At 37.0% G+C, this 60,948-nt stretch overlaps 5 protein-coding genes across 8 annotated transcripts in view; 4 read left to right on the top strand and 1 right to left on the bottom strand.

Annotated features, from left to right (window-relative positions):
* The first annotated feature begins 407 nt into the window (after positions 1 to 407).
* LOC128355128 (sodium- and chloride-dependent GABA transporter 2-like) lies at positions 408 to 20,508 on the top strand. Its single transcript, XM_053315334.1, has 15 exons — positions 408 to 471; positions 783 to 967; positions 1,376 to 1,510; positions 3,359 to 3,499; positions 3,989 to 4,076; positions 6,198 to 6,330; positions 7,060 to 7,194; positions 7,345 to 7,448; positions 7,901 to 8,025; positions 8,736 to 8,848; positions 8,957 to 9,094; positions 9,330 to 9,432; positions 10,938 to 11,038; positions 12,152 to 12,322; positions 18,601 to 20,508. The coding sequence occupies exons 1-15, from the start codon at positions 464 to 466 to the stop codon at positions 18,751 to 18,753; spliced, it is 1,833 nt and encodes a 610-aa protein (XP_053171309.1). The 5' UTR covers positions 408 to 463; the 3' UTR covers positions 18,754 to 20,508.
* A 2,416-nt stretch (positions 20,509 to 22,924) lies between these two features.
* Positions 22,925 to 37,675, top strand: slc6a11a (solute carrier family 6 member 11a). The gene is made up of 14 exons (XM_053315523.1): positions 22,925 to 23,099; positions 26,432 to 26,566; positions 26,647 to 26,787; positions 26,940 to 27,027; positions 28,359 to 28,491; positions 34,168 to 34,302; positions 34,392 to 34,495; positions 34,656 to 34,780; positions 34,975 to 35,087; positions 35,180 to 35,317; positions 35,468 to 35,570; positions 37,097 to 37,197; positions 37,302 to 37,472; positions 37,580 to 37,675. Exons 1-14 carry the CDS (start codon positions 22,925 to 22,927, stop codon positions 37,673 to 37,675), a joined length of 1,758 nt encoding a protein of 585 aa, XP_053171498.1.
* A 6,368-nt stretch (positions 37,676 to 44,043) lies between these two features.
* ppil1 (peptidylprolyl isomerase (cyclophilin)-like 1) lies at positions 44,044 to 46,884 on the bottom strand. Its single transcript, XM_053316083.1, has 4 exons — positions 46,727 to 46,884; positions 45,764 to 45,918; positions 44,947 to 45,015; positions 44,044 to 44,343 (listed from the first exon to the last, which is right to left on the bottom strand). Exons 1-4 carry the CDS (start codon positions 46,780 to 46,782, stop codon positions 44,123 to 44,125), a joined length of 501 nt encoding a protein of 166 aa, XP_053172058.1. The 5' UTR covers positions 46,783 to 46,884; the 3' UTR covers positions 44,044 to 44,122.
* A 3,005-nt stretch (positions 46,885 to 49,889) lies between these two features.
* On the top strand, positions 49,890 to 57,752 carry eno1b (enolase 1b, (alpha)). The gene is made up of 12 exons (XM_053315053.1): positions 49,890 to 49,987; positions 52,061 to 52,155; positions 52,325 to 52,420; positions 52,929 to 52,987; positions 53,101 to 53,170; positions 53,790 to 53,923; positions 54,044 to 54,266; positions 54,725 to 54,922; positions 56,301 to 56,502; positions 56,634 to 56,742; positions 57,016 to 57,074; positions 57,389 to 57,752. Exons 2-12 carry the CDS (start codon positions 52,071 to 52,073, stop codon positions 57,453 to 57,455), a joined length of 1,302 nt encoding a protein of 433 aa, XP_053171028.1. The 5' UTR covers positions 49,890 to 49,987; positions 52,061 to 52,070; the 3' UTR covers positions 57,456 to 57,752.
* A 1,574-nt stretch (positions 57,753 to 59,326) lies between these two features.
* Positions 59,327 to 60,948, top strand: part of rereb (arginine-glutamic acid dipeptide (RE) repeats b) — an 11,364-nt gene continuing 9,742 nt past the window's right edge. For all 4 annotated transcript variants that reach the window (XM_053315937.1, XM_053315936.1, XM_053315935.1 and 1 more), the window contains exon 1: positions 59,327 to 59,498. In XM_053315937.1, the coding sequence (XP_053171912.1) occupies positions 59,473 to 59,498 (26 nt within the window). In that variant the 5' untranslated portion in view covers positions 59,327 to 59,472. The remainder of the gene's footprint in view (positions 59,499 to 60,948) is intronic.

The following is a 60,948-nucleotide window of genomic DNA, read 5'->3' as shown; positions in this document are numbered from 1 at the left end:
CACATGAGATGTGTGTTTGCACACAGAAACTCCTGTTGTTATAGTTTCGCATGATTTATGAGCCAAAGCTACAAATTCCCAATTGGCAGATGACTGAAGTCTGTACAGCCAGTGACACAGCAGAAAGGACTCAGCTGATTTGGTTTAGTTGCTAGCAACTGTGCTAATCTTAATGACTCAAGCTGCTCCTGTCTCAGTGGAAAAATACAGCACGGAAGTGGTATACCTTGAACCTTTGTCAGAGCCAAAAAACTTTTTCAAGTGAGACTGCATGGTGTGCCGACCAATCCGACAATAATTAGGTCATAGAGGAGCCAAAAGGAAACCATAGTTACTTTGTTTCTCACTCTGGCTCTGCTCATGACAAGTTGTTTGTGTGGAGATCCTGCGGTGTACCCAGCTGAGAGGAATACTGATCAGTTTGTTGTTGCTGTAAGCAACTCTTGGGGGAGGGGGCTTTGTGATGGAGGGGTAAGTACTCACTGTGTTTTTGTTTGACACTAACTGCATTGCTTATATTGTGAAATGTGCAGCTTTCTGTTAAACACTTACTGGGTGGAAATTTTCCATTCCTCATAATCCTGTGAGCTTAAATTCAACAAACAAATAAATAAATAAAGCTTATGAGCACTGCCAAACAATAGTCAGCTGAGTAGTTTTGTCTCTGTGCATAGTCCAGATATACAAATATTTGACAGTGCTTGTCCTATAAATGTAGAGGAGGTGGAAGGAATTTTCAGGTTGTACTATTCATCATTAATCTGCTTTTTGACCATGTCAAGGGAATTCCTCAAAGGAAACAGCCTTGAGGTGCCTGATCGGGATAACGGTCTGGTGAAGAAGACTCAGCTGTTGGACCGTGGCCAGTGGGCGAACAAGGTGGAGTTTCTGCTGGCTGTTGCAGGAACCCTGGTGGGACTGGGAAACCTCTGGAGGTTCCCATATTTGTGCTACAAAAATGGGGGAGGTGAGTGGGATTTTCAGATGACAATGTATGTATGCTTTTATACTTACTGTACAAAGTCAAGCAACTGCAGTTAATCAAAAAGCAATGTCAACACATGGACAAATAACCTTGGCATATAAATAGTTTTAAATGATAAGGAGGTTGTTCAGGCATGGCACAAAGCTGCTGCTTGTTATTAAAGAAACTGAACTTATTTTTTCTTTGTGTAACTTAATGTCTTTTTTGTGTTAGTCATTAACATACATTTCTTTAGGAAAAAAAGTTTAAGTAAAATCAAGGATCCATGTGGCCTTACTAATACTGTTTTCAGGTGTATCAACACAAAACAAAGAAAAAGTCATGAACAACTCTGACTGTGTAATGTCAAATAATGCACTTAATAAAAACAGCCTTCTTCATTGCTCCCAGGTGCATTTCTGGTTCCGTATGTCCTGTTTCTGCTCTCATGTGGAATCCCAATGTTCCTTCTGGAGACAGCAATGGGACAGTTCACATCTCAAGGATGTATTACTTGCTGGAGGCATTTCTGCCCCTTGTTTGAAGGTTAGTGTTGAAAGAGGAACTGAATTGTGTAACATTTCAGTGTTCAAGTGTTCATCCAAGTTACTGTGATGATTTATGGTTATTTTAAAGAGTTGTTTCATTGTCATTTCCAGATACATTAATAACTATAGAAGTATACATTAACAAGTATTTTGCAATGCAAAGTATAACAGTTAACTTATTAAATGAATGAGGCATAATATCTAGTAGGCAAAGTAAATGTATATTTAAACAAACAAAACAAAAAACTTCAACTCAAAACGCTCTCTAGAGCACAGCTGAAGAACCAAGTTGTTTGCCAGTCGAGGATAAAATAGTTGGTAACTTGAGAACAAAAAACCTGGGAAAAAGGCACAGTAGTGCTTTGTCTCAGTTAGACAAAGCACTACTGTCTAACCGAATCAGCTCTCATGATCAATACCTGTGTGTATTAACAGATGATTATTATCAATTATAATTGTCTGAGAAACCTAAATGAACTGGGGCTGAACACTGCTGCTTTTCACAGAAAATGTTTTTTGCCAGTCACAGCAGGAAAACCCCATCGTCAATGTGTAAACAATAAAATGAAGGATGGCTGAATTCCTTTTAGCTGGTTCAGTTTCAGGGTCTTGTTTCTGTGCACACTGAATAGAGCAGAGGAACTTGTGCTTTTCCTTCTATGACAAGTCAAAATGACCATTAATTCAGTGGTTATGACATGTTACAGAGGAAAGAAAAGAAGCAAATAATGAAGGGGAAGGCAAGTAAAAACAAACAACGAAATAACATTTCATTTAAAAATATAAAACATATAAAGATTTAAAAAAAAAATGCAAGCATGGAAAGATACAGCCAGTAGAAGCACAAATGTTTTTTTACTAAAAAAACCCCACAACGTCAATGTAGAGATTTGAAAGACGTTACAGATGTAGCCTATCTAACCTCAGAGGGCTGAGGTCATTGAGTTCAAGTGTCCCCTCCCACCAACAAAATCCCTTTCACTCATTAGTGTGTTCTGTAAGTGTTGAAGCTCTTACACAACAAACAAATATGTTCACACATTCAGTGCATTTATTAAATGACGGAGCTAGCATCAATCCTATCAGTTTTTTTTTTGTCAATGTCACTGTTAAATGAAAAGATTGAAACCAAAAGTGTGTCAGTATGTCTCTTAAGCCTCAAACTCATTTATTCCTGCTGAAGGTGTTAATGTTTAAAACCTGTTAATAAATGCATAGTTTCATTTTTTATAAAGCTAAGTAATGTCTGGACACTTCATTACTCAAGCAGAAGTAAAAAAATAAATAAAAATAAAAATAAAAAGTGTATTTGTTGGGGATTGTTTTCAGGATTCAAGTGATACGTTTGCTATCTTATTTACAACACCAGGAGGATGTATGATGGATGGTCTCAAAAGAAAACACAGTGCCATTCTTTAAACTGATACCACATCGATAAATGTGATATAACAAGCACAGAAAACAAGTGTAGACAGTAACTTCATACCTCTGCAATGCACCCCACCTTTCTTTCTCTAGATCAGAGAAAGACTGCCACAAGATCTTTTACCTGTAATCAGTCAGTTAACCTCAACTATGACAGGTTGATTAATTAGTTACCATTTAAAGTTTATTTATCCATATCACACTGAGCGAGAATGCCAGTCTGGAGCCAATCTACGTGCCAAGAATGGCTCTCCAGGCGACACCAAGCTGTTTTAAGGGTGTGTTCCACTGATATTTTTGGTTAAATGACGAAACACAGCTGAAACTACTGAAACAAACATACTCTCTTACAGAATACAGACTTCATGTGTGCTTTGTCCATCAATAATCTACATTAACCACACCTTGTCTGTCTCCTCAGGGATTGGTTACGCCACCCAGGTAGTGATTGCATACGCTGCTGTGTCATACATCGTCATCCAGGCCTGGGCCTTCTTCTACCTCTTCTCATCCTTTAGTGCTGAGATCCCATGGGCCAGCTGCAGGAACGCATGGAACACAGGTATTCATGCAGACAGATGCAGAGATTAACTACATGAAGAACGGATGCCTGGGAGTTTTTGTCACGTCTTTATAATTGCAGTAACAGAGACATCACCACAGAAATACCAGAATTCCATGAAAAGTGCTTGATCTCTTAATTGATTAATAGATGAAGTGATTGGTTGCACAGCAGTCCTGTAATGTGCAGACAGTTGACAGTTGAACTAAAACTGGCACAACAGCATCTTAAAACAGACACTGTTCATTCCAGCAGTAGGTGTGGTGTCTAAGGTCATGAGGTTCAACAGTGTGTTCACTGAGTTCTGCCTTCACTAATAATTTTAATCAGACTTCTGGTGAATTTAGGAACATAAAGAAAGGAAGGGTCCTTCAAATCTCAAATTAGTATAAACATGTTGATATGTTGTAATTGGTGATTACTGTGATACTGTTCTCTCTTTACTTTGATCAATTTAAATATCTCACTGTGTGTTTTTTTCCCTCTTAGAGTATTGCATTGAATTTGATAAAACAAATGTGTCAGCTAATTGGACAGCAGGTGCAAACACAACAACGCCTGCAACAGAGTTCTGGGAGTAAGTGAAACTCACACATCACATGTTTGGAGGACAGAAAGTGCATTATGTTGTTTTATTTATTTTTTGTCTATGGCAGCCTGTAAAACCTAGAACCATTTTATTTCTATAGACTTCGGTTTGTAAAGAGGCCAGTCCTAAAGGTTTTTAGGAACATATTTTTGGTTCTGTGGTGAGCTGTATCTCTGTGCTGTTTCCAAATCATACCTGCTCTGTAATCCTCACTGTAGCCTACCTGATATCTGCACATTTAAAGAAGTTCCTCTAGTGCCACCATCAGTCCTAATGTCAAAACACTTTTTGAGCCTGTAACTCTTCAATAACAAACCTTTCTTTTTTTGAGGGCCCTATTTTAGTGACTCAAGCAAAGTGACAAGCACAGAGACTGTTGTTGGTGTTTCTGGTCAATTGAGGTCATTTACTGTAGGCCCACAGTGCAAAGAGCAAAAGGGCTGGGTGAGGTTGAAGGTTGAATATAGATGGGAGGGTATAGTGATTAATAAATGAAAAGCAAGACAACAGGAAATTGTATACAGTTGATTACTATATTGGGGATATAAATTGATATCAAAATATGTTGTTGGAGCTGTTTAAATAATTGTTCAATCCAACAGCTTTTTAGTTTTAATTCCACTGTATCTGTTAATTGGTGGCATCATTTATTAATTCAGTACAAAAGAAAGTTGGAAAGGAGACAACTTTGCACAGGAAGAGTAATGAGCCCCTGGTATTTCATGTAATTTAATGAAGGTAAATGCATTGAATGGCAGTACATAACCCATATCCGTCCTTCTGCCTTTAGATGACTGCAGGGACTTAGATCAACACAGACTGGTTCATCAACATTTCTACTTCAACCACATTATTGTATTATATTTAAACATATCTACTGGAGGTAGAGTTTAATTGAAATAGTTTATTTAGATTTTAAGCATTATTCTGTTATTGCTACATATTTAAGGCAAGTATTTAGTTTGCTGTTGCTGATAACTTGACTTTGTGCCAGAAACAGGCGTGGTCTTGACGCTATTCTCAGCACAGACCCAGTTTCCACCTAAATACCCCTGAATGAACTTTGGTACAGTTTGTACCTCTGCGCCTACATGATAAAAGTGCCCCACATTAACTTATGAGTCAAGACGCACCCGGCACTTAAACCAATTATTTTGGCTACCATTTTTAGTTTCCTTAAAAAATAATGTTTTACCTCTTCTTCCAGATGAAATCCCAAAGATCCAATCTTATATCTCCAATATAATTGTGACACATCTGTAACATCTGTGGTTCATCAGAGTTTTAATACTCCAAAGTATTTGGCAGTTCAATTTGGCAGGGTGTGAAAGTCCCCACATTGCTTTTCGCTAAGTCACGATCAGCATTGCTCAGTCATAGTACTTTCATAATCTTATCAGGCAGTTTCAGACACCCCCAATTTCACTTAAAACATATCTGCAAAGTTGATCAGTTTTTTTGTGTTGGAACAACTTTGACTTATCTCTCAGGGAGGATTTTCTTTACCCAAACCGTTTTGGCTATGAATGGCTATTAATGAAGTTGACTTTGGATACATGATATCATTTAAGGAAAGGAGTCTGTTTGATACTTTAAACTGTTCTACACTGACTGGCGAGCTACATTTTGACAAATTATTTCTCATCCGTCCTTCTTCCCTGTCAACTTCACTTGTTACATTGTGCTTTTCATATCCTGAGCTACAAATGACACAAAGTAAAATGAATTCACATGAGCCAGATACAACAGACTGTAACACTTTATCACATTTATCTGGTAGCATATGAGCTAACATGAGTGCACAGCATCAGTAATCTGTAGAAAGTTAATGTGGATTATTTTGATTTCTGTATTAATGTATTGTCAGAAATGTCTCAATTACTTACATTCACCTGAAAGTGAAACTTTGCTTCTGTAAGGCAAAACAACATTTTTAACATGAATGATGCAATATGTCATCATGTGATCAGTCACATTGATCAGTTTTTTTCCGCCATCATAATAACCTTCTTTATTGGTTTATATTAGTCTTGAACAAAGTTTCCAGTGTTTTTGTCTCCAAACTATGTGGCTGCCCCGGTTTTTGCAGTATGATGTTCCTCTTTTCAGGAGACGAGTACTTGGTATATCTAACGGGATTGAGGAGATCGGTAGCCTGAGGTGGGAGTTGGCCTTGTGTCTCTTACTGGCTTGGATCCTGTGCTACTTCTGTGTGTGGAAAGGAGTGAGGTCCACTGGAAAGGTAAAAAACTCTCTGATTTGAGGACATTTGTATATGTGGGTGTGTGTCTCTTCCTTTCGTTATAGCATTTAATTTTGGGATCGTATTCAGCTGCCAAAGAAAAGTTGACAAAGAGAACAAACATTTTAAAAAGAAACATTTATGAATAGGATGGTAACGTGGGAACATGAAAGCCAGGGTGCAAAGTTAACATTTTTGTCCAGTGGCCAATGGCTAGTGACTGTTCAAATTTTACCAGCCACAACCAGAAGAAGAAAAAAAGTGTGAAGCAAATCTACCAAACACTTGCATATTTTACCAGCATTTGACTGATGCTAATTTTGTGCCCTGATGAAAGCGTTTTTCTCTCACCATTTCTTTTTAAATCTCTTCAACTTTTTTTTTTTCACATTACCCTTCTTCTGACTTATTTGCAGTAAACAGACACAGAAATTGATGCTGCTCCTGGTCACAATCATTTAAAGGACTGCAACTAATGTTAATCATTATTATCAACTACTCTGCTGGTCATTGCCCATTCATTTGTCTATAAAATGCCTGTTACAGTTTCTTACAATGCACAATTACATTTTCAAATGTCCTGTTTTGTCCAACCAATAGTCCAAAACCCAAAGATATTCAGGGTGAATCATTGTTTGTACTGTAGCCGTTCTGTTGCAGCTTCTTCTCAGATTCCATTAATAAATGCTTTTAAAAGAAAAAAAAACTACCTTTGTCTCGTGTTGGCAGGTAGTTTACTTTACAGCCACTTTCCCCTACCTGATGTTGGTGGTTCTGTTGGCTCGTGGACTCACTTTACCAGGAGCTATGGATGGCGTAGCTTTCTACCTTTATCCTGACCCGACAAGGTTGGTGGACCCTCAAGTAAGTGATAAAGTCAACAATTCAACATAAATACCAAGACAAGCTGTCGGCACAGTTGCCTCCCACTGTAAGCCCAAATACAGTCTTCATTCTTACATTAGTTTAATTAGCAGACAATTAAGTAACATTTAAATTTTTACATTTGGTCAGGTTTGGATGGACGCAGGTGCACAAGTCCTTTTCTCTTTTGGTATCTGTCAGGGGAGTTTGACAGCTCTTGGCAGTTACAATCAGTATAACAATGATTGTTACAAGTAAGTGCTCTTTTGTTTCGCTTTTTGTCCTTTTTAATGTATATGCACCATCAGAACATTTTGCAGAAGAGTTTTCAGTTAAGTCTCAGTTATAAGCTCTGTGCATGGACGTGTATCCACATAATCAGTGTGTAAAATACCCTCAGACCTGCATCAATATCCTAAATGCTGTGAAGAAATCAAATTTGTGAAAACATTTTAAAAGAGGTTTAAACACAGTCTTGCTTACTAACAATTGTACAGGAATAATTAACCAGATATTAACATTTACATCAGTTACCATCAATGTACGTATAAATGTCTTACCACCCTCAGTGTATCAATAATTTTCATTGTCAAGACTCAATAGTTTGTCTTGAGCAGCCAAATTTGATCCGATAGTTCACAAATGAACTCGTTAATTTATGTTAAATACTTTCTAATACTTGATGTCTGTCTTTCTTTTCCCTCAGGGACACATTTGTTTTGTGTTTGGTGAATGGTGGGTCGAGCTTCGTGGCAGGGTTTGCTATCTTTTCAGTTTTGGGCTTTATGTCCTACGAACAAGGACTGCCAATATCTGAAGTGGCTGCTTCTGGTAAAAACACCACAACATCATTTGTGTTGTAGTATATATGCTCAGTAATCACTTTAAATTAAATACACCTCTGTTTATGTAGAGAGCTCCTTTTAAATAATTGTAAAGCTTGCAGATAAAAGTTGAGAGTTTAACTGTTGTTTGTGACTACTGCTATCATTTCTATCACTCATAAAGGTACTGAACAGTCAAATCTGTAGTTTGAATGAGTTCACCCTGATTGCTCCAAAAATGCTCATATTCATCAATTCATCTTTAATGTTGTGCTCAAAATCAAAAAAAATATGAATGATAAAAAATCCCTTTCTCCACTAAAATGCTGCTGATCAATTAATTAATTACCAAAATGTTTCTATGGCAACCATTAATTCTACTTATAGGAGGATTCATCAAATCAAATACTTAAAATTCTGCCTTGGTGTATTGCTAGATTTTCTGCTTCTTTTGCTCTGTTACATTACATAGTTTGTTTGTAGTTCAGGAAAATGTTTCTGCTCCAAGCAAGCACCAAATTTTAATCAGCAGATCAATATTAGCTTATCAAAGATATGTATGACCCTATTTGTTGGCCAGTAAATACTAAGAAATAGAAGTATAGTTCAATATAGTTTTCCTACAAATAATCTACATTTTATTATTATAAAAAGGTTGTCTGTTCAATGACAGAGACAAAATGACATTAAAATAACTGATTATTTATCTACATATAGGTCCTGGTTTGGCATTTATTGCCTATCCGAGGGCAGTGGCCATGATGCCTTTTCCTCAGTTGTGGGCTATATGCTTCTTCATCATGGTCATCTTGCTGGGTGCTGATACACAGGTGAGATGAAAATGTACTGCAGTAATCAGACATTAATGATCAAAAATATGAATGCTTAGGTTTTTGTTGAAATGTTTGAGTTTCATCATTGGTCCATGTCTTTGTCAGTTTGTGAGTTTAGAGTGCCTGATGACCTCCGTGACGGACATGTTCCCCACTGTTTTTCGGAGAGCTTATCGTCGAGAATTGCTGCTGCTTTGTCTCTGCTCCGTCTGTTTCTTTCTTGGTCTCCTTCTTGTCACAGAGGTTAAAAACTCTACTTTGATTTTCCTATCACTTTTGATTACTAAAATTTAGCCTCAATACCTTCTGAAAGAGGTAGTGACCAACAATCCACAACCTTTTTTAAAAAACTTGCACATAGTCGTTACTGTAGCACATTGTATTGTTTTAGTCCTGATCTAATTCTAATTAATATAAATTAAATATGTACACGAGTGATGTTTGTTGTGCACTAAACACTGACTGTATCTTTCTGCAGGGGGGCTTGTATTTCCTTCAACTGTTTGATCATTATGTTTGTAGCGGCAACAATCTTCTCCTTCTTTCGGTGTGTCAGTCAATAGCAATTGGATGGATATATGGTGAGTCATCCTATTGGTCATTAGGCAGAAATATACTTCAAACATGTTTTATTTTTGCACATGTTGGACTTCTGTTTAATCTATTGAATTAGTGAGAGCCTTCCTCTTGTCAGAAAATACATTTAACTTGGTGTTTGAAGTTCTTCTAACCCATGAGAAGGTTCAAAAGGGTGTCCAGTTTATCCAAACCGAGGCCACTGGTTACGATTATTCTCTAAATGATTGAACAAACCACATTTCTGGGTTGAAAAGCAGAGAACCCATCCCTTTAAATGACACAGTCACCTACATTTTACTATTGATGTTCACAGAGATTTCAACCTAAAAGTGAATGCTTGGGCTCCTTACATAATTTATACAGCTTTTGTGTACCCGATACACTTTGTCAGTTGATTTGCCAGATATTTATTCCTCACTCTAATTCGTATGTTCTTTTTAACATTCATCTTTGTTCTACCCATCACTCATGTTTAAGATTATCTAAGCTTGACAGCCATTGCTGTAGATCCTCCTAAAGAGGGGTGTTTGGTCTTTTTTCTGTGAATGTGAATAAATACAAAGGATCCAAGAGAATTCTATACAATCACTATATAAATGTGCGTCCTTCACGCTGCCCTCATGTCAACAGGCATTTACATACTGCTTCAGAGGGGTTTACAGCCCCATCCCAGTCAGTGATATTTACTGTTTAACGGTTCTTTCTCAAACAGAGAATGAGGCTGTGGTTAATAGCTGGACGTAATCCATTACCATGGCAACCAGACTGCAATTCTAGCGCACTGGTGATGTGTTGGAATGGTAGTTCTATTATAGCCTGACCTGTCCACTTGCTAAAGTATTATCTATATAGACTGGGTTACATGTGAAATCCATAGGTGAAATCAGACTTCTTTACTGACGGATCATCTATCCTATGACATCTTGCTTTATTTTAGAGTAAATGTTCGTCAATGTTCCTCCCAGGCCCAGTTCTACAAAGGTGCAAAAGCATTCATTGCACCCTCAGTTAAGTGCAGTGTTGAAGGTCTTTAGTGGATGAAGACTATGTGAACGTCTCCGTGCACACCTACGATTTTGGTTCATGCATGTGCAGCAATTCAATGTGTAAAAGCGCTGGGTGAAGGTGAAAATAGATCAGCCAGGTGTGCTGATTAATAAATACTCTCTCAGCCAGTCACATCACTCCTCATAGCTCTGAAACAGTTGTGTCATTCACAGTTAAATGTGATAACGACAGCTCGACAAACGGAAAGCTTTTCTTCTGGAAATCTATTGATAGTTAAGAGTATCATGACATGAACTAATTCCATTACTTTTGAGAGAAATGACAACTGTAACAAATGTTTCAGTAGCTTGCACAACACTGATCATAATGCACACAGTTCTTTTTTTTTGTATGCTCATTTTATTTGCAAAATCTGTTTCTATTTTTAAATGAAGAATGATTTTTTAATTTCTCCAGATTATAAATTAAAATCACTTAATGACTCTCCTTTTATGAACAGGTGCCGATCGTCTGTTTGACAACATTGAAGACATGATAGGTTACCGTCCGCGGCCACTAATGAAGTTCTGCTGGCTTTACGTTACCCCTAGTATTTGTCTGGTGAGTCGTTTATTTTGTATATAACATGAAAAGTGAGACTTTTCTGTGACATTGAACAAATGAAAATGGCTAATCTATTTTTGACTGTTAACCTGATATTAAACACACACACAATCTATTGATGTGCAGAGGTTGCTGCCAGTCTGCTCCTGTCCTATTTCATTATTGCCTATCACACAGCAGGAGCTGAGGAATGACTAGATGTAGGTGGGGGATTTAAACGTGGGGATTTAAAGAGTTTCCTGAGAATTTCACTGTGACAGACATGCCATGTCAGAGAGGTCTCCTTTGAGGGGGGACTGGCACAATGTTTTCTTTGTTATTTGGGGTGAAAAAAGAAAACCTGTCTGCCTACTGTGAGGTGGTGAACATGCAGAGAAAGAAAGAGAATCATATGGCCATCTGTGTTTAGTATATAATTCAGGAAACATAAGACATAAATATTCTCTTTGACACCATTACCCTTATTCTTTAGAGCTAAAGTAAACAAATATACAACACCAAACAATAATAACACATGATGATGGAGAGAGGGGAATAAAGAGAGAATAAAACAAGACCAGAGTCTACAACTATGTTAGCAGCTCTGCAAGTCCGTATTTAAAGCATGTTCACATGCAGATGTTTAACATTTATAATGTTTCCCATGTTCACCATCTTAGTTTAGCATGTTAGCATGTCAACATTTGTTCTTCACACAAACAATAGCTGAGGATGATAGGAATGTTAATAATTTTGCAGATATTCAGTTATCAAACTATTTGACCAATTCACATTCTGACCTGATGGTAGCACTAAATGAAAAGTTTTAGGAGTTTCATCATATTACACTTTATCCTGAGGGGGACATTAATGTCTGAGTCAAATTTTATGACAATAGAATAGATCTTTATTGTCATTGTCACCAGGTACAACGAAAAACAAAACATTAAGTAGTTGTTTAAAAATAAACAAAAGTCTTTAGAGATAAAATAAATTGATAAATTGTGGTAGACTGAGACCTTTGTAGACATGACTGGACTGGTGGCAAAGCTTAGTGTCAATTACATATTTAGATTAAAGCGTTATCAGCCATTTCAGTGTCGTCAATAAAACTGTTGTCGTTGCTGCCAGGGTACCTTCATCTTTTCAGTGGTGAAATACAAGCCTCTCAAGTTCAACAAAACCTATGTTTACCCGACCTGGGCCTACGCTTTGGGCTGGTTCCTTGGACTGTTCTGCGTTCTGCTGGTACCTCTGTGGATCATCTTTAAAGTAACCCAGATGAAAGGAACGGTGTGGCAGGTATGTACTCAGTAAAGAACAAGCAATTTATGTCTTATGTGGTCATTGTTAGAGATTTTTAATTAGGATGTCTTGCATTTGAAAGGTTTATTTACTTGATCAAGTGAATGAATGATCAGTACATTATGTTCTGATGCTCCCTTCAATTCTAAAGTTTCTGGGATAGTTCCTCCTGGGATAGTCTTAAACCAGACAGACAATGCCACAGGTTGAGCCATGCCCAAATATGGGCAGATCCAGCACATCTACAACATAAAGAATTTAGTCTCCTGGTCTAAAGACAAAACATTGCTTTGACGACATTCAGGACCTTTGTCCTCCATCTATCACAATATTAAACCTCTGACTACAGGGGTTGAGCATAGCTCAGCGGGCAGAGCACCCACCCCATGTGTTGAGGCTACAGTCCTCGCTGCAGGCGACCCCGGTCCGAATCCCGCACCGAGCGGTCTTATCCTGCATGTCATTCCCCCCTCTCTCTGCCTCCTGTTTCCTGTCTATCTCTACTAACCTGTCCATTAAAGGCAAAAAAAGCCAGAAAAAAAAATATACAAAAAAAAAAATAAACCTCTGACTACAGTTACCTTTAACCTGTTCAGGGAAAACAGGCAAACACATATCTGACTGTGGCTGCTATAGCAACACTACCTGTTTTCCCCAAAAGGAGCAGACTCACTGCTTACCACTATCTCAAAGGGAGACAGTGTCTAAATCAAGATTTGGTGTAGCCTTGTGATGACCGCAAAGCCTAGTTTGACCCAGTGCATGCCAAATGATGGAAAATTCCCTAACAGTCATTATACAGCAGGGCTGTAACAAACTAATTATTTTAATTTTTCCACTCCAAGATCACACCTTTAAATGTCTTGTTTCATCCTGTCCAAAACGCAAATTTACAATGATGTAAAACAGAGAAGAAACCGGAAGATTCAACCTGAAAATTTACAGAACTAATAAAATAATTCAAATGATTAATCTCTCATCAAAAGCTGGTTCATTTAGCATTTAGGGCCCCATTTTAACGATCTATAGCGCATGGCGTGAAGAGTGTGGTGCAAGTGCCTTTGGGGTGTGTCCAAATTGCTATTTTAATGGCGGAAAAATGGACACTGCGCCAGGCGCATGGTCTAAGAGGGATGGACTTAAGTCCCCTCATTAATCATAGGCGTGTTTTGGGCGTAACACGCGGTAAACCAATCAGTGTCATCTCCCATTCCCTTTAATATCCATGAGCGCTGTCACATTGGCGGATTGCTATTATAACGGCGCATTTACCCAGCAATGTGTTTCAATAATAAAACATGAGTTACTTTTGCTGAAAGGAAAGTTGGCTGATGAGCTGCTAACCTCACATTTAATTCATATAAAGGAAGAATATGGAGATATAACCAACCAGTCTGATGAGTGTAGAGGTGTGCAGCAGCCTGGTGTCATCAGCTGATTTAATAAACAGTGAGTGGCTGTGCGTAATGGCACAAATGGTACGAATTCACATTGTGGTCCTTTTATTTGTAATGTTTTGCATGTTTTGTGTGCTGCTGTGCGTCCTTGTGCGTAACAAGCACAGCGTCTGTGTGCTGCGCATCCGCCTATCTGGGGTATATTGAACTCTTGATGATGCGGCCCTAAAATAGCAGTGAAATATGCGCCAGTGACTTTAGAATAGTAACGCACCACCAATGCACCTGACCACACCTCATTTTGAGTCCATTTGCTATTTAGACAATGTGTGCGCAGGGCGAGAAAATGACAACTGCGCTGGGGGAAACTAACAAAGACATAATGCGCCCGCCATCCGCTGTGCGCCGACCGCAAGATGGGGCCCTTAATGTCAAACTAGAAGATTAGTTCAGATAAATATTTTTTATGTGTACTGTAAATCTATTGTGTTTTGAGCCTTATTCTTGCTTTTCTCTTCTTTTTGTCCTATAAAACCTAACTTTCATGTACTTCTGATGGGTCACACTTCAAACTTTCTTGTAATTTCAACTAAGTTTTATTATTTACTGTTATAAATTATTATAGTTTCAATTTCTTTAATTCTTACTTCTGGTCTTTAAAAAAGTACCACCTTTGTAATCCTTGAAATAAATTTTATGGTTAAGTTGAGGTAATGACAATAATACAGAACACAAATTAATAACAACTATCAACTTTGTTTTTCTCTTATGTATCATGAGTTATATATATATATATATATATATATACATTCTCATATATCATGAGAATCTGTGAGTTAACAACTCCTTCGCCACAGAGAAAAATGTTTGATAAATGAAGTCAAAAATTGCAACAATTTCAAGTGCTGTTGTAAAACATGCATTCAAGGGAACAATTTGTCAATGAGGCCCTTCAGGCAGACATGCTGCTGAAGAGGACGCAGCTGCACATGCCACATGCTTGATGAAAATACTCAACATGACACTAATGATCCTCAAAAATGTAAAAGTGCTTTCTATAAGTTCTGTGTTTTTTAGGTTTGTGCCTGTAAGTGTCTGAGTGTTGTCCAGTTTGTATCAAAGACGTGGCACACTGAATGCCAGCTGTCATTAAGAACTGGGGCAGAAACTAACAATTTTTGTAATTTGTATTGATTGAAAAAAACGCACTGAAAATCAACATTGAAATTAGAAGGTCCAGGACAGGAATCTATTATCCCAAAGTCTACAGCACCGCATTACCTGTGAGACGAAAAAGCACAGAAGTTTAGGTTATTGAATGCATTAATAGTACATAAATGCTAATGAATCTGTAAGATGGTTCCACAGGAGAGGAGCCTGATAGCTGAAGGCTCTGCCTCCCATTCTCCTTTTAGAGATACTAGGAACCACAAGTAGGCCTGCATGCTGGGAATGCAGTGTTCTGGTAGGTACATAAGATACTATAGGCTCTTTAAGATATGATGGAGCCTGACCATTAAGAGCTTTGAAAGTGAGGAGAAGAATTTTGAATTCTATTCCTAGATTTTACAGGAAGCCAATGCAGCGAAGCTAAAACAGGAGTCATATGATCTCTCTTTCTAGTTTTGGAAAAAAAAGTTATTTAAAAAAAAAAAAGGGAACGGATATTTATCATTGACGAGTGCAACTCCCTGCATAATGGCGGCAGCAGCAAACTTGGTCAGTAAAAAAGGTACTAATTCGCCCATCTGGCAGTACTTTGGGTTTCGGCCAAACAAGAGAGGCACGTCTGAAGTGGTACGCAAGATTTATAGTAATGTTATCCGGGCAAAAGATGGACAAACGACAAATCTTCATGATCATTTGCATGTACATCATCCCGTCCAGTATGCTACATTGCCATCACGAGCAGCAGCTGACCCTAGCAAGAGGGCTAACGTTAGCTACCAACCAACGATATCTGGGGCTTTTGCTAAAAGTACCAAGTACAAGCGTGACAGCGACAGATGGAAACAGTGCACTGATGCTGTAACCCACTACCTTGCAAAAGAAATGGTTTCTTTTAACACAGTGGAAAAGAGCGCATTTAAGGTCATGCTGCAGACATTTGATAAGCAGTACGAGTTGCCAGGTCGCAAATATTTCTCAAAGACCGCAATCACAAAGCTATACAATGATCTCAGGGAGAACATTTCAGCAGTGCTGGAGGATGTGGACTATTTGGCTTGTTTGCAAACAAGCTTCATGCTGGAAAGCCATACAGCCGACAACCTAGGAGAGCACTGTGGGGGACCTTACACAATTGGATGGTCGAAGAATCAAAAACCACCTGTGTAACAACTGATAAAAGGGCCAATGTTGTGGCAGCAATCAGACAGTTACAATGGCCGTGGCTAAGTTGTTTTGGACATAACCTGAATATTGCCATAAACAACGCACTTTAACAGCAGAGGGCCAGCACTGATCGGGCATTCGGGGTTTACCGGGCAATCAGCACTCCTTGATCATGGTAATTATAAAAGTGTAACTAATAATAACTGTTCATTATTAGTTACACTTGTTCTTTGCCATTTCTGCTGTTTTGCTGTTGTCATCGGTTCGTTGTTGTCTGCTGTGTTTGCTGTATCTTCAATAAAGTCCCAGTTGGCTGTTCGACGATTTCTGTTCTCAGTCTCTTACTTTAAGGGTTACTGAAGTTAAGTAATCAAGTAATTATCTTACATAACGCACAACACGCACACTAAATAGCGCTGCAAACGAAGCTATTTAAAATACACAATAGTCTATTACAACAGTGTAAGCAGCAGCAGCAAACGCGCACAGAAACGTGAATGACTAACTAAGCTTATATGTTAAGGTGATTTGACACTGTGATCACACCTAAGGCTGAATATATTTTTCCTAACAGGACTGTGCAACACGATGGGCTCAAAACACCAAATGGTGGAGAGAATCCTGGAGCAGGCACAGGCTTCCAAACGGGTGTTTGCTGAGGACAAAAGTCGCCGCTCGCTCCCATATTTTACATGTCAGGACATAAGTTATCTGGAAACCGTCAACAACACGTTGAAACCAGTAGCGGAGTTCACAAACATTCTCTCCGCAGAAAACTACATTACCGTTTCCTCACTTCTGCCCATGTTAGTCCATCTGGAAGGTGTGCTGGAGGCATCAGAGGAGGATACGCAACTCACGGCTGACTTGAAGCGCCATCCTGGAGAAGATGGAAGGGAAATATGACAATGATGCCACCCAGAGGAGGACGTGCAAAGCAACACTGCTTGACCCAAGATACCGAGGGGACCACATAAAGCCACCTGAGCTAAGTGATTTAAAAAGAGAACTGGTAGCGGAGATGGCGGCGGCAGCAGAAGCAACACTCGCAAGTCCGACACCCGGTCCCACACAAGTGAGAGAGGAAGCGGAATCCGATGCTGGCACCGCGCCCAAGAAGAAGAAGAAAAGCTCGCTTGGCAGCCTTCTTGGGAAAAGATCAGTTACAGCAGCCACTCTCACACCAGATCAGAAAGCCACAGCAGAGATGACAATGTACCTGCAGTAAATGGCGAAGAAAATCCTCTACAGCGCTCCATCTGAACGTGTGTTCAGCACAGCCGGTAGTGTTGCTACCCTTCGCCATCGTCGGCCATCTTGGACAGCTACTTACAGCAACACCACTTGGACACACTACTGTTATAGGTTGCATTTCATACATGTTTCAGCAGTTGGATGCGAGTCCGCACAAAGTATTGAAACAATAGAAGTTCAACACAAGTTTATACATCTGTATGTAACCAGAGAAGTATTAATACTGACTGACAGCTCTACACTCCCTCTGCTGGAGCCCTGCAGTAACTACAACAACACTACTGCTGCTGTTAGATTAACATTATGTAAAACATGAGGAAACACAGAAATAACTCTTCTCACAGTTCTGCAGCTGACAAAACAATATTGAAAATATAACATAAGCTATTACCTTAGAGATGTAGAAAGCACTCAAAAGTTCGCGATTGAGTCAGGTGAATAATGTGTTTTTTCCGAGTGGAGTTGCCGTACATAACTATCCAATATGGCGGAACTTGGCGGACTCAACTGACTCAAATCGGGTAGTGACCCCCCCCCCTCAAATAAAGGCATCTATGCCAGAAAAAATCTTTAAAAAAAAAATAAATAAATAATTTATTCGATTACTTGATTAATCGATGAAATAATCGGCAGAATGATCGATCACAAAAATAATCAATAGCTTCAGACCTAGTTTTCACTCTCAAGTAATCGTTTCAGCCCTATTGTTTTGTCTCAACAGTCATCATGAATACTGAGTGACGTGTTTATACACATATCTACTGTGTAATTTTAAAATTGTAAGAACTTGCTGACATTTTTAGCTCATGTTGAATATTCTCAACACACAAGAACACATGAATGAATTCAATTTTGAAGTCATGTATATCAATTAATCACATCATTTGTGTCACATCATTTGCACCATTCATATCACCGGTGTGAATAGATGAGAATTTGTGTTTATTCGCTGATTTTGTATGTCATTTTGTATGTGAAACTCACATTCAGTGTGAACACCATGAAAGTTATTTTTTACACTGTCAACTAAAGGATTCGACAATTTAAATATCAGTTGTCAAAGATGAGACAAAATTATTTCTGAATGTCTTCACACTGCAACTCAGAGTTCAGTTGAATCAATTAATTTGAAGACTAAGAAATAGGGAGGAAAACTGAATGAGCTTTTGTAATGTGTATAGTCATTCTTGTTTTTTCCAGTGTGGTCCAGCTAACCGGTTTGGGAAACCTTCTGCACTGGCAAATATTTTTGTCTAATGGGACTGTTGTATCAAAAATCTGTCTCCACAGAACCTAAATCAGCTTTGCCGCCCGGAAATCAAGACACACAACAACGCAGCAAAGCAGCCTGAGCAATGCCCTTTGAACCCCGACAACACTCTTTCTCCTGCTGCCAATGAATACAAGGGAAGTGGTGGAGCTGAGATGGAGATGCAAGTCTGAGATGAAGATTTTTTTAAAAATGTGTTTGGATGTAGTTTTTAACTCCAGTTTTACAAGCTAAGCATCTTTAAGGAGTTATGATGAGCAATAATTTCTTCCAGCTCTACTAAGTTACTAAATCAGGTCTGCAACCTGCACAACAGACAGACTCACTGTGAAATGCCTCTGCTGTAGAGTATTGAGAGGAGAAAATTGCAATAAGTAAAGCATTTTAATAGGTATGGTAAGTTCAATCAACATTTCCTCCATGCATCATATGCCAGCTAGATGAACTGCCAATCTTGATGTTCACTGTCTATTAAAATCTAAAATCCAACCCCTAAAAAACAACAAAACAACAATTTTTTAAAATCCAAATTGAGTGGCAGCTGATGTATAGATACAATGCAGAAGGCCTTTATGAGTGGAAAATGTTGCCTTTTTTATTTGTGAATATAAGCTTTGCCTTATACAAGTTTTGCAGCTACATGTCCGGCTGCAGGGCAGATTTAAATTTCTACTTTCTGACTCTATTAGCTGTCTATATTATACATTTACTTTTATTACATTTATTTACCAACACAAATTGAGCTATCATCTGTTGTAGTACAGTGGAGACCATAAACCTGAGTCTGTTACCAAGAAACAAACTACTGCTGGCAGTACATACCGCACATCACATTCTGCTGAAGCAGCAGTCTTCACATCTCACTCAGTGATGTGGTTTATTTTACGGGTATTCACACTCACAGTTTATTACATGGAGACATATTTTAACTCCCTCTCTGCATAGACAATATGAGGTGACCTGCATTTGAAGGATTTCCAAGGATTCAACTTGTCTTTGCATCACCACAAAGGCTAAAAAGTAAACTGTGTACATGAAAAGAGAGAGGTCTACTACTACAAGCTCAAAAGCGGCTGTCTAGAACTAGAAATTACACCTTGTAGCACCAACTTAATACATGCAGCAGTTCAAATCAATTTACCTTAAGATTCTGGATACATTTTTGGATAAATAAAAAAAGGATAAAAGCGACAACTGCTGAGGCTTATGGGTACTGTAGTAAAAATGGGCAATACCAAACTGAAAAAATAATTATTTGAAATGAAGTTGAAATATTTGCAAATGTTGTATGATGAGGAACATTTAAAAAATCAATGTGAATTTATAATGTGGAAACTTGCAGCTCTGACAGATGTTTTAGTAAGTGCTGTGCAAACAAAACACACTACGCATAATTTTTGGTAGTGGATTAAGACTTTTGGGCCCCAGACATAGTATGTATTATGGCAATGTACAAAATTAACCCTAAAATGTTGTTACAACATTTTACCTGTAGCACAAATCCATGCACTGTAATAACTACAATGATATAGTATATAGTAGTATATAATAACTATATTCAGTGCCAGAGCTTGCAATGATTTTGGCATATCAGTTTACTCACCTAAAAAACAACAAAACAAAAACACAAAAAAACAGAATTATACTTTTTTAATACTATTATATTAAAAATGGTTACTGGAAGTAAACAGCTAAAAAAACTTTGTTTTCATGTCCCTGTATGTAACAAGCTACTTAAATAAATAGCAATAAATAGAAAAAAACAAACAAATCACTTTCAAATTACATGACGTTGCTGATTTGAAGATTTCCTAAAGTTGGTCTGTTCTCACAATAAGTAAATGTCAATTCAGTGTGGACTTTGTATCAGAAAACATTTTGTTGACAAATTATTTTCATGCTATGAGAAATCAATAAATATTATTTCATATTGAGCTTGTGTGAGTTTGAATTCATTTTGCAAGGTATTCATACACCGTATAATTACATTTACATTGTTTTTTATTCTCCATTCATTATCCTGTTATATCCTGACTGAACACAACTAAAAGCATGGCCATCACTCATCCAAATAATGTGGACATGTTTACACTGTTTAACATATCTTGATTACAATCTGAAAGGGAATTGAAGTTATACAATGACAAAGGTGTAGGGTTAGGGTTAGGGGTTAGGGGTTAGGGTTAGGGTTGCATATTTACTTTAACACTATACTTAAGTACAATTTTGAGATGCTTGTGTATTTTCATTTTATGCTACTTTATACATACACTGCTAAATTTCAGAATCTGGATTTATTGAACTTGTATAGCTATTTATTTAGCAGTTTACTAGTCTAGTTACTTCAGATTAAGATTTTACATACATAACGCTGTGCAATATATCAATATTGTATCGATATTGTGATACTAGATGTGACTAGATATCATCTTAGATTTTGGATATCATAATATAATGATAAGGTGTTAAGAGTTATTTTGGATTTAAAGGCCACGTTACAGTGATATAATCTTATGAATGTACTGTTCTAGCTATTCTATTATTTGTCCTTACCCACCTAGTCATTATATCCACGTTACTGATGATTACTTATCCAAAATCCCATTGTGTAAATATTAAGTGAAAGCACCATAGCACCCTACAATATTGTTGCAATATTGATATAGAGGTATTTGGTCTAAAATATCGCCACTTTGCCAAGCCCTGACATAATGTGACAGGTTCATAAAAGATTACCCTACCCAATAGCATGAATCAGGGCCACCTTGACCAGCTACAACAAAATAGTACTGCTTACATTTTCACTCATCAGTAATAATTATTTTAAAAATTGCTGGTATAATTATTGCTTATATATATTTTATTAAATAAATGCTTTTATACTGAACTTTCAACACTTTACGTGGATTTTGTTGCTGGTACTTTTGTACTTCAGGACTTTCATTTGTAAAAAATGTATTTTGTAGTGTAGTTTTGCTACTTTTACTTGTGTAAATAGTCTAAATAGTTCTTTCAACACTGACAATAGTAGCTCTTTTAATATCTAAAAGAGCTTTGGCTGGAAAAAGAAAAATCCTCCTTGTGTGAAAGCTGAAACGACCACATTAGTAACCAACAAACTACATAAGCTGCTCTAAGTGTCACTCTGCACTCAGATGAGGAACAAAGATCCAGAAGTGCCCCCTGCTGTGTTCTTTAAATACTGAGCTGCACAGAAATAATCCTTGAGGAGCAGCGAGGGTGGAAAGGCACAACAGATTTTACAACTGCATTTGAGTAAGAGCTCACGTTGTATAAGCAAGCAGCTTACTTGAAAACAACTTTATACTTTTAAGTTGAAGTTCAGATAAGACGACTACATGGAAACAAAACTATAAAAGGGGCTATTCAGGTTTAACAAAAACAACAAAAACAACTCCATAGTAACATCTAGGAAAGGAGCGTCTCACCGATGTTCACGATTGTAAAACTTGATGGCACAAATGGCAGATTGTAATAACACGTGAATACCTGAGTAATGGTTTGTTAAATGAGTATTCGTGACGGTAAAGTGATATACTTGCTATTTGCTAATCCCTGTGGTGTGCCCCTGCTGATACAGAGGTTGACTTATTGTGGTGAACACTTATATTACATATAATGATTGATGTACCTGTCAGTTTTGACCCTAAAATGCTTCATTTAAATAGTTTAACACTCACACAACAGCAGTTTTTTGTTATCCTGCTCATAACTTGAAACAATACAGCAATACATACTTCAACTATTTCCTTCTATAAATAAACAGTATATAAATATGTCTTTACTATAAAAGGTACATATATCTGAAGGCAAGTTAGTACTTGTACTTTAAGCTTGACTTTAAGGAGGAGAAGCACATGGAAAGTGATGTACACAGGCAGTGCACACAGAAAAAAAAAGAAGCAAAAAAAAAAAAAAACTTTGGCCCCCTGACAACAATTCACTTTGGAGCTTTAATGAGTAATTATCGAAAATCCTGGACTTGTTGATTATATGAAACAACTTTAACAATATTTGAGTTGAGACTGACAAGTTAATCTGTATTCGTGACTGTGTTAAAATGAGTTTTGCTTCAAAGCACTTTGTCTTGATCACTCATTCACACCCTGTCGGAAGAAAAGAGCCCTAACTTCAAAACCCTGTTTGTCATCTATATGGTGGTAAATTACTTTCCGGCTTACGCCTAGAGGTCCCCCTTGTGGCTAAAATACCTTGCAGTCTGTCAATTAGGTAGTCACATTCAAATCTGCAACAGACAGTCCCCAGCCAGTCATTCTGGTAACTCAAGAATCAATGTCAGTAGATCACTTCTCCCTCAATGATATGGCAGACTTTTGGAGCCAGCTGTGCCATTTCCTTCCAAAGACCACTCCACAAACTGTCAAAGAGCGTGGCAAGTGGGGGAGTAAAAAGGAGTTTATTCTGTCTGTGGCTGGGGCTATTATTGGTCTGGGAAATGTGTGGAGATTTCCATATCTGTGCTACAAGAATGGTGGTGGTAAGTGTTTCTCCTTTTTAATCTCTCAGGTTAGTAACAAAAACTGCAGTTTGAGCATGCGTGCAAACCTGTTTTGTAACTTTTTACAGCCTCTAAACTAGAGCAATAAAGAAACTGGTGGTACATTGATCATTTTTATTATTCATCAAGGTACAATTTAAGCTATTATTTGTTTTATTTTATGTTGGGTTGCCTGTAGAAACTTTTGCTGTAAAATATTGAATGAATATTGAAATATTGAAACTGCTGTATTTAGTCATAATCGCTGTAGGATGTTCAGTATAAAACTTCCCTTTCTGTCTTTCTCTCCACTCCACAACTGATGAGTAAGGATTTGACAGCTTATTAAAGGCTATAAAAACAAATCTACTGCCTGTGTCTGTGCAAAAAAGGAGAGTCACATTCTTTTCTGTTTTTATTTATTCCACACTCCTGCACTCAACACAGAAATTTAAACACAATAAGTTTTAGTAAACCAGATGGTTTACATACTCTAAAATATGATGTTAATTAGTCTCAATGTCAACATTCTGTTTGACTGGTTATAATTAATAGATAACTTTGAGCTGTTTATTTATTTTTTTCTACAAATGAAATCATGATCCTGCTCTTATATGTGAAGTGGAACAGGATAATCAAGAGGTGACCTTGTCATTTCTTTCAAACTTGCATAACAGATAAATCAATTACACAATTCCTAGTTTTGTAATCACGTCAGGTCGGGATGCTGCTGGGAAATTTATGAGTCATATCACAAAACATGTTTCATTATTTACACTGTAAAACAACCTGCTAAGAAGTTACAAAATAAGACCATTATTTAATATTGGCATATTAAAACTTTCCCAGTTGTTCCAAAGACATGATACCCCTGACCTCATCTACCTCTGAACCTGTCCAGCCGAAATTAAGACAACTGTTAACTCTGAGATTTCAGCTTTTTTAGGGCTCTAGATTTTGCAATCGCAATAATTAATGAAAATTTGGGAAATCTCAAAATCAAGTATGCCAGGTGGTGATCTCTAAATGTAGACTCTGTCCTTTGATAAGGTCGTGTGCTATATTTGCAATTTCATAACCACATGTGACTTTTAGATGTGGCTTCAATATTATTTATGTGTTTGTAGTTTAGCATTATATTTATGCAATTGCATTAACTATGCAGCTCTGCAGCTAAATTATGTAAACACATAACATCCTTGAAAAGGAATCTTGGCTGCAGTCACTAAGCCACAATTAGGCTACAGTCAGTGTGTGGATGACACTCACACATCCAAGATTAACACAACTGTGAGTGGAGGGAAGGAAAGACAAGTTATGAGAAAAGTGTTCCAGCTGTTTTTACCAAAACACGTGAATACTTAGACACATTAGAGCTTATCTATTAGTCGATAAGTCAGTTAGTTTATAGACGAATTGAAAATGAATCAGCAGTAAGTCAATTTACTGAGGAAACCTGCCAAACATTCTGGTTTCAACCTCTCAGATATTTATGATATACTGTTTATGTTTTGTTGTAAATGAAATATCTTACTATCACATTTTTTGAAACTTTTGACCAAGCTATTGAAAATGCCACTTTGGGCTCTGAGAACTTGGAACAGGCACTAATGTTTTACATGTTCTACACAATTACTTCCAGAAAAATCAATGGACTATGAAATGTAATGAATCACAACCCACAAGTTATAGCCTACTTACTGTATATTCAACATATTCATATTGATTAGTAATCTAGTACAGATTTGACAAGTCTAAGTATAGTGGTGTTTGATCTAAACCAAGTCTTGATGGCAATTATACAGTTTTGGAGACAAAACTGTATAATTGCCTTTTTTTTCTATTTTCATAAGCGAAATAAAGGTTTCACAAATCTAAAAGTGAGTTTGAACAGCATTAAGAATTTTGCGGAGAAAACGGAGAATCGGTTGCTAAATATCATTATTTATGCCTCCCTTAACTTTCCCCTTAACTCCGACATTGGAAGCTAACTTGTAGCATTGGACATCATTGAAGAGCTAACGCGCATGTACTGACTAACCATTTTCACAGCGATATCATAACGTTGTAGCTAGGTTAGCTGCCAAAAATATTCATACCTACATGTCAAGACTTCATCTTTCTTTTGAGTTAATTTACCCACTTGCTGTTTCAGACGCTTCTCGTCAAAACGCTTCTTGGCACAATGTCGGAAGCAAAATCCACATCTGTGAGGAGGACAATTTCTCAGCTCTTGCTTCGACCCTAAAACTCACTCACTTTACACTGAAATCGTGCTTCATGGCGTCATTTCAGGGTTGTCATTATTTTTTGATTTTCTGACTGATCTATCTCATTTATCTACTGACACTTCACTGTGCAGACCTAAAAAAACAAACGGATATAGCCTACATGCTTCACATTAGCCAATGTCATAAAACCAATTTGTAATCCATCCCATTACACATTTATTTCATATAGGGTGGTTAAATGAGGATTAAGTGTTCATGTCATCACAATGGTTTTGTGATTCCTCAATTGGTCGTGTAAAGTTTAAAATATTGTGCAATATTTGCAATATAACGCCATATGCTTTTAATCTTGATTTAATTGCATTGACTAAGGCATTTGGGCAGTGTAAAGGCTTCATATTTGTTTGTTTTTCAGGCACTTCCAAGTTGGATATATCATTTTTGGAAAAAAATGTTCCCAGTAATAATTTGAACTCTATTTACTGTCCACCATTTTATCTGGGTCTCCAAAATCTCAGTGTGAAATGAAGTATATAGCACCCTTAAAATTCCCACAATGGAACAAAAAATAGATGCTACTGTCTGTTAACATTCACATAATGCAGTGTGTCACATATATGAAAATGAGTCATGCAACTTTGCACCTGTGACTGTGAGGACGATTCATAGGTAACTGTACACTACAGAGTGGATTACCAGGTGTCAGTTATATAGAGTTTGACCTTTTCACAGCAGACATTTTGACATTTCATGGGAAAAGCACATGTTACTAACAAAATGAACATGTCTCTATTCTATTCGAGCCCAGTAAACCCACCATGACTTTGAGCCATCACGCATAATACCAGGACTTTGAAACTCACGCAGCTAAACGGGATTCAGTCATAATCTATTTGATTATTGACACATGTGCTTTTCACACCATAACATGTCAAAATGTCTTCCCTGATAAGGGCGACGATAATCTATGTCTCAGATTAACTCAGATTTCGGTTAATGTCTACAATGAAAGCCAAATAATCATGCAGTAAAAATCTGAAAAGTGTGTGTGAATATGGTAATCTTTGGATATGTGAAGTTACAAGGCTTTATTACTCACAGGTGCCTTCTTCATTCCTTACATCCTGTTCCTTGTGACCTGTGGCATTCCTCTGTTCATCCTGGAGACAGCACTGGGCCAGTATACCAGTCAGGGGGGAATCATGTGCTGGAGGAAGATCTGCCCCTTGTTTGAAGGTGAAGTCCCTGCCAGGACTGTGATGTACTGTGGAGATTTAAGGAAGTAATACTATGCTAACAGTCTATGTTGTTTTCAGGCATGGGATACGCCAGTCAAATGATCATCTTCTATGGATCTATCAGCTACATTGTCATTTTAGCCTGGGCTTTTCTTTACTTTTTCTCCTCCTTCTCCAGCGAGTTGCCATGGGCCACCTGCAATAACACATGGAATACAGGTGAATTAAATTTGTAATTAAAATGTATGGTTTAAACAATTGGAATTTATGTAAACCCAGACTGTATCAGATACATATAGATCTAATAATTGTATAATTGACCATGCATTTTCAGTTTTAACTGTCTATAACAATACTTTGATATATTTCAGATGCTTGTGCAGTACTAAATCACTATAATGCCACTGCTAACCGGACCTTGCCTGTGAATGTGACATCGTCTGTTATAGAGTTTTGGCAGTAAGTTTTTACCCAAAAGTGCAGCAAAGTACAATAGTACCACATCTCAGTGAACAGATTTTATAATGGTAATCTCGCAAAGCCTTGTACTCACATTTGCTGATAATCTATACATCTTTCTTCTGACTTTAGCTGTTTGTTGTGCTACCATAATATCTATCAAACTCTAAACCAGGAACATATCCACATTAATCTGGCTAAGTCTAATAGTTTCTCTACATTTTGGCAAAAAATGCTGAAATTTTCATTCAGTATGGATTTTGTATAGCCATCTGTGATCGACACCTCATGTTGTGCATATTGGGGCAGGCCAATTTTATCATTTGTTTTTTTTTTAAAGTCCGGTGTAGCCACTTCCAACTTGAGAGGAGGTCTAATCAGCCAAAATAACCAAAACACACCTGTGGTGACTGTAACGACTTTCAACTAACTTTGAGTTATACAGCTTTTAGCTGGATTTTATAATCCCAGTTATTTCAACTTGAACATGTGACATGAAATGTGTGTATGAAAAGGCAAACAAGTATGGATGATGAGTCACATCAGTCAAATGTCTTTGTTAATGGTAATTAAACCCAGTCTTAATGGATATAGTGCTATATTGTTACTGCACAGTATTTTTACCCTTATACCAACATGGGTATGTTTCCCATCTCTAAAATCCTTTCTCTCCTTTCTCTTCTTTCTAAAATTAGCCTTTCTCACTTTTTCTGTTAAATGTTAAATTCCTCATACACTCATGTTATATACACACAGGGATTTTTTTTTTTTTTTGGTTGATTAAATCTCTGTTCTTGACTGGGAGGGCATGTACAGACTGTGTTTGATAGACACTTGCATCAATCCCCCGATAGTTCTGTTCTGTCTGTTAGGGCGGGACAATATACTCCTGACGCAAACCCCCAGATCTAATCAACCAGAATAAGTGAAAACAGCTGTGTACCAACGATATCAAAAGGCCTTTAATTGCACATTCAAGCATATTCATTATGAATACATTGCTGAGCTTTAACCTCAGCAGACTTTTCTCGAGGGACTTTTTGACTTGTCAATCACAGATGTAAACTAATATATATATATAATATAACATATGCAAATATGGGAAAACTAAAACTTGGAAAGATTTAAATTACTCAGAAACATTAGAAATAACAAACCATGGCAAGCATAAGCTGTACAGAAGACAGTGCATAGTGTTTGTGTTGTACCATGTTTTAAGCTTTTTAACACTTGTAGGAAACAACGTAATAAAAGCTGCTAAAGGACATGTTAAGATGTCTATTGCCTTAAAAAAACTTTCATGTGGAGTGACAGTACATTGGTCCCTACAGACGACGGGTCCTAAAGATATCCACCGGCATAGAGACGTTAGGAAACATACAGTGGGACCTTTCTTTGTGTCTTCTTCTGGCCTGGGTCATCTGCTACTTCTGTGTCTGGAAGGGAGTGAAATCCACCGGAAAAGTGAGTTTGAAATGCCAAATCTGTATTCAGAAATGTATTGCATATAGAGTTACTGTCATCTTCATTTGTCTTCAATTACTTTATTCTTATGTTGGTGATTCTGTGAGAGTAGAGGTATTTTCAGGAGGCCACTCCCCTACATTGAAATCTAATATGTAAAATGTTCATTTTATTTACCCTACATTTGGAGTGCATGAAGGTACAAGGAAAGCCCCTCTGATCCTGTGCATTTGTATCTCCTCCAACAATGATTTGTCAACTGTTGTCACTTTTGTTTCCCTCACTTTTATGAACACTCTAATGAAAAATAGTTTAAAAGTTGAATGTCATCCGTTCAGTGATCTCAGTAGGAAAATGGGAAAATAGGAAAATGTTAGCAATGGATACTGGGCGCCTGTGCCTTGTGTGAGTCACTGCAATCTCTTGTATTTCTGCCCAGATGCCGTAATTCAAATTCAAATGGATCCTTAGATACAATAAGAGTTTCATTGGTCACAAGTGCTCTTCTACCCTAAAGGTGGGCCGGACCACTAAAACCATTGCATAATAACCTACAAATAATATAATTTATATATATTGTAACTTCACTGTAATAAACCATCTATTTACAAAACAAATGAACAGCCAGAGATTTATCAAGAAAAATGAGCGCACTTTCAACAACATGGCTTTCAAAGAATATTTTGCACAGAAGCTGCTGATTGACAACATTTTGTACAATTTTCAATATCTGAATGGTTTAAATATGACCACAATATGTATTAATTATTTTTTCAAAAGATTGTATTCTGGTCAGGTTGGAAGAAACGTCTCAAGCAGAAAAATCAATCAATCAATCAATCAATCTTTATTTGTATAGCGCCAAATCACAACAAAGTTATCTCAAGGCACTTTACACATAGAGCAGGTTCTAAACCAAACTCTTCAGGTTTTAACTTTAAAGAGACCCAACATTCCCACATGAGCAACAGTGGCGAGAAAAAACTCCCTTTTAACAGGAAGAAACCTCAGGCAGAACCAGACTCAGAAAACTGGAATTACTTTTCTGCAATTTTAATTCTTTGCAAAGTTATGCAGTGGGGGCCAGACTAGACCCCTTGATGGGCCAGTCCGGGCCCACGGCCACGGGCTGTATGTTTGACACCCCTGATGTAACTTAAGGGTTACATCACCTACTGAATTACCAAACATCAAACCAAACCCATTTTATTCACTGTAAATCTATTACATAAAAAATTATGAAAAGCTCAAAGCATACAGGCATATTCTGGTTATGCAGGCTTAAGTGGCACTTACTCTTTGGGCGGGTGACAAAGAACCATTTGGCTCTCACGTGTGCACATGTCTGAACACATTGTGTGCTGAAATCAGTCAAAAACACATCTGTGTTAGGAGGATACAGACCTGACCTGCAGCCACATGCCGTTAAGTCTTACCTGTCATTCTCTATTATGCCCTAAGCATTGGAAGACGGTGTCAATGATGGATATTTTTCACAATGGTGTGAAAAGTTAGCTACAAGCCAAAATTCTCTTCACTGGTGTGAGGTCTGTGATTGTGAGAAAGTCGACTGGAAACGCAGACTGGCAGTCTGCCTGAGAAATGTTAGCAATGGATACTGGGCGCCTGTGCCTAGTGTGAGTCGCTGCAATCTCTTGTATTTCTGCCCAGATGCCATAATTCAAATTCAAATGGATCCTTAGATAAAATAAGAGTTTCATTGGTCACAAGTGCTCTTCTACCCTAAATTTCTAGTAACCAGAAATTAAATTTCTTTCTAAATTTCTCTCTCGGGAAAGTCCTCAGTATCATCCTACTACTATAATTGGAGAGCGGGATATGTGTTGTTCCGTCCATCTGTCTATCTGTCTGTCGAGCCATTTTTCTCGCATTTCATTTCATGTGAACTTCAATTTTTATTTCCATGTTAAATAAATAGTCTACAGTTATACCCTACTTTTTATTTGGGACTCCGGAGCCACAGCAACCTGGGACTATTTTTCCAATCTGCGACGTTAATGCGTAGAGACGCCGTACATAGGGGCGTGAACGGCGGGATGAAAACTTGAAAAGTGACAACGAGAGGAGACATTTATCCACAGTCACAGACATTTTCAACATGCCTAACAAGAGCAAATCACTGTTGGAAAATGCTCGCAATGCTGCCAAACGCCGCATGACATTAATTCAAGGTGGCGAAACTCCAGAGAAGTCAGGTAAGAAACAACAAAACACAATCCACACAGTAGCTAGTGCTAATGCTACAGCTACATTTGTTACTCACCCATACAGCCTTCCAACCATGTAATTATCCTTCCAGCCATGTAATTATCCTTCCGCGACATGAATTCACATATTATGTTCCTCTTGGTCTCAAGGTTAAGATCCTTTTTGTTCCAGAGTTAATAGCTCGCCTAACAAAAACTTTGGTTTATTAACACTCTCTCTCTCTCTCTCTCTCTCTCTCACTCTCACTCTCACGCACTCACACACACACACACACACACACACAACCAACCATTTCCTTTTCAACTGTCTAGATAGATAGATAGATAGATAGATAGATAGATAGATATACTTTATTGATCCCAAGCTGGGAAATTACAATTTAGTCTATTATATTAGGGTGGGACGTGAGGTCTCCACTGAGGTTAAGGTTAAGTTTAGGTTTATTTCAAATACCTTGCATGTTCTCCCTTATTATGTATTATTACATACATTATGGCAGTAAGTTCTGCAACTGCTATACAGGTGGAGGTGTGATGTTAGAGCTCAACTGAATTGTACACATGAAAAATCTGAGTATGTCATGTTTGTATTATTCATTGATTTAATAAAAACACGGAAGTAATTTAGAACGGTATTCTACAAAAAGGCCACCAGGGGGCGACCGTTTTCGTGTCAAAAGCATAGACATAGATACATAGACTCCGCATTGACTGTGGAGAGGCGTGCCTAAAGTGCCGCCATCTTGGTACAGGGCTAGCAGAGGCAGTAGTGCATGTATATCTATGGACGTAAGAGGTACTCCACAATCTCAAAGTAGAATTATTCACTGAAATCTCGACCGATTTCCAAACGGTTTGATTTGTTAAAAACGTGTCTATCTATGTATCTATCTATCTGTCTGACATTTGTAATAAACAACCCGTGTGAATATGTGTTGAAAATTGAGCAATTTTATTTATTTATTTTTATTACAATTGAGTGATGTATGATCACTTTTTAATAGTGCAAACACGTCATTCCTCTATAGACATAATGCGCTGCAGGAGCGAGTGGCCCTGTACCAAGATGGCCGCCGTGTAGGCACGTCGCTCCAATCGGCAGCAGCAGTCAATGCAACGTTTTTCAAGATGGCGCTGCCTAGATTCGAAACTATTGGCTTCCGGAGTAGCCAATAGTTGACGGGTGACGTCACGTGTTACGTCCATTTCTTTTATACAGTCTACAGTCTATGGTTTATAAACAACTTATTCAGCAGAGAGCCAACAACACAGGTCACCAATTCTGACAGTCACAGATTTTGGTATAACACCGGTTAAAATAATTTTTTTCAGACAATACTTGCATAAAATATAAACATTTTCTGAGGTAATGAGTATTCACATTTTCCTCTATCATCACCCATCCTTACCAAGATATAGAAATTATTACTTAGGTGTTTGTTTTTAACATATGACTGTTTTCATTAGCAACTAGATCATACTTCACAATGTGATTATGCATGTAAAGCCTCACCTTTTCTTGCATTGGATCCACTATATTACAATTTAGTCTGTGTGTCATAGCCTATATAAACATTTTTCAGAAGTCCCATTATCTATATATTGACTTTGTTAACCAGTGGTATGTCATCATGCATTATCTCATTTAAAAAAAAACTGTCTTGACTTTTCAGCAGTGCCCTGTGAGGACAATTGATACAGAATGATATAGCAGAGGTCATCTGTCTGATATTTCAATAAATGTACAAATAAACATAAACATATGGCTGCTTCACTTTCTTACCTACCTGCTAGCATTACCATTCTAATAAAATACCTACCTATCTAACTAATTCATCCCACAGCAACTCAATAACAATTCTCATTCACATACACCATCTCATTCACACATGGCCTAACATGTCTTTGGTTATGTGGATCTAATTTCAAACAACTATCGGACGCATAAAAAATGCATTTGAAATAATTGATTTTCAGCTGAGCGCCATGAGAATGATCACCACTGGAAGAGACTGAAGAATACATTGGAATCACCTCAGGTTACAGGTATTCATACTTTCTGATTACCCCAGCTGATTCATCCCACAGTAACAACATTAACGATGATAATTTACATACACAATCTTATTCACAGATGACCTAACATAGCCTTCGTTATGTAGATCTAATTTCAAACAACTATCTGACTCAATTACACTCATAGATTATAATCTACTCAACTGCATAAAAAACACACTTTAATATTTATTTTTCAGCTGAGTGACGTGAGAATGATCTTCAGTGAAAGAGACAAAAGAGGTCATTGGAGCCACCTCAGGTTACAGGTACTCATACATTCTGCTTTACATACACAATCTTATTCATGCATGGCCTAACTGAGCTTGGTTGTGTGGATCTCATTTCAAACTACTAACTTACTCTACTACACTCATAAATTATCATTTACCCAACTGCATAAAAGCCACATTTGAAATATTTATTTTTCAGCTGAGCGACGTGAGGACAGTCAGCAGCAGATGATACTGAAGAGATCATTGGAGACACCTGCAGTTTCAGGTACTCATACTTTCCAGTTAACCCATTAAGACATTTGCCCGTAACCAACATGTGGCCCCTGGTTATGTATATCTAATTTCAGACAACATTCTGACTTTTAAGGTCAACAACGAATGGCAGCTCAGCTGTGGAAAACAACAGACAAAACCAGAAAGAGGAATCAAAACTTCAGAAGAACATGGACAGCTCCACACCAAGTCATGCATGCAGTCCCATTTGATACATCTCACATGGATTTAGTCTACATATCCTGCACTGCTGTTATGTTCCCTTGGGAGACATATAATTGCATGTATTACATAAATTCTATATTAAGATGTACATATCTTCTGTCAACAATCCCTAAACCTTTGTATGGCAAGTTCTCCTCTTTTTTACTCTTTACCTTATATGTAGTCACATATATTTTTATGCTTCACTTTATCTCTGTGCCTCATCAGTGGGGGGTTGTCAGGGCACAAGTGTGGGACACATACTTACTGTGACCTTCATATACAAATATACATTCTTCTCACTGCTTTAATCTATGAGCGTGTGTCTCTTGGTAAGTAAACATGCTGCAGCGCCCAACGGGCACATTGTGCTAGTAAGGAGTAATGTGTTTCATGATTCTGACAGCTGCGTCTAGGGTGTGTTGACATATCAAGGCAGTAAAAGTCACAGAACTGGCGATGCAGTTTAGTTGCAATATTGTGTTTTGGTGTGTTTAAAAACAATAAAAAACAATTACCAACTGACATCAAAGCATCTCGCATATCTCAAGCAAATTTGTCGCTGTACTGTAGACACATTGTGTACATTATTCTGTATATAGAAGGAGTTTCTGCAAATTACGCTTGTACAGGTAGGTATTATTTACTTTCTGACAATTTTTTTTTTTGCTCAAATGCAGGCCACCTACATCACAGCTACATTCCCCTTCATCATGATGGTGGTGCTGTTTCTAAGAGGAATTACCCTTCCTGGAGCTTTCCATGGTATCACGTACTACCTCTATCCCAATCCTGCACGTTTGGCAGACCCACAGGTATCATTCAGCCTATGATCTCTTTAGTGTTCAAATTTATGATCATAGCAAAAGTGTTGACATTCAAATTTTTTTTAACTGGATTTTAGGTTTGGATGGATGCTGGAACTCAGATATTTTATTCCTATGCCATATGTTTGGGATGTCTGACTACACTTGGGAGCTACAACAAGTACAACAACAACTGCTACAGGTGAGCACTTTTTAAAGATGACATTTAAGCCTGACTTTGCACTGATTGTATACTTTTTTAACACAGTTATATACAGACTAACCACTAACATCAGCCCTTGATTAATCTGTGTTACGATGATACAAAAAAGTAATGACAGTGCTTTGTTTCTGATTTACAGAGACTCCTTCTATCTTTGCCTGTTGAACAGCGGGACCAGCTTTATCTCTGGCTTAGCCATTTTCTCAATTCTGGGCTACATGTCACAACAGCAGGGTGTCGATATTTCTTCAGTTGCTGAGTCAGGTATGGTGGTGCATCTGCCTGACACATACCTAGGTCTATATTTTTATTCAGTAGCTCATGTGGAATATTTTTGAATGACTGAATGGGCTACAAAACTTAATATATATGAAGCCAAACATGTCATATTCATTTGTTAGTATCAAAAAAGACACTGTGGCAGTTGTGCTGTACTCACTGTTGGTTTCACTGTGCAGGGCCTGGACTTGTGTTCATAGTTTACCCACAAGCTGTGACCCTTCTGCCGTGGCCTCAGGTCTGGTCCATGTGCTTCTTTAGCATGATCATCATGTTAGGAATAGACGGCCAGGTCAGCTGCAGACTTATGTCTCTCCAAAGATTTCTGCCCATGTTTCTTCTTTTGTTAACTCATTACTATCTTTTCTTTCTGTCATTTCTCAGTTTGCTGGCCTTGAAAGTATCATGACTTCTATAACAGATATCTACCCGTCTCAGATTCGAAAAGGTTACTGCAGAGAGCTTCTTCTGATGCTGATCTGTACTCTTTGCTATCTGTTCGGCTTGCTCTTGGTGTCAGAGGTGAGCAGTGAGAGTTAATTCACTGGTTGTCATGCAAGAAATTTATCATGTGAGAATACGAGCAATTATTGAGAATGAAACACTAACATCAGGAGGAGCTGTCTGCTTGGATGACTGATATCCAAACAAATTTGTCTACTTCAATTATAGGCTGGTGCATACATTCTGCAGATTTTTGATCACTATGTATGCAGTGGTCCCACTCTTCTTCTGATGGCAATCTTCCAGTCAGTGATTATTGGATGGATTTATGGTAAGATACTGTCTATATGCAACAATATCTTAACACTAATTGTACAGCCTTACAACCAAAACTGTGTCTCACTTTCATGCTATGTGCTATATCTATCAAGGATTTGAAAAAATGAGTTGATTTATTGTAACAGTATGTAAGATTGTGCACTTACTAACTTCCACATCAATGTTAGCTGATTTATATTGTTTGATTTACTGTTGTTGTTGTTGTTTTATGTGTGTCTTGTAAGGTATCCTTGAGTGCTTTTAAAGGCGCTTTTAAATAAAATGCATCATTATCGTTATTATTATCATTATTAGTAGTATTAGTATTAGTGTTATACAGGGAATTTGCCTGACCATAAATAATGCACCCTCACATCCTGGGGGCATGCAGGTGTTGAAGAAGCATGTCTGTCAGCAGACATCTAAATCATTTTCTCACTCCTCACTGTGTATGAAGGTGTGCAACTATGCAATAAAATAGACTAAATGGCAGTAAATGTCCTCTAAAGATCTCACTGGAAGCAGTTATGAAACTGTTATAAATCTACTATCGGACTAACTGTCCAATTAGTTACATTGTCCATCTGTTAGGTTACATACCACAAAGAAATAAAGTACCACAAAGGAAAGAATAACATTATATACAACACAATAATTTATGTAGATTATCACGTTGCATTGCATAACATCAGACACTCTCTGTCCACACTGAATCCATTAAATATGAACTTCTGCTACTTCATGTAAACAAACCATGTACCTATCAGCTGCGCATTCAAGATCAGACAAGAGACATTTAGATGTTTAGATGTTTCTTTACTGAAAATGAAACAATATAGCCAACAGCAACTTCACCAGAAACCTTGAGTTCCCTGGCAATCTCCCTCCAGTCACCTGCGGGGGTATCACAGAGATGATTCTTCATTTTAACTAAATTAATCATCATCTGTTCCTTATCCATGATGTGCTTTCAACAAATAGAAACAGGGCATCCAACAAAAGTTCAGCTCATAATGGTGCACTGCATTGCACTGCCTAGCGCTATGTTGCTTGCAGCCAGGTAGGACATTCCAAGAGAAAACAAAGCAATCAAACTGGTTTTGGCGCTAAAGCTTCTTTGCATCACATTCACAGTGATGCAACAGTCAGTTAACCAAACAGTAAATTCAGAATACAATAATGCTCATACAGCTTAGCATGATCACTCGCTTAGTTAGCACAAAATGGATTACTCAAGATGTAAGATTTTTGCTTTTAGGTGTTTTATTACAGAAAGTCAATGAAACCCATGACCAACATAGTCTTAGATTATATTATATTATATTATATTATGTTATATTATATTATATACCTCCTAAAAAAAACCTTGTGGACCCTTATTTTATACTAATGGCAAACACAATAGAAATGTATATGTAATATGTACTGGGTGACTTGTTGTGTATGTTATGTAAATTATAAGAAAAATAGAGAATTCCCTTCATGTAATTGTATAATATGAAGCTGTGCCACAGTTCATATGCTGTGTCTTTTTCGTAGGTGCTGAACGCTTCTATGACAACATTGAAGACATGATTGGGTACAAACCTCTATTCCTGATCAAGTACTGTTGGCTCTATGTCACCCCTACTATTTGCAGTGTGAGTGTCTAAAGAGGGCCAGAACACATGATATTAATATGAATAATCTTTGCTTTGTTCCCACAGTGTTTATATACTAATTTTATATATATATATACTTATAGGGAACACTTGTATTTTTGCTCCTGAGATACACCCCCCTGAAGTTCAACAACTCCTATGTGTACCCTTCATGGGCATATTGGATTGGCTGGTTTTTGGCCATGTCATCTGTTACTCTGATTCCAGTCACTATGATCTGCAAACTGGCTAAAGGAAAAGGGACACTCTGGCAGGTCAGTAGTGTTGTGAATGGGTGACTTGTGATTAATTGACATTTTTAAGAAGCATTTGCGACTGCATGGTTGTTATATTTTTTAACAAAACTGATGTCTTCCCCTAGCGTCTCAAGACAAGCTCCCAACCTGCAGATGACCTTTCAGTGGTGTCAAAGGAACTGGCAAGCATCAGTGCTCCAATGCATGTCATTGATGATTGAAAAAACAGCAATATCTGATGAAATGCCAATCCTTTGAAACAGGGGCAGATTTAGGGGTTGACAACATTCTCCAGAGCCAAGACCACTTTTCATACATGCACAGAATTTAATTGTACTGCTATGTATGTAGGGTGGATTAGGGTAATGTAGGCCACTTTTTGCAATTCTGACTTGTTCACCATATGTACAATTATATCAGCACCTATATAATATCATTATTAAATCCCTGAGATGTTTCCTTGTTAAACCCAGAAGACAAATTTTAGATACTGTACTGTACATATATTCAGAATTTGTAGATTTTGTAATCTGGGGCACTATTTTTTAGGCACAGAAATGTTTTTTTACTTTCTGCATCAAACAGGTTAAACAATTAGTAGCCTGTATGTTCACATGTGTAATGTTAAACAATATAATTTACACAGTTACCATATACTAGTTAAAATAACTGAATAGAAAAAGAGATAAATGCACTGGAGCCTAGTTGTCCCACATTAGACAATGTCCCACATTACCCTAATCCACTTTACTGCAAACATTAGTATTAGTAATCATTTAATTTGGGTCTTATCTACAATTTTCCAAAAACAATGCACATAGAAATCAATAAATAAATAATAATAAGGAATTAGATCAAAAGGAAAACAAAAATATTACATTTATATTAAGTTTGATATTAATAATTGCATTTAATTTCACTTTGTAACACTGCCTCAACTGAAATGTCTTCAGAAGTTTCATTATTAATCACAATTGTTATAAACTGTTATAACCAGATTTTTTATACATTTTTTTAATAGGATTCAGGGCTTTTGAGAAAATATTTTGGGCTGCAGCTATAAAGGCCACCCCATAGCTACTTTGAAATGTATTTTTATTTTTAAAAGATGTTTAGGGCAGGTTATTTACTATATAGGGTTACATGTCATTAAGGTCAGGTAATCAGTCTGTGTGCAGTAAGTTAAATGTCTATTATAGGTGTTTTCTATCATTAAATTATATGTGGGTTTGTTGCAGACACTGAATGTACTAAATATTATACTGAGTTGCAACAATTTTTCTGTATCTTAAAACTTAGAGGACTGATAGTTTCTGCGTATTTTAGCATTTGAGTCGCTACAAATTGCATTCACTTAAACATTCTTTTTATTGCTGACCATAAGCAGGATATTACTATATTATATATATTTTAAGAATGTGAAGATAAAAATGTATTTAAACTAACGGTATGTTTACATTATTGTTAAAGCTCATGAAAACTGTTAAGAAACAAGATTTTAGAGTAGTCATGTAGCGATTTAACATAAGATATATTCATGACTAAATAAGTAAAAGAAAAGTTCAAATTCAGGGGAAACATGCCTTTTTCATGTTAAGAGTTACTGTCCCGAATCCTTTACATAGAAATCAGTCCACAGGCTTTTAAAGGCAACCGAGAAAATCAGGAAATGTCTGATTTTATCATCTTTTCACATTCCATGAATAATTATATTCATTTTTTAAAAGTTTTAAACTAAAATTCTTACACATCACACCTTTAAGTCAAATCAAACGTACTATCAAATTTATAAATTCAAGCAGCAAGTAGCTTAAACCTTATTACAGCTTGAGGAGGTATATTTATTTGGCTTGAATGTCTTTACATCAAATATACACTGTCCTGATGATGTCAGGTGTTGATGTGCAATATGTAAGAACTGTGTAAGAATTTTAGTTTAAAACATTCAAATTTAATTGCAATTATCAACTGAATATGAATATATAACAGAATATTTGGTTGCCTATAACAGCAAAAAGGACTCGGGGTGGTTTTGCTGAGAAATGCATAATCCTGAGTACCTTGCCCCTCTCATAATACTCTCAACACTTTTATTAATATAAAACATAACCTTGTCTGGGCACCACCTCCCTTTTTTGTTAGAATGTGTTATTGCCCGTAACCCTTTATTCAACTTGATCAATGAATCAGTCTCATAACTGTAAGTTCTTGTCCAAACAGTGACATCTGTTTACTGCTGTTCAGAGAAACCCACAGCTAGTTTTGTGGAATATATCAAGACATTTATTAATAGCTAAATGTCTTGAGGATACACGAGGTAAAGAGATAAGAGATAAAGATAAATAAATAAATATATATATAAAAGGTATATGAATGATAATAAAAGAGAGAAAAATAGAGAAATAGAGAAAAATTGCTCTGAGGTTGTTTTTATTATTAAGGTAGGTGGTGCCTTGGGTGTGTTTTAACATTTTTGACTGATGAATATTCATTTTTTTTTTTTTTTCAAGGACTTTTAAGGTGTGGTTAACTGGTAAAAAAAAACTTTTTTACACTAGGGAATTTAGAGTTTTAAATGCAAATTCACACTTAAGTCACTATCTCTGAACATTTCATGTCAGCTCGTTATTGTAAGACCATTCAGAAAAGCAGTAGTATTATCATTTTATAATATTGTTCTATCACCATATCAAACTTTAACACTTCTCATGATGTCTAGGTATCCAACCTTAAATGATTCAACTTTCTCAAACTATCAAGATTGAAATAAAAGTTTTAATAGTGAAGTGAAAGGTAAAGCCATGACTGTGTGGCTGAATTACATGTTCAGAAACATATTCAAATATAAATTCAACTCTTCTTTCACAATAGTGTTCAGTACGAACAACAATCAATACAAATGTTTAACAGTACAAGCAAACCTCAACTTGAAAGTCTTCACACATTATATTTTTACATTACTATTACTTTGGAAAGTTTCCTTTTTAAAATACAATATTTATCTAATTTAACTACTAAAATATGAAAAGTTAAATACTCAGGTGAAAATATGATTGCATAGTTACCATATTCACATTCATTAGCTCTTAAAATAAAACAATTCAAAATCTTACCACTCAAGGGCAGAATTGTCATGTGTAGTAAAAGTTAATAAAATCAGCATTTAATGTCCTGATTACCACACAACTATGAAAGTTATACCATTCTTTGTGTATTTACATGACAGATGTATCCTCAGAAATGTGAGTCAGAACTTATAAAGAGTTTTCGGTCCATGTTTCCTGAGTTATCAATCTTTTCTCCGTTACCCAAGAGGTTATTTATGCTTTTAGTTCAGCTTATAATTCTGTTACTGGTCAGAAATGGTTTCTGTTCAATCATTTTGTCACAGTGTTTAATTTTTTGGGTGACACCCACTTGGCAAAGAGGTCAGTTGGGGTCAGGGGTGAGGCAGCCTCGGTTTCTATCAGTTTTTGAAATTTAAGAAAGACTGTTTTATCCATGGAATAAAAGAAAAGGCTGCAAAGTGTCCAACATCTTACATCACCAACAGGGTGCAACTCTAGATAACATCTGATCCCAAGCTAGCTTTCTTGCTATTGAACAGGTACATGCACATTACTGCAAAGCATGTTAAATATATTGTGATATTTTGGTTTCAGTTCATGTTAGCACTGCTGCTTTCATGCTGACGGAGTGCGAGCATGCACGCAACCAACATGGTGCTGACTGCAGTTCACTTTATGACAAAATGTTAAATATTGCACCTTTTTTTATATTTTGTATTGTAATAGTATTTCCTTGGATAAATATATTGATGAGGGATGTTTTTTTATACAACTTGTGATTCTATACATACTTCATATAATAAAATACTTTATGGGGTAATATGGCTAATTCCTTTTAATTATGCATGTATTTAAGTATGGTGAGTGAGCTGATATGTGAACAAATGAGTGATTACCATGCATCAATAATTGCTGTGGTTCAGAGGAGAGATGGATCATTTTCAAGTTTTGTACCAGTTGTCACACAACAAAAAGCAACATCATCAAAAGTTTTAAGGGTGTTTTTTTCTTTAAGTTGTTGATAATAGCAGAGCACTTTCATTCTGACAATGAGTTGGTTGTTAACCTGACTCTGAATTCTCATACAGTGCAGATACTGTTACATATACATACTGTCTTATAAATATATGCATATACAGTACCAGTCAAAAGTTTGGACACACTTTCCCATTCACATCAATGAGGAAGTGTGTCCAAACTTTTGACTGGTAGTGTATATATATAAAACAGCCCAGAATCTTTAGGGGTAGATAACATTTTTCTTTAATCTCATCTCTCCTGTTTCTGTTATGTTGCTAGTTTGATCAATAATTTGTATGTTTGCTTGTTTGGGTTTTTTTGTTTTTAACCCACCCTGAAGCCAAAATAATTAAATAAACATTTAAAGGGCTGCAAACCTCTTGTTGATTGTGGTTCTTGGGAGAGGTAAATCTCATTTTCATGTTGCACCCAACACTGATCTATAAAGAAAACTGCATACACTGTCAAGGGTGGGACCCTGTTCACTCTTATAAAAGTTGCTAAGTGGCACAGGCCAAAAAGGGCAATGCTCCAGAGCGCTGAGGACCTCAGACTTGGGGTGAAGGTTTACCTTCCAACAGGACAATGACCCTAAGCACACAGCCAAGACAACAAAGGAGTGGCTTCGGGACAAGTCTGTGAATGTCCTTGAGTGGCCAAGCCAGAGCCCAGACTTGAACCTGATTGAACATCTCTAGAAAGACCTGAAAATAGCTGTGTAGCAACGCTCCCCATCTAACCTGACCGAGCTTGAGAAGATCTGCATAAAAGAATGGGAGAAATACCCCAAATACAGGTGTGCCAAGCTTGTAGCTTCATATCCAAGAAGACTTGAGACTGTAACCACTGCTAAAGGGTGCCTCAACAAAGTACTGAGTAAAGGCTGTGAATACTTATGTACATATTTCAGTTTTTTATTTTTAATTAATTTGCAAAAAATTCTAAAAAACCTTTTTCACTTTGTCATTATGAAGTATTGTGTGTTGATTGATGAAGGAAAAGAGGAATTTAATCAATTTTGGAATAAGGCTGTACAATAACAAAATGTGGGTAGGTAAAGGGGTGTGAATACTTTCCAGATGCACTACACTGCGCCACTAACTCTGCTTGTCAGACCAAAACCTACGTCCTAAAGTAAAAAAAACTCTCTGCAGAACATTTGAGAGGCATGTCAGATCTGGCAAAGACATGATTCATTTCTGAAGCTTTGAATGTTTCAAAAAGTTGAGAACATCTGGACAACCAGGCTGGTTGTTAATCTAATTAGAAATACCTTCTCCATCAACCAGTCAAGTTGCAGTTAAAGCCACACCTGTCCAGAGTTATTTATCTGTAGTGAAGGAATTTAATACAAAACATAGCTGCATGGTGGTTGAGTGGTTAGAGTGCATGCTGCATGGTTTCAGTGTCCCTGGTTCAGATCCGGCCAGGAACCTATGCTGTTACCTGTCAGCCTCTCTGCCAATTACTATATAAATAATAGCAAAAAAGGCCCAAATAAATCTTACCAAAAAACATGGCTGCTTCACCCAGCTTCAACCTGGCAGCACAGATGATCTATGCAATCACCAGTTTCAAGGTATACAAAGATATACAAAATATCATCACTTCATAATTTTATTTTTGTGAAACTTATATGAAGTCCTGAGTTATGGCCAAAAATGTGATTTGTAAGGACATAGTGACCAGGGCCTTTTACATAAAACAAGAATCACAATGTGATGGATATACAACCCAAAAACATAGTGCCTGTAGTCACAGATGCCGCTGGTGCCAAGTGATAAAATAAGTGTTTCCTTTTTGTCTTTAAAGTTTGTTTTTAGAATTTCCAAAAAAGTAGATTTAATCCATTTTTAATTAGTAGCGTGAAGAAGTCTAAATACTTTTCAGTGTCACTGTGTATGCAGCCATCATTCTCTTCCTTAAATTGTTAGCTCAAACTTTCTTGTTGCTTTACAATTCAACAAGTGAATGAAATGGAAAATGTAACTCAGACCTTTATAGCCCAGTAAAGCTCTGTTTGAACACAAGTAAAGCAGTCAGCCAAACAAAATGTCAATCTTAAATCATTCCTGGCAAACAAACAGCAACAACCCACCAGGCCTGGTGCTGAGAAAACAAAACAAACTGTTCTAGGGATTTTCTTTTATACATACAGCAGGATCCAAAAGTCTGAGACCACATTGGACCTGACTATGTATCTATAAATGCTATAATTTATTAGATTTTTTTAATTTACCTGCCATTTCATCTTGTCCATTTTCACTGTTCTGTTTAGTTGTCTAAATGTTTAGCAAAAGAAAATGGTACTTCACAGTATTTTTAACAGCAGCCCTCAAACTTTGCACAATAAAATTCTTTGACATTAATGTCTTAATTCCAACCAGTTTGACTTTTTGTCGGTTTCTTCAACCTTTGAGTTCGGACTAGAGCTATACTTTCATGGATTAATCATTTCTATTGATTGTTAAACTTAACAACAACAACAAATTATATAAGAAACATTTAACAGATATTTATTTATTTAAAAAAAAAGAATCAGTAAATTAAAAAAAAAATAAAAAAAGAATCAGTATTCATTTAATTGGGCACACTAGTTCGGACTATTTTGATATCATCATTTGGACGATCTTGACCGTTGGTCTCCACCATCCCAATCCGGTTCAGCACTCCCATCCCCTGGTGCACTCTTCCAAAAATACTGTGCTTTCCATCTAACCACTGAGTGGGACCAAGAGTGAGGAAGAACTGGCTTCCATTAGTGTCTGGTCCAGCATTGGCCATCGCCAGAATACCGGCACCTAACAGGCACACAGATAAAATTAAGGAATTATACAATTAGTTTTTTGACAATCTTCATAACAAAAAATATTAGAAACACCTCTTCGTGTACTGCAACACAAATCATGAGCACCACAAACAGAGACAATTCTATCACTAAGGATCAGAGTCCTAAATGTATACTGTGTGTATGTTGCATCTGTCTTCAGGACATGTTAGTCAGTATTTTCTCCCCTCTTTTCTTTAGAGACACATTCTAAGAGGCAGACTCAAACTTCAACATCAAGTGAGGAGCTTTTGTGTATTATTTTCAGCAACAAGGTAGCACTGCTGATGGGTGAAACAGGTTTATTATGCATATATTTCGTATTCTAATATCTTTTAAAAAAAATGATTTGTATTGAAGTATTGAGTATTTACCTGGTTACAACATAAATGAGATGCTTTGCTACTATTTCTGTAAAAATAATAGTATCTGTAACACGTACAATAACAAGTACTGGCACACATGATAAGTTAATTGAAAAGTGTGCATGAACCTTTTCTTTAATTACCAGCCTTCTTTCCTTCTCCTCCACATGTGCCACCTTGTATTCAGGTAGATTTTTCCCACCCATAATTACCTGTGAATTTCAGTTCCGGGTTCAGTTCATCTTCAAACTGTTTACCGAATATGGAGGCACCACCCCGACCTGTTAGGAAAAACAAAGATACCCTTAACTATAGATTAACTCTCTTGTGACATGTAACTGAACAAGACAAAATAAAACAATTAACATGTCACACTTTAGTTTAAGAGACTGGTATTTTGCCGCTGAATTAAAATTGAAAATATCCTGTGTATATTTCACAAAAAACGTATTCCAGCAAGATGGGCTTTTTATCTAAGAACAGGTCAGATGGAAATTATGAAAGCGTTTTAGAGTGACAGCATTACTAATTTAAGTGCATGTGATTCATAACCCCCAAGAGGTGTGAAAAGATAAAATAAGATTTTATTATCCCCTTAGGGAAATTTTTCTTGGACTCAGTGTTTCTACATCAGGCTGCACGTGTCAGCCTGACATTTTAGATGTGGTGTAAGAATCGTTATTTTTAATATGGGCAATATTTATATAAATATAAACTAAGTTTTGTTTTTTTTTAAGAGGAGATGTGGAGATACTGCCGCTACAAGAAAAAAAGAGTTATCACACACTTAAAATTATACAAAAAGCTCATAAACAAGGTATGATCCTCACTAATGGCATAGGGTCCACTGTTAGAAAGCTAAAATTACAAAAATGTTTTGATTTGCATAATAAACAGACAAAAACAAGATGCCAAACTGTAGTGCCAAATTGCACAGTTCTTTCCGGACATGTAAACAATAAATTAATTAGGAGAATATGTGGAGGAATGTGATCATTCCTGGCTTTATTGTGTATGTGATAAACACACCTGTCCCTGTAGGGTCTCCACCTTGTACCATGAAATCTTTGATTATTCTGTGAAACTTTGTGTTGTTGTAGTAGCCTCTTCTGGACAGCTCTGCAAAGTTCTTGCAGGTGTTTGGTGCATGTCTCCAGTACAGCTCCACCACAACCGTCCCCATCCTGCAAAGCACAGTCAACACATGTCTCGTTTAAGAGCTGCCTCTGTGAGCACACACCAACACTGCTTTACAAACCTACTTATTTATAACCAAAAGGTGTGGGTGGGACAGATATGCAATCCCTCAACAATGAAAAACATTTAATGAAATAAGTAATATATAATACAAGTTGAACTCAGATTTTAAGAGCTCAATGACATGTACACTTTCTGCACTTACCATTTGAAGGGAACAACACTGTCTTGTTTATATTTATAAACCCACACTAAATAAACAACTATTATATTTATCATCACCTTTAAGACTTAGAAATATAGAATAACGTGCCCATTCACAACAATGTTGGATATGAACACAGTACTGCAAGTAACTGCTATTACGCTTCAGAGGTGGAAAACCTTCAGGACTCTTTTTACATTTAACACATTTTTAATCCCAAGAACATTTTAACATTATGTTAAACATAACACGTTTGTGTTGACTTTTTAAAACATTATATGACTGTTGCTTTTACACTTTTCATTATATGACTTATTTGTTTGGTTGGTTTCCCCTGAGTAAGTAAAGGTTTATCTATTATACTAGGATTTTCTGTTTTTTTTTAAAATAAGCATCTAAATAAAACCAGCATGATGACATAGAAACAAAGCACAGTTTGCAGACTTCGTATTCACACTTAGCAACAGTCTTACAGAAAACATCTAAAGCCCTGAAAGATAAGATGGTATCTTTACAACATAACACGAAACAGACCACACGTTACTGGAAGCTAACTCAGTTAGCCTTTAGCGGTTTTAAAACACACTTACGTCGTCTCAAGAGAAACTGTGGGCGGCTGCCATGTGTCTGGAGGTATCCCTGACATTATATGTCCGACGTTTGACCGTCAGTAGTCTCTAAATTAATGTGTTTTTCAATAAAAAGCAGGTGACTTGTAGCACTTTCATTCAATTCAAGTCAGTGGGAGTTTCTTCTTCTGTGGTTGCCGCTCATTTCTTCCGTGTGTTGGACGGCTACCGCTGCAGCTGACTGTCCCCTGCTGGACGAAAATATGAGAAGGCCCTGCACATAATGAGATCTTGGGGACGTTTACCTGTAAGTACCATTTTACATTAACACAACCGTTTTTGCAGCTTCTTTTTTTCTTTTTACAATGCTTAAATATAAATTAACTAATACTAGAGATATTTATGGCAAAGTGCTTTTCAGAAAAATATGAATATTACAGCAAGAACAATTAACACATACCAGTATATCACATTCAAATCAGGTAAAAACATTATAATAATAAAATCATGTAAACCCCCTAACCCCGTTGAGCCTCGGCCTCTCTGTAATATTCTTTTCAGTTAACTTTATTTTCTGTCTTTTCTTAACAGTTTGCTGTTCCTCTGAGAAAAAGGCCAAGGGCCTGGACACCTGGAGACATTTTTAATGCATTCAGTTCAACAACTGAGGCAGTTTCAGAGAAGTGTTGAAGCTAATATGAATTGTAAATGAAACCCTAAAAACACTAATAGGCATTCTAACTTAATAATAATTTTAATATACCCTCAAGACTAAGACAGCACATAGGCTACAATAGGCCAGGAAGCCCCACGTCAACCAGAATGCCCTTTTATTTGGGTGTACAGGGCAAATTTGGGTGTCAGTGAGGAGCCATGTTGCTGTCTTGAGTCCCATGAACAGCTGCTTTTGTTCTCGATGCAATGATGTTAAAAGCATGTGACATTTATTTCTTCCAAACACTGTTGCCACTAAACACATGTCTGTCGGGGATCAGCTGAGAGTATAGGCTGATGATAAAGCTCTGCCTTGCTGCAGGGTGAGGTTTCAGACTGTCAAAGTTTGTTCATGCAATAATTTAAAATGACATGACTCACCTTTGATGAGAGATCAACTTCTAGAGTTTGTGTAGAATGCAGAAAGGTGTGAGAAAGCTATTAATTTGAGGAGCTGATTAGATAATTGAGATACTGTAGGTTGTAAATTATAGGGCTCTGATCTACAGATAAAGGGTGTCACTAACAGGATGGGTGCCAACACCTTTGAAATTTAATTTGTTGTACAAACCTGCAGGCAAAAGTACTGATAGCATGACACACAGCTCTGTCATTATCACAGATGGAACATATGTGAACTCATATATGAAGTCTGAACAGCAAGCTCACATATGTCTGGAAGTGGCAGGGCCTGAAGGGAAAAGATGTTCACATTAAAGGTATTTGCCATAGGCCATGATGATCTCAGCAAACTCAGTAACCTTAGAGACCGCTTGGGTTTTCTAAGAAATTCAGTGTCCCAAAATATTCTCATAATTAATTAAATATAATAACAGAAGTTGTTATTATCAACAGTAAAAGTTCTCAAATGACCCTGCAGCAGACCCTGGACCTTTGACCTCTAAAATAATTCATTTGGTTTTGACTTCAGACTCATTGATATTGACTTGGTACTTGACTTCGAACTTCACAGCCAAGACATGATATGTTGTGATTTGCAAAACAGTGACTTTGTTCCACCTCTGCTTAGTGCTGCTTGGTCTTGAGCTGACTCTGCTATCAACAGGCCTGCTATACTCTACTGGACCAACAGTCCTAAACCTAAAGAGATTTAAGTTATAGTCCACACAAAAGGAGAATGAGCTGCACTGGCTTCCAGTTAAGTTCCGCATCACTTTTAAACTTCTTCTCCTCACCTATAAATCTCTTCATGCCGTTGCACCCCAGTACTTAACAGACCTCCTCCATGTTTATCACCCTCTACGGGACCTGCGCTCCGCTGACTTGGGCCTCCTGTCCATCCCCTGCACCAGAAGGCAAACCATTGGGAGCAGAGCCTTCAGTGTGGCATCTCCTACACTGTGGAACTCGCTCCCTCCTAACATCGCCAAGCACCAACTCTGGGCTCTTTTAAATCACTGTTGAAAAGGCAGTTGTTCCGGCAGGCTTTTGCCAGCTAAATATGTGTTTTGTTTGTGTTTCTTGTTATTGTGAAGCGACCTTGGGTTTCATGAAAGGTGCTATACAAAATAAAGTTATTATTATTAGGTGTAAAAGTTAAAGCCTTATTAGTGTGGCTACATGATAAAACAAGACCCACACATACTGACAATAGAACTGTGTCAATCGGCTAATCAACTAATCCTTGTAAGCAGTATTATATGGGAAAACAAGACAGTAGCCTATATTATATTATGATGACATCATTAGATTATTAATAGTGAAGCATCAGCGTGTAAATGTATATGTATATATGTCTATATATAGACATAGACATATAGTATGAATTTTACTGTTATTAAACTTTATCTTTTTTGAATTACATTATATATAGTTAGCTAGTTTAGTCAAGTGGTTCCCCACCTAGGGGTCAGGCTCTTCCAAAGGGACACCAGATAAAATCTGAGAGGTCTTGAGATGATTAATGGGAGAGGAAAGAAGAAAAAACAATGTTGTAATACACAAATTTGCTTTTAGACTGTTCTCTAATCTTTGATTTTTGGTGAAATATTGGATAATTGGAAAATGTATTGAAATTAAACCATGTGAGAAATTTAGCGGGAAAAATCACTATTTGGTGGAGCTGAAATGTGACCCAGACTACACACTGCTTTTTGTAAGGTGTCAAAAGCCGAAAACTTTGGAAACCGCTGGTTTAATCTTTAACAATGTGTTGTATTTTAAAAGCTTGTTATATTATCCATTGTGTCAAATCTTCCTCTGAAAAGTAACTAAAGCTGTCAAATAAATGTAGTGGAGTAGAAAGTACAATATTTCCCTATGAAATGTATCAGAGTGGAAGTATAAAATGGCATAACATGGAAATATTTCACGTCCTCTACAGTAAATACGTATATCTACAGTGTAGCTTACAGTTTGAACAATAGGTGGCAGCAACATGTAAACAAAGGCGCCAGTAAAGTACAAGAAGAAGAATAAACTCTTCTCCCCTCCTCTTCTTCCTCTTCCTCTTCCTCTTCTTTGACACACGCTTCACGGCTCACACACACCGGTGTCTTTGCTCCATCAACGCTTCACTTCAGCGGTTTTGTCTCAACTTGTCAGCAGGTAGACTCTTTGGACTTTCTTTGTTCTTAAGGATTATTTAATTAATCTGTGCATCCTGTCAGTAATTAGCTCCCGTTAAACAACCGACCAAACCAGTTTCCAATAAAAGTGTGTGTTCATCTGTTTAATATTTGTTAAGGTTTATCATGCCAGATAAGCAGTAATCTGATTGTTTCACTAACAAGTGAAAAAAGGTCATGAATTAACTGATATTTTTCACATGGGAATTTAGTGATGTAACGCACTGGCAACTTCTGGTTTGGTAGGAAATGGTTTTATTTCCTGATGCACGTTTAAAAAAAAAAAAATTATGTAAAGTTGTGTTACTCAAATCAAGTCCATTTGATTTGTAAATAACTTTACATACACAATTGGCATTTACAGATATGTTTAACATCAGCATGAAAGCAAGTGGTCTACATGTTTAAACTTTTAAGCAAAGTTTAAAAAATTAGACTTACAACAACTGAAAATGAACAAATCAAATAGGCACACAAATATATCAGTTCATGGCCACTTTTAGGGACATTACATAGACGTGCATCCTTTCCCTAAAGACTTACCATAACGATAACCATCATCACCACTACTTGCCTAAACCCAACTGTAAACCACTGACCCAATAATCAGTTTTCTCTCAATTGGGGACATGGCTTTTGTCCCCAGTTGGATAAGCCATCCCTAATTAACTGGTCCCAAGCCTATGACAAACCACACACAGTCAGACATTCATTCATAAACTTCATAAAATGTTTTAGGTTTACTTTTAAATGTAGAAACAGTAGCGACTGATCTCAGCTCACCTGGTAGTTTGTTCCAGAGAACAGGACCAAAGTAACCAAGGGTCCCCCTGAAGGCCTGAATCTTATTCTGGGTGCAATTAAATAACAACTACCAGATAACCTGAACTCTACTTGTTTCTACTTTTATTAAGTTAGCTTTTATTTATATTTCTCAATATCACAAATCTGCCTTGGGAGGCACTTTCCAGTCTGTATAAAATATCCTCTATCCTCAGACTCTGTTTGAGAAAGGAAAACTCCCTGAAAAAAGCCTTTTAACAGAGAAGAACAATGGACAGAGGTGTGATTGATGTTGACTAAGACAACAAAATTACAGTATGAAAAACAGAATGGCAAAAGCATTATTATTATTTTTTTAAGTGTCCACTCTTAAAAAGATTGTGCTTGTATTTATACATGATTTTTAATTTGCCCACCATCATAGGAGAAAATTCCTCTTTCACTATCATTTAACCTGAACCCCAGGTGGTACAAAAGGTTTTGAGGTTTTGCCAAAAATACCTAGTTAAGAGTTTTTGTTTCTATTCAAATTCAATTGATCCCCAACAAGTAATATAACATAGCTGTGTAGCTCAGGTTGTTTTTAACCTGTTGGATTTCTTGGAGTGAGTCTTCATTGCCAGTGAGAATTGTGAGTGTCAGTTTAGGTGTGTCTGTCTTGCCTTTAATCTCGTGTTTATTCATTTTGGAAGCTGGAACAGGAATTGCTATTTCCTTAATGGGCCTTGTGTCTGGCGTGCAAACCCGGTCTGCAGGAAGAGTCATTGTATTGGGCCATTAGCTTTGCCTGTTTATCTGACAGGATTACAGCGGATGTCATGTGGTTCACAGCAGAGTGACTTTGCTGTTCCAGATATTCTGTTGTAATCAAGGTAGTGTCACAACTGTGCACTCAAATTTCAATTCATATACATTTTTACTGCAGCGACACAGGCTAGCTGTAACTGCAAGCTTAACCTTGCTTTGACAGCAATTTCTGCATCCAAACTGCCATGTGATTAATCAGATGAGAAGGCCTAATCCAATTAGGATAGTAGCATGCCTGTTAGCACTCCTAAGCTTGCAGCTAGGTCAGGATATTTTTGTGAGTAAGCCTCAAGGAGGAAAGAGCGAAAAAGAGGTATGTCAGATGCATTTCAGTAACAGGAAAATTTGACTTTTAGATGGTTTAAGCTAGTTTTTGCATTATTGTTCTGTCTCAAGTTATTACAGGCTACTGTGTGTCTTTGATTACCAAATATCAAGTCCAACCTTTCTGTCTCATCTCAAGGTCCTGCAACATGTCCATTGTTAAGATCCACGCCCGAGAGATCTTCGACTCCCGTGGAAACCCCACTGTGGAGGTTGATCTCTACACTGACAAAGGTAGGTCTAAATGTTAGACTGTTCATTGTGGGGTGCAGGTAAAATGAATACATTTGTTATATATGATTATATGTTCCCACATGCCTCAATAACAAAAATTAATTTCACTACATTCGTTAATAAGTCATAACTCTGATGTCTTCCTTCTGCTCTCTTGTACATTTTTTAGGCTTGTTCAGGGCAGCCGTACCAAGCGGTGCTTCTACTGGTATCTATGAAGCTTTGGAGCTCAGGGATAATGACAAGTCTCGCTACCTTGGGAAAGGTTTGTGCGATGCTTTTTGCTTTTCCTTTTTAATTGCAGGGTTTATGTTGTCAGTTTGAAGAATTTACTTTAAAGGAAAATTCCCCTGTTTTTCTGTGTCATCTTTACTCTCTCTTCCTGTTTACCAGATGTGAAAGGATTAGTGAGTTTCCACCGCCCGTCTCTCTTAATTAACAAGTGTTGTGTGGTTGACAGTAGACTTATTGATTACACTGTCATGAAAATTCAGTTGATGAGCAGATATGATGTGCATGCTGAATTGTCTGTGAAGCATGTGCTCATCCTAATACTGGTATTGAGCATGTGGACTGTGAAATAAAACTGTGCTGACATCTTAAACAGGAGTAATTAAAGGTGTAAAACAATAAAAATATAATAATTTATCCTAGTGCATGCTTCTCTATTTTGGTGTATGTATTTAAGAAATAAGGGTTGCATGTTTTGCTGAACATATGGCTTTACTATTTGCTGTCGTGAAAGAGTAATCACACTAATCTCTCTGTCACAGGAGTCTCACAGGCTGTAAACCACATAAATTCAACCATTGGACCTGCACTTGTTGGCCAAGTAAGAAAATAATTGGCTCTCTGTTTTCGTTTTCCTGATTTTGTATTAATACAATTCCAGAAGGTTTTCTTTCTGTTTGTAATGCTAATGTGAATCACTTCTCATCTCCTCAGGATGTGTCTGTGGTTGAGCAAGAAAAAATTGACCAGATCATGATTGACATGGATGGTACAGAGAACAAGTGTAAGTGAGAATCATAATTCACCTGCTGTAACTTCTTGCTTGTTTTGGGGCATTTGTGGCTACAGTCTGATCTTCAGCTAGTGAAGACACTGCTCGGTTGGATTAAGGTCAGGTGACAAAGTTGACCACTCAGGAATGTTTCACTGTTTGGCCCTAAAAGAATCATTAATCTTTTACAATGAGATTTGATGCACATGTTGGAATTTGTCATGTTTCAAAAGGTTTTTGTGTATTTTCAATTTATCTCCCTGCTGCCATCAGCTGTGATGTTATCAATTAATAATGTATCAAAGCTTAAAAGAAATTACATAGATGCTTCATGGGGACCCAGTGGTCCAGACAAGGTTTTTTACTTACCTTCCACCCTCCTGTCTGCCCTCTTCATAGAAAATGTGTGAATGTGTATGAAATGGTTAGTTTCCTCCTGATGAGCAGGTAGCCCCCGTCATCAGTGTATGAATGTGTGCATGAGACATGCAGTGTAAAAGCACTTTGAGTTGTCATACTGACTAGAAAAGCGCTATATAACTGCAGTCCATTTACTATTTACTTATAATCTGTTAATCATTTAATCAATTCTTGAAGCTCTACAACTAAAAAAATGTTCTTTTTCAAACAGCCCAATTTGGAGCAAATGCTATTCTGGGTGTGTCCCTGGCTGTTTGCAAGGCTGGTGCAGCAGAGAAAGGAGTTCCCCTGTATCGTCATATTGCTGACCTTGCAGGAAACCCAAAAGTCATCTTGCCTGTGCCGGTGAGCCTTTGCTTAGCAAATGTCATTCATACATTTCTTAATATCTTTCTCTTATTCCATTCACGGACCAATTTATTGTGAAGTCACAGCTATCATTTCCTTCCTCTTCTCCTCCATCAGGCCTTCAATGTGATCAATGGTGGCTCCCACGCAGGCAATAAGCTTGCCATGCAGGAGTTCATGATCCTGCCCGTCGGTGCCAGCACCTTTAAAGAAGCCATGCGCATCGGAGCTGAGGTCTACCACAATCTCAAGAACGTCATCAAGAAGAAGTACGGCCAGGATGCCACCAATGTGGGCGATGAAGGCGGCTTTGCCCCAAACATCCTTGAGAACAAGGAAGGTAAATGTATTTGATGTGTTCTCTGAGTAGTTGACCAGAATGCAGCAGCAGCCGGTGAAAACCACTACCAAAAAAAACAAAAATCCATCCATCCGTCTATCCATCCATCTATCTGCAAGTGATCAGATCAAATTTGTTTCTCCAAACATTATCAACTTTCTACATAGGTTGCTGTGGTAATGATGTAGGTGTCACTAACTACATGCAATTAAACTAACTACATGCAATTAAAAGCACCTAAGAACAGTAAAGCAGTTGACTACAGGTATCTGTTTAAACAGTTAAAACTGATGTTTTAGAAAGATGCTATTTGTTAGATACAATTAATGAGTCATATTCTGCATCTGACTATCAAAATTATGAGCACTGATCTTTCTGCAATTATGTATAAATCATATTTTTCCTATTATATGTTCTGCCTTTTTTTCATATCTTTAATACAATGTTTATCCCTGCAGCTCTGGAGTTAATCAAGGAGGCCATTTCCAAAGCAGGATACACAAATGAGGTTGTGATCGGCATGGATGTGGCAGCATCTGAATTCTACAGGGACGGAAAATACGACCTGGACTTCAAGTCTCCTGACGATCCCAGTCGTTACATCACTCCTGACGAGCTGGCTGATCTCTACAAGAGCTTTGTTAAGGATTATCCAGGTAACCTGCAGGATCATTTCTTTTTTATATATTCAGCATGAGGAGAGCAGGAAGCACAATATAGTCATCATGTGATAAGAAAAGTGATAACACAGTTTAATGAAGTGAAGGGATGTGGTCGTTCTGCAACTGAATTGCCAAAATATGAGGTACCATTCTTAGTATTAGTCAATTCATCCTCTAAGAATGACAGACAGAATGATTGTTTTCTATTATCAACACTGACTTACGACATCAAATACCTGTTTCATCCTCGGAAAGCTGCCAAGAAATGCAGTTGTATTTTTTCTGAAATCTATCTTCAAATCATCACATAAAAGACAACAAAAAACATCTCCTGCCTCAACACAAAATTTAAATGGAGCGGATCAAGGAGGGGAAAAAGAAGAAAAAAAAGATCTTCTATTATAAAGCAAATTTAAAAAATACTATTGCTCTATACAGTGAGAGAATACTGACGTTCAAATCGAGTACTATAGTACTCATGGCCATCCCTAGACAGCACTAGAAAATCTAATTGTGAATTTCTACAGGAGTTTAAATTTTAAATTACTTCTGATCACAATAATAATCTTGTAATGTGAACAAGTTAAGTCATATCTACAGTGATTTTTATTTTTTCTTGTGCAGTTGTTTTGTAGGTGTGTCAGCAGTGGCATCTTAATTTATTGCTTCATCAACTCTAATAACTCATTGAGGAAACTTGCCTGCCAAAGATTTACAGGTGCACACAAATTGATTGTACTTAATTAGTTGTTCTGATTAGTATTGGAAGATAACGGCATAGTAGCATACAGTTATCTTTCATATTGGTGTGTATTGGTATAAGTGCAAATTTGCAGAGCTTGTTTTACTTGTTTAGTTTGGGCAAACATTTCTATTAATGGCAATAAATTAAATTTCACTAAAAAAAAAAGTCTGACAGGTAACAAACATGAGTAGTCAGGCGTTCACTGTCCGTTGTAAACATCAATCTCAGTTAGAAAGTCGAGCTCTGATTCAGCTCACCACACTTCCTCTAGTTACACATACACACAATTTTCCTATTTACATGCTGTCTGATTGTTCATGTTTCTTGTCCCATTAACCTTTAATTTTTCCAGACCTCAGAAATTATTTTAGTAAATAAAATTTCGATAGATAGATAGATAGATAGATAGATAGATAGATAGTCTGATAGAAATTATGGCTAAACTACAAAAGTATATAAATACATCTTCAAACTTCTATTAAATGCTGTGATCTTTCCTTTATTAGCTGCATGTTTTGATGTTTCATGGAAGCACACCTGACTGATTATAGAAACTTCATCTTAAGTTGTTGTGATAATTTGTTGAACTATCTAAAAAGGAGTCTATGCATACGTTGTCGTTCACAGTGGTGTCCATCGAGGATCCTTTCGACCAGGACGACTGGGCGGCCTGGAGCAGCTTCACTGGAAGCACAGAAATCCAGGTGGTAGGAGATGATCTCACAGTGACCAACCCTAACCGCATCACCAAAGCGGTCGATGAGTCTGCCTGCAACTGTCTGCTGCTTAAAGTCAACCAGATTGGCTCGGTTACTGAGTCTATGAGAGCGTAAGTCAAATGACTATACATCTGTTATATGTGTTAATGTCAAATGCACATTAAAATATATACTTTACCATGAAATGACCTGGATTGTGCAGAATGAATTGATGACCTGTTATGTAAATCTCTGCCTGCAGGTGTAAAATGGCCCAGGAGAGCGGCTGGGGCGTGATGGTCAGTCATCGCTCTGGTGAAACTGAGGACACCTTCATTGCAGATCTTGTGGTCGGCCTGTGCACTGGACAGGTAAAATCAGATATTACAAACATTGATTGTGTGACTGCAACTTTTGAGAGTAAAATAAATTGCCCATTGTAAGGATTATATTAATTGACTTTATAAACTACTTTGAGAAAAGCTTTCAGTGAATAAGACACCAATGACTAAAAGCCAAAATGCAATAATTAATGTGTTTTTAGATAGGTATTATCATGCATGACTCGGATAAAGATAATAACTACGATACCTGTGGAAAAATGATCTCAATTATTTTACACAATGTTTTTCACACACTTCCAGATTAAGACTGGGGCCCCCTGTCGCTCTGAGCGTTTGGCCAAATACAACCAGATTCTGAGGTAAGTCTCATCCTGATGCAAACAAAGGAATTTTTATCAAATTTTATATATTTAAGAACAAAATGTGACCTTGCATGTCTTAATGTTAATTTTGTGAAATAAGATACTACCAATACATTCATGTTTAATTGCAACTACCATAGTATTAAAAATTAAACTTCAATGATCTTAAATGATATTGCTTCGTCTGTTTTGGTCAGTATATAAATCTGAAAGTTAGGGTTTTATATGAAACCAATAATATGTACAAGTCTGTAAGAATAACAGAGGAAGCTAACTTTTGATTTCTATTGTTTGTTTGTTTTTTCATGTAGAATTGAAGAGGAGCTGGGAGACGATGCTTGTTTCGCTGGGAAAAACTTCAGAAAGCCGTTAGAGTAAAGCATCTACCTCACAAACGGAGGAAATGCATAACACATCAAGTAATAATGACAAACACTTTAGAGCAAAAACGGTTAATGTAGAACTACTCACATACTGATGGTGTTAATGAATTTATAGAAATAAAGTTATTGGATTTGTGTTTTCAATCAAGTCTTCTAGCGTTTTCTGTTTTTAATGTGAAGTAAATAATAGACCTGATTATAGCTTGAGCAATATTTATTTAAAACACAAACAAATGATCACAAATGCTGCACTTGGTGACACAGCTTATAATAAAAAAAAGTTTCTTTTTGACCAGTTGTATTGTGATTATTTTTCCACTGTATTTCATTTTCCTCTGCACACCTGTGTATGCGTTGGTATGTTTCTTCTGGTCTTGCTGTGTTTTTTCCTGTAAAGTCAGATTCAGTGCAGTTTTGTTTGGATTTTTTTTCTCTTCTGTAAACAACAATCATAATTTGTAAGTCTCTGCTCTATAGTATGACTTAAATCATAAACCTTTTCTTGCAGATTATTTGGTTTTTAAAGGTACATTTTTCAGTTTTGTGGCACCATCTTAAAGCCAACCGTGGATTAGTCTGCAACTTCACTGTATGTGATCGCACCTAGCAGTTCAACACACTGGCGTAGTCATGGATGGTTTTTGTGGAAAAACTATATTAGGCATATAAATTAATATAAAAAGCACAGGATTTCATAAGTATTCAAATATGTGGATCTTAATCCATTGATAAAGCCATAAGAAACAACTTAAAATGCTTTGAGTGGTGACTTGCTAGAATGTGTTATAATTGAGAACATCACACACATTATAATACTTAGGCTACATGACCTGACTCGAAGGTTGTAAAAATAGAAAATGTGGTGTTATATAGGTGAATTAATAATTATACAGTCCCAGTCAAGAGTCTGTACACCACCCCACTTGATAACAGTAATAATAATCACTAATAATAAATTAGTCGACTGATATTATCACAGATATTGGCCTATTGTGTATACATATATAACATTTATAGTTGTTGAATTATATATTAATTTAAATATATATAAATTTTAATATATATGAATTGTATTACACTCTAATAACTATTTCGGTATCTGACCCCAAAAATCCAGTATCGGTGGGGCTCTTACCATAATAATAATAATGATGATAATAATAATAATAATAATGAAGGCAAATACATTTTTCTTTCAACATGTTTTCATTCATTGTGAAACTCAACGTCTTTTTTCCAAGGTAACTTGGATGATGATGATATTATTATTATTATTATTATTATTATTTATTAGCCTGTATATTATTATATTGTAATAATAATAAAAACAACAATAATAATGATAATAGGCTAATACATTATTACATTATCGTTATTATGTTATAAAATCATAGTGCCATAGTTGCGTTTCACGTAGCTGAGATTTTTTAATTTAAAGCTTGATAAGGAAGACTTAATTTTTCTTCCAATTTTCATTTGTGATGTTTCTATTTGAATATTAAAATTATATCTGTAAATAGAAAATAAACATACTTTTCTATGCTCATTGTCAGCAGGGCAGTCTGTGTCGGCGGTAGGTTAAAATAACTTGCTTACATAATCACGTTTAGTGTGATGTGTTGTTTGATTCATGGACGCCTGTTTACAGCAGCTGCAGCAGCTGATGATGAGGGTGATGATGATGAGGGTGATGATGATGATGATGATGGGCAGACCCGCCGCCTGCTGCTGCAGCTGCTGCTGATCCGCGGCACATGCTCAGTTATGTACACCCAGACAACTTTGAAGGCTTAGCTGTGGCTGCTGAGGTCATTGCACTGGGGAAAGAAAAAAAATAGACCGACTCCCTCCACTACACCGCCTCCATTTTGAATAGCCATGTAATAGGGGCTCCGCACAGTGAGTGTGTATATGTGTGTGTATACGTGAGTGTGTGTGTGTATGTGTGTGTGTGTGTGTGTCGCCCACTGCGCTGCGGAGTGTCAACAAGCCACATCCAAACATCCCTCGACATGGACGACCTGTTCAGTCCTCGGAGGTAACTTGATTATTAACTCACCGTCTGCATTTTTTTAATCGGGATTGTTGTTGTGCATTAAATATGTGTGTGCATGGTTGTTGTTTTTTAGCGGTGTGTTTTATTTTTTAATCTTTCGTGGCGCTACTTTGCGAGGCGTTTTGTGTGAAATAGTCGGAGTGTCAGTGGTCACGAAGTTGGCGTCTGGCTAACAAGCTAGCCCCAATAACACATAGCCTTAATGTCGTTAGCAGCTAGCCGTGTTAGCTACACGGCTTTAACATTTTAATAATGTGCTTTAATATTATGTATCGCCCGCAAACCTCTTAAGTGGGTCGGCTGTTAATTCCTTCGGGCTTGACGTGAATATTTACATGGCTCCCTCTCTATTTATCTGTGTGTGTGTGTGTATGTGTGTGTGCGGTGCATGCTAACATCGATATTTATTATCGATCACATACTGTACTTTTAACTGTGTGACTGTCAAACCTGCGAGGATCTCCTAAGTAGCACACACTGTTCTCGTAATGGTGACCGTAAAAAAAAATTAGCAGCTCATGTATGATTGATTGACAGTCTTTTGCGGTGGCTAGCGTCGGATTTCATTCATGTAATATAAGGAAACGTCGCAGGTCGCAGCTGAGATTGGTTCCCATAGATGGAGGGGCGGGATGTTTTTCTGCTGCTGAAATCAGTGCTCAGAGGGAGGGAAGAGACTCTGACTACAGCTGAACTTAACACATATTGATCACACCTCTGTGGACATACTGTACCGGAGGTGCAACGATTAGCGCATTCATGGACTCATTTGATAATCGATTAATTGTTCGGAGTCAGTTTAGAAGATAAAATGTCCAAATTCTCTATTTCCGGCCTCTCAAATGTAAATATGTTCTGCTTTTTAGTTCTCTATGACATTAAACACTAAACAAAACACTCACCTTGGGCTTTTGGAAATAGTGATCCACATGTTTCACAATTTTCTGACATCTGGGCCTCATCACTATTAATTCATTGTTATATTTTCATGTCTAAAAGTTAAACCTATTTTGGATGAAGAAATATCTTTGAAAACCTCAAACTTTAGAGGACGGTTTTTGTAAAGTAAAGCAGTGTATGCTCTTGGCACGTTTACCTTAATAGTATAGAGTCTAATGGCTTATTAATCATTATAAATTGATCAGATCTGTCAGCTCAGTGTGTTTTAGCGCTGGTACATACAGTACACTAAACAAGGCCATTTAGGATGTCACTTTGGGTTTTTGTAAACAGTGATCCATATTTGGACCTCAGCTACATGACACATATTTAAAAACCTATACGTGTTGATCTTGTGCAACAGTTCGTACTAGCACTGACTGCATCGTATCTCAACCACTGTGACGGTTTATTAGACGTCTTACCTTTCCTGAAGTTCAGTAATGGGATGATTTATCAACCACCGTGACTGTTCCATTATTTATTTCATGCC

This window comes from Scomber japonicus, chromosome 3 (assembly GCF_027409825.1).
Source record: "Scomber japonicus isolate fScoJap1 chromosome 3, fScoJap1.pri, whole genome shotgun sequence".
In the NCBI taxonomy this organism is placed as follows: Eukaryota; Metazoa; Chordata; class Actinopteri; order Scombriformes; family Scombridae; genus Scomber; species Scomber japonicus.
This window is presented reverse-complemented; position numbering and strand designations above follow the sequence as displayed.

Coding starts and splice junctions, on each gene's coding strand:
- eno1b (XM_053315053.1), top strand. CDS start 52,071: ATGTCCATTGTTAAGATCCACGCCCGAGAGATCTTCGACTCCCGTGGA. Junction 53,924..54,043: donor AAGTCATCTTGCCTGTGCCG/GTGAGCCTTTGC, acceptor CTCCTCCATCAG/GCCTTCAATGTGATCAATGG. Junction 54,923..56,300: donor CTTTGTTAAGGATTATCCAG/GTAACCTGCAGG, acceptor TGTCGTTCACAG/TGGTGTCCATCGAGGATCCT.
- slc6a11a (XM_053315523.1), top strand. CDS start 22,925: ATGGCAGACTTTTGGAGCCAGCTGTGCCATTTCCTTCCAAAGACCACT. Junction 23,100..26,431: donor GTGCTACAAGAATGGTGGTG/GTAAGTGTTTCT, acceptor TATTACTCACAG/GTGCCTTCTTCATTCCTTAC. Junction 35,571..37,096: donor GATTATTGGATGGATTTATG/GTAAGATACTGT, acceptor TCTTTTTCGTAG/GTGCTGAACGCTTCTATGAC.
- ppil1 (XM_053316083.1), bottom strand. CDS start 46,782: ATGTCAGGGATACCTCCAGACACATGGCAGCCGCCCACAGTTTCTCTT. Junction 45,919..46,726: donor ACAGTTTCTCTTGAGACGAC/GTAAGTGTGTTT, acceptor TGTGCTTTGCAG/GATGGGGACGGTTGTGGTGG. Junction 44,344..44,946: donor CCCGGAACTGAAATTCACAG/GTAATTATGGGT, acceptor TGTGCCTGTTAG/GTGCCGGTATTCTGGCGATG.
- LOC128355128 (XM_053315334.1), top strand. Junction 7,195..7,344: donor CAAGGTTGGTGGACCCTCAA/GTAAGTGATAAA, acceptor ACATTTGGTCAG/GTTTGGATGGACGCAGGTGC. Junction 11,039..12,151: donor TTACCCCTAGTATTTGTCTG/GTGAGTCGTTTA, acceptor CGTTGCTGCCAG/GGTACCTTCATCTTTTCAGT.